Below are 70,441 nucleotides of genomic sequence, written 5' to 3'. Positions count from 1 at the left end.
ACTGGTGTGTGGGGCTGGCAGGAAGCAGGACGTGGAGGGGAGCTGAGCTCGGGCTGAGGGGCGGGGCTTCCTGTCCAGCCCCCTGGGGTGGCACAGCCTGGCAGCCTGTGATGGCTTCCGTGGGTGTCTGACGACTAGAGGAGGTGCTGACTGTTCCCTTCGGGGTCTGAGGGTGCGTGCAGCAGCTGGAGATGGCAGCACCTGTCACTGACCAAGCTTGTAAAACCCCCGCAGTTCACAACTGACCCACACCCGCTTCGCGAGAGACGCTGTCCGGCTGACCCTCAGTGAGGGCGCTGGCAGCCCGTCCTCGGATGGCGCTGCTGGGGACAGACCCGTCTCGTCGTGTTGTATCTGCGGGCATCCATCTTCCTGCCTGCTTCCGGGCCACTTCCCGAGCACTCCTGGAGGGGGACTCAGCCCAGCGCCCACGGGGAGTGGGGTTGATGCGGCCCAGCCCTGCACACGCGGCCCATCTGGGGGCCCAGCCTCAAAGCTGCGCGTTACCTCCTCACGGGAAGCCAGCCGCCACCGTTCCGGCCGAACCCCGAGTCTTGAGATGGCCCCTTGGCCAGCCCATCCTCCGGAGCCGGCTGCTTCCACCGGGACCTCGGGCAGAGCTGAGTGCCCACCCCCCACCTGCTGAGTCCGCTGGCTCTCCCCTGGGCTGCCGGGGGCACGTCTCCTTGTGCCATGGACTGACACGGTCTCTTGGTGGCGGAAGGACCCGTTTGCTGGAAGTGCCTCTTGTTTCGAGAAACTCCCCTGGCATCTCGGAACAACGCTGTTTAGTTCCATTGTGAACTGGCCCCAGGACAACATTTCTTACCAACTCACCAAGTGGGGGCGGTGTACTAGCTCTTGCTGGTTTTAGCAACGATGTAAGTGTGTGTTAAACACATAGTGTTTTATGAGGAAAAGGGATTGTAAAGAAGAGTAATACCGCATATTAGCTTTTTTTATTAGGTGGTGAGAAGTGGCCTGATGTCTGTGTGTCTGTACGCGGAGCCCTCGGTTGGTTGTGTTGTTTCCTTCCAGGTACGCTGAGCTTGTCGGCCTCGTTGTTCTGCACACGGCTGTTTGTGGAGCACTCCATCTCCACGCACAGGCCGGCCTGGCCTCCCCCCAGGGCCTCCCTGGGTCTGTTTTGCTGTAACCCTGCGGTTAAATCTTAATAAACCTTCCCTACCAGGTGACCACGTGGGTGTGTCTGAGTCACTTCCCCTCAGCCCCTCCCTGTGTCTGCAGCTGGGCTGGGGACCTAGGCCTGCCCTGCCCCGCTCCGGCCCGGGTGGGTCTCATGGGGGGAGGGCAGAGAGCCCCATGCCTGCCGCTGAGTGTGTATGGGCTCACCAAGTCTTCCGAGAACCTCACCCCACCCCCAGTTCCCAAGCCTGGGGGCCCGAGTTGGAACCCCCAGCACAGGCCACCTTCAGCCCGGGCCCCTCCAGGACAGCTCCCTCGGCCAGAGGCTCTACCTGCCTCCCGGGGCCCAGGGGCGTCCAGGTAGGAGCCTGCTGGCTATGCCCAGAGGGCCGGCCCGGGGCTGGGGCCCCAGGACAGGTGTGGCCACAGGTCTGGCCCTCCCCTCCTGTGAAGAGGGGGAGCTGCTCAGAAGCTGGGCCTGCACCTCTGGCCACACGGGTAAGCAGCTGAAGCCTGAGGTTCGGGGTGCCTGCGCCTCAGGCTGGGTGGGGCCCTGGGCGGCAGAAGCTGCTGCCACCCCCTGGGGTGGCCCCGGAGGAAGCCGGGGCGGCGGGGTGGGGGGAGGGGGAAGGGAGGGGAAGTTGGCCTTGCCCAAGGCCACACGGCCAGGGATATCTGAACCCAGGGCGGGGCGCTGGGAGGGAGGGAGGGAGGGAGGGGCCGTGTGGTCCCGGCGGGGTCCCTGGGGAGGGGGTGGTGGCTGAGGCTGGAGGCCCCTGGACCTCTGTGCAGCCTTCCTGCTGCCCCCACAACGCCCCCTGCCGCCCACCCGGCCTCCGTGAGCCTCACCTGGTGCAGGTGTCCGGTGGCGGGCGGGGGGGGGGGGGGGGGGGGGGGGGGGCAGCCCGCCAGACTCCGCACATGCTGACACAGAAACCACGTGTTGGTTTGGTTTGGTTTGGTTTTTAGAAAAAACGGAACCACACGTGCGTTTGCAATCGACATGTTCTGTTTCGCAAAATATTTCATCATCATATCCGTATGTATAGGTCTCCTACATCCTTTTAATAAGATGAACAGAGGGTTCTTGTTTTGGGGGTTTTCTGCTTTTTGTTAGTTAAGTTTGTATCTGTCTACTGTGTATATCTCCTCTATCTTTCTAAAAATGCAGCACTAATTTACTTTTTCTGGGTGATGCACTTTAGGATTTTCCTGGGAAGAATGGGACACCTCAAGGAGGACCTATGTAGACAAGAACAATTTATTTGTGAAACAGTTAAATTATTGAGAGAGCTCACATCTGCCTTCTAACTCCATCTGGAGAACACATTGGTTGTAATTATCAGTCTTTTCTTCGCTTCCACTAACATGGCTCTTTGACATCATTATGTTACTTGGTTCTTCCAACGAAATGGAAAGGAGGAGACTGTACTATAATTTTTAGATCTCTGAGTGGTTACTCAGAGACCAGAAGGCAGACACATGTGTTCTATTCCAGGCTCTTAGAAATGGTAGAAAACACACATACACTCCGACAAGGGTAGGAATCCTGGAAGGATGGAAAGCAATCAGACCAGAGAAGGAAACACAATCTGAAATGCTCCCAGGGTAGTTTTGTGAAGGGTTGGAAGGAGGTTCCGTGGAGAGGGGGATTTGGAGGCAGTGCACATACCCCATAGTGCTCTGGCGGGGGTGGCCGCTCTGGGGGTGAGGGCCTTACCGAAGCGGCCTCTTGACCAGGCTCAGGAGGCTTTGGACTTGGCTGGGCCTGCACGGTACAAAGTGAGCAGAGACTTGGCATCATTTTGTTCATTTGAACACTGCATCAGTAAAGTATGTAACCGATGATTCATCGTGACTTGTTTCTTTGATTTCTTTTTTTTTTTTTTTTTGCTTTAAAAATTAGGTATGGCATGATTTATATGCAATAAGATGGACCAATTTGAAGTGCACAATGCGATACGTTCTGACAAATGTATACAGTGTGTATCCACCACTGCAATCACGACCTCTGATGACAAACGCTTCTGCGGACAGCCCGGCAGTTCCACTCCTGGGGGTATGCCCGAGAGAAATGAAAACCTGTGTTCACACTCACACAGAAACTCCTACCACACGTGCTCACGGCAGGGTATTCTGTCACACGGAGAGGTTCCCTTGTGCCCCTCTGTAAGGCCTCTCCTCCCCCCACCGCTTATAAGTGTAACAACCATGGATCCGCTTTGTGTCACCGTAGAATCACACCGTGTGCTTCGTTTCTCCTGCTCAGTTTACATTTTGGGGGCCCATGTTATTTCAAGTATCACTAATTTGTTCCCTTTTTGTTGTTGATCAGGATCCCATTAAATGACTATACTCCACAGAACAGTTGATGGACATTGAGATTGTTGCTACTTTTTGGTTATTGTGCCCAAAACTGCCCCAAACATTGGATCACAAGACTTTGGGTAGATGTAGAATTTCTGTTCTCATTAATAACTACCTAAGGGGGATTGCCGAGTCACGTGCTAGGTGTATTTTTAACGTTATAAAAAGCTACCGAACGTTCCCGGGGGGCCCCACGACTCTGCTCCCACAGCCATGAGCGAGGGCTCTAGAGGCTGCTGCCTGTGCTTCCCAGCCCCCGGCCGGGCCAGCTCACCCAGGGTGGGCCAGTCCCCGACTGGGCGGCTCCCGCGAGCACTTGGACGCCAAGCATCTCTTCCTGGGCTTGCCGTTTGTACATCTTCAGTGAAATGTTGAACTGGATGTTCTGTCCTGGTTTTTAGTGCGTTTTCCTTATTATTAGGTTTTTAAGGCTGCAAGTGCTGATTACTATTTTCTCCTAGTCTCAGAGAGAAAGAAGTGTGCCTTGTTCCTGAGTTCCGAGGGAAAGACTGAGTCTCTGGCCATGAAGTACGACGGCGAGCTTTCGTCCTGAGCGGACGCTGAATTCCCTCATGGGCTCTTTCTGAATCTAGTGAAATGAGCATGTGTTCCTCGTTTTGAGTTTGTTAATACGGTGAATTACATCATGGTCTCGAATATCCTACCAGTTCTGGGATGAATTCTACTCAGTCATAGGTATTATCCTTTTCACTTATTGCTGGATTTTTTTTTTTTAATATTTTTATTTATTTATTTGAGAGAGAGAATGAGAGAGAGAGAGCATGAGAGGGGGGAGGGTCAGAGGGAGAAGCAGACTCCCCGCCGAGCAGGGAGCCCGATGCGGGACTCGATCCCGGGACTCCAGGATCATGACCTGAGCCGAAGGCAGTTGCTTAACCAACTGAGCCACCCAGGCGTCCCTGCTGGATTTTTTTTTTTAAGATTTTATTTACTTATTTGACAGACAACAAGAGAGGGAGCACAAGCAGGGGGAGTGGGAGAGGGAGAAGCAGGCCTCCCGCGGAGCAGGGAGCCCGATGCGGGGCTCGATTCCAGGACCCTGGGATCATGACCTGAGCCGAAGGCAGACACTTAACTGACTGAGCCACCCAGGTGCCGCTATTGCTGGATTTGAATTTCTAAAATGTTGTTAAAGATTTTAATGTTTATATTTATGAAGGGAAATGGTGTTTTTTTTTTTTTCTTTGTAATGTCTGGTTTTGGTATCAAGGTAATATTGGTATCATAAAATGAGATAGGGAGGTGTTCACTCCTTATTTTTATGAAAAAAATTAGCATAGAAATTACATGTTATCCTTGTATGTTTGGAAGAATTCATCAGTGAATTTTTTAAAAGATTGATTTATTTATTTTAGATAGAAAACACGTGAGGAGGGCGCAGAGCAGAGGGAGAGGGAGAATCCCAAGCAGGCTCCATGTTAGCACAGAGCCCAATGCAGGGCTCCATCCCACGACCCTGAGATCATGACCTGAGCCAAAACCAAGAGTGAGATGCTCAACCAACCCAGCCACTCAGGCGCCCCCACTGGTGAATTCTTTGTGAAATTGTCTTCATGTGAAGGTTTTAAACTATGGGTTAAATCTCTTGATTAGAAATGAGGCTCTTCAGGCTATTTCTTCTGGAATGAGCTTTGTTGGTTTGTGCCTTTGAAATAATGTTTACGTTCCAGCCATGTTGTCAAATTCACTGGCATCAAATTCAAAATATTCCCTTACTGTCTTTTTCAACAGCTGTAGGATCCATAGTGATTTTTTTGTTCTGGTTTTTGATTGAGGTGAACCGACATACGGCGACAGACACAGTGTGCGAGCCTGTGAGTTTTGACACATGCACACCTCTGAGTAACACGCGCGTTCTGCACAGAACATCTTTCTCACTGCAGAAAGTTCTCTCTTGACGCCTTCCAGTTCAATCCAGTCCTACGTTTACATTGATTAGATACCAGGCAACCACTGATAGGAACTTAGCATGGATTAATTTTGTCTGTTTTGGACTAAATGTGGATGGAAACAGAGTCTGTAGCCTTTCTGCCTGGCTGCTTTCAGGCGCCTGGGTGGCTCAGTCGGTTAAGCATCCAACTCTTGATTTCGGCTCAGGTCATGATCCCAGGATCGTGAGATCAAGCCCCGTGTTGGGATCCCTGTTCACGGGGAGTCTGCTTGTGGTTTTCTCTCTCTCTCTCTAAAATAAATAAATCTTAAGGAAAAAAACAACAAACAACCCCGAGGTGTGGAATCGTGGAGATGTATGGTAGGTATGTGTCATTAAGAAATTGGCAAACGGGGGGCGCCTGGGTGGCTCAGTTGTTAGGCGTCTGCCTTCGGCTCGGGTCATGGTTCCAGGGTCCTGGGATCCAGCCCCCCATCAGGCTCCCTGCTCAGCAGGAAGCCTGCTTCTCCCTCTCCCGCTCCCCCTGCTTGTGTTCCCTCTCTCGCTGTGTCTATCTCTGGCAAATAAATAAATAAAATAAAATAAAATAAAAGAAATTGGCAAACGGGCACCTGGGTGACTCAGATGGTTAAGCGTCTGCCTTTGGCCCTGGTCGTGATCTCGGGGTCCTGGGATGGAGCTCCGTGTCGGGCTCCCTGCTCAGTGGAGAGTCTGCTTCTCCTGCTCCCTCAGCCCCTCCTCGCGCTTGTGCTCCTGCTTGCTCTCTCTCAAATAAAATAAATCTTAAAAAAGTAAAAGAAACTGGCAAACAGTTCTGCCAAAGTGGCTGTGCTATTTTTATCCAGCAGTGGACGACTGCTGTATACACAGTAAACCCCATTTGCTGCGTATCCTCATCTGTGTTCATTATCGTGACTCTTTAATATGAGCTATTCTTTTTTTTTTTTAAGATTTTATTTATTTATTCATGAAACACAGGGGGAGAGAGAGAGACGCAGAGGCAGAGAGAAGCAGGCTCCCCGCCGAGCAGCAGGGAGCCCGATGCGGGACTTGATCCCAGGACCCCAGGATCACGACCCGAGCCGAAAGCAGACGCTTAACCATCTGAGCCACCCAGGCGCCCCAATGTGAGCTATTCTAATGACTATCAAGTAGTATTTCATTGTGGCTTAATGTCTTTCCTAAATGACTAATGATTTTAAGCATCTTTTCAAATTGGCATCTATATATCTTCATTAGTAAAGTATCCTTTGCCCATTTTTTAATTGGGCTGTTTGTCTTTGTATTGATTTGTAGAAGCTCTTTATATGTCATGGGTATAAGTCTTCATCAGATCCAGCATTGTAAATATTTCCTTCTAGGTTTGTTTTTTTTTAACTTCTTAATGATGTATTTTAATGATGTCCAATTTATCATTTTTTTTCCTATTTAGCTTTTATTGTGTTTTCTCTAAGATATCTTTTTTTTTTAAGATTTTATTTATTTATTTGAGAGAGAGAATGAGAGAGAGAGAGCACATGAGACGGGGGAGGGTCAGAAGCAGAAGCAGACTCCCTGCTGAGCAGGGAGCCCGATGCGGGACTCGATCCAGGGACTCCAGGATCATGACCTGAGCTGAAGGCAGTCGCTCAACCAACTGAGCCACCCAGGCGCCCTCTAAGATATCTTTATCTGTACCAAGGTTGCAAAGATATTCTGTGTTTGTTTCTAGAAGTTAAAGTTTTACATCTAGATGAACCACCTCGAATTAAATTTTTTGAAGTGAGATTAGGGTTGAGCTTCTTCCTATTTCCACACATTTATCCAGTTGTTACAGCACTATTTGTGGAAAAGATTTCCCTACTGAATTGTCTTGCAACTTTTGTTGAATATCAACTGTCAATTGACAGTTTTATCAACTGATAGTCAGTTATGCGTATGCTTCTAGATCCTACTTTCTGTTCCATTGATCTATTTATGCCCACACTCTTACCGTCTTAATCACTGTAGCTTTGGGGGAAGCTTTACATTACGTACTGTGAGTTCTCCAGCTCCAATCTTCTCCAAGGTTGACTATTCAACTTTGCATTTCCATGTGTGCGTGCACACCTGCGCATGTCGAATTGTCAACGTATGTATTTTTAAATTGTGTTGGGATTTGGATTGGAATTACATTGAATCTCCTGGGCTGACTTGGAGAGAACATCTTTAGAATATTTAATCTTCTCATCCATAAACATAGTATACTTTTTCATTTATTTAGGCCTTTTAAAATTTCTCTCAGCAGTGTTTTTGAGTTCAGTATACAGGTCTAGCACATCTTTTTCATTAAATTTATTTGTATCTGATGTGCTTTTAATGCTTTCGTAAGTCATATTTTTACATTTTCCAGTTGTTTGTTAATATAGAAATGCAGTGATTATTCTGTATTGACCTGTATCCCACGATCTTGCTAAATTTGCTTGGTCTAATACTTCCTTTAAAAAAAGATTCTTTAGGATTTATGTAATTGATAATGCTGGCTGTGTATAAATAGTTTGTCCTTCCTGTCCAATCTTTTAATCATCTATTTTTGCCTTCGTGCCAAGGCCAAGACCTGCGGTGTGGTGTTGAATGGGGGGATGAAAGTGCACGTCCTTGCCCTGTTCCCAGTCTTGGAGGGGCGCAGCCGGGTCTGCGGCCGTCAGGTGGGGACGTCCGTTGTGGGTTCCCGCAAGTGCCCTGTATCAGTCTGAGGATGTTTGCTTCTCAGTTTGCCAGGGTATGTATTGTGAACGATTATTTTATTCTGTCAGTTTTTTCCTGCATCTGTTGAGATAACCACTGTGGCTTTTCTCCTTTATTCTGTTAACGTGGAATTTCCAGATTGATTGTCGAATGTTAAATTAACTTTGCATTCCTGAAGCAAGCCCCACTTGGTCATGCTGTATTATCCTTTCAAAATGTTGCTGGATTCAACTGGCTAATACTTTGTTCAGGCATTTTGCATCTATGTTCATGAGGGGAACCAATGTGTACTTTTATTTTCCTGTAAGATCTTTTGTCCGGGTTTAGTACAGCATCATGCTGGTCTCCTAAATGGGTCAGGAAGTGCTCCCTATCCTTCTGAAAGACTTCTGTGGGATTCTAGTATTCCATCCTAAAGAGTTTTTGTTAGAATTCACTAATGAAACCCACAGGGCCCGCGATTTCCTGTGCGGGAAGGTTTTTGACCAAAGTCAATTTCCTTAATAGATGTAGGACTATTAAGATTTTCTATTTCTTCTTGCATTGGCTTCAGCTTCATACAGTTGTTTCTCAAGGACTTTGTACATTTCACCAAATTTATTGCCATAAAGTTGTTCACCTACTGTTTTTTTTTTAAAGATTTTATTTATTTATTTGAGAGAGAATGAGAGAGAGAGAGCACATGAGAAGGGGGAGGGTCAGAGGGTGAAGCAGACTCCCCGCTGAGCAGGGAGCGCGATGCGGGACTCGATCCCGGGACTCCAGGATCATGACCTGAGCCGAAGGCAGTTGCTTAACCAACTGAGCCACCCAGGCACCCTCACCTACTGTTTTGATGAGATTTCAGCCTGCCTTTCGTTCCTGACACTGGTGATTTGTGTCTGCTCCTTTTCTCGATTGGTTTTACAAGAGTTTACCAATTACTTTACAGAACCAACTTTTGGCTTTGTTGATTGCTTTCCATTTCATTGATTTTGGTCTTATCTTTGTTATTTCCCTCCTTTACATATTTTGGATTAAATATGCTTTTATCTTTTCTTATATTCTTATGATGGAAGTTTAATTTTAAATCTTTCTTCTAATAGAGGTGTTTAAAGTGATAACTTTTCTTCTAAACACTGCTTTAACTGCATCCCACGAATTTTGTACTTTTTTAATTTCTTGTGTAATATTTTTATTTGACCCATAGGTTATTTGGAAGTAATGTTTAATTTCCAACATAATTTTAATTTGGGGATTTTAAGGGCATTGTTGCTGTTGATTTCTTATTGAAGTTTGGTGTGGTCTGAGAACATATTCTGTAAGATTTAAATCTTTTCACACTTATTTTATGGTCCAGCATATGATCTAGCTTGATGAACATTCTATGTACACTTGAAAAGGGGTATCCTGCTGTTGTGGGGTGTAGTGTTCTGTAACGTCAGGTCACTCTGGTGGATGGTGTTGAACCTTCTATGTCGTCGCTGAGTTTTTGTTTACTGGTTCTCTCACTTACCGAGAGAAGGGTGTGAAAATCTCCTGACTCCTAGTGTGGATCTATTGTTTTCTCCTATAGTTCTACCACGTCTGCTTCATGTGTCTTGAAGCTCTATTAAGTGCATATATATATATATGGGATTATTATGTCTTATGGATTAATAACAGTATCACAAGGAACAGAATTGTCTTTTTGGCATTATGCACACCTGAGTTGGAGTCTGTTTCGTCTGACGCGAATAGCCATACCACAACTGTGCTGTCTGCCCGGTGTGCTTGTTCCAGCTTTCACGGCGCCCCCCCAACCCTCCGCCCCAGGTTGGTGTGTTTAAAGCGCATCTCTTGTAGATGATGTGTGTGTTGGTCTATGTCTTCTTCCAAGGACACCTGTCATTGCATTTAGGGCCTGCCCAAAGCCAGGATGACCTCATCTTGGGATCTCCAGGGGACAGGGGACAGGACACAGGACACAGCCACAGGGCACAGGACATGGACTGGCCTTTCTGGGCCACTGCAGCTGCAGTCACGTGTTTATAAGCTCTGAGTATTTTCACGAGCGCCCAGCAAAGCAGCCTGGCTGGAGTATTCTCTGGGCCGTTCCAGGGCCCAGCAGTGGAGTGCCCTTCTTAGTCACCCCACCAGCCCAGGACTTCATGGACTAGGCCTGGACTAGGGCCCCCGGTCCTCTGGCCTCACCTAGGGCCCTGTTCCACCTCCCTGTTCCAAGGCACAGAAACCCAGAGCTTTGGAGTCCTGTGCAGCTGAAGGTCATGCCACAGCTGAGCGGTAGCAGCACTAGTTCCTGAGTGTCTGAGCCTCTTACTCACCCGGAGATCCCATGGCCTCGCTGCAAGAAATACAGACATTTCCAGGCAGTGGGGCAACTCTGCCTGGCTTTCTATCCAAGCCTTCCCCAGCCATGCAGAGAAAGCACCCCTTCATCTTCCTAAGGAATCTTCTAGAAATGGGCAGAGTCATGTGCTTTTAATTCAGACATGACAATCACATCCGATTCCAAGGTTGTCATTTGAGAACAGCCAATGCGTTCACATATCCAGAGAGCAGATCGTAAAGACGGTACCAAGCGCCCATCTGGACAACTGCAGCAGTATGGAGTGGGGCAAGCTTGTGATGGGCGTCGTAGCGCTGGGCCGGCACCCGAAGCAAGCTTTCTCTTCTACTGTTTGAAATACAGCTGGAGAGCTGAAATCATATTAGGGTCAACTGGCTTCTCGTTCAAGATAAACACTTTTTTTTTTTTTTGGTACCAACTTAGTTCAGGTTTCTGAAGCCAAGTCAGGGAAGGCGTCGTCGGTCTAATGAATTCCAGCTCATCCGGGGCTTCCCGTGACAAGTCATTCATCACGGAACCTCTTCAAAGCACAGAGGAAACACTGAAGGCATAAAGTGCCCTTTCCATTTTAACAACCCCCACCGGCCACTCTATCACTGTCAAGTAAGATCTTGGAAATTATCACCAAGAATAAAGGGAATGAAAAGTCTGCATTAAAATAACAATGCATGCTTAGAAAGAATCAAGAGCAAACCCAAAATGGTCCTGAATTATTTTATAGCTCTCTCCCACCAGTGAATGTGGGGAAAGTAAGGAGACAGGATGTCAGCGTTTAATAAACAAAGGAATTTATTATTGACAAGGTGAAAATACCTGGTTATGTGTGGATTGACATGAAATAATTTATGAGTATTTCTGACAGGATTTGACTAATTTTTCATGTGTTTACAAAAGGAGAATTCAACCTTTGTTTCCTTCTAGAAGTCAGGAGCACACCCTCTTCGTAAGCAGTCGCGGGGGCCTAAGGCCACCTAGCTGTTCTCTGCACCACATTCCCAGAACACCCCAAAATCGGGTCCATCATCTGGACCCTGCAAAACGCTTAGGTCCTGCAGACAAACGCAAGGCCTGGTCAAAGCTTTCATCTGGAGGTTCTGGACGCTACTGAGCTCGGCCCTGTCCTGGGGGCCTGATGAACACCGTCTGTGACCTCTCAGGGTGAGTGAGGTCCTGGCACAAGCCCAGGGCAGAGGGTCTAGCAGCCCCATCTGTGGCTGAGCTCATGGTGGGTCCGTCGGGGGAGAGGCCGCAGGCCCTCAGACGGTGCCATCAGGGGGATGCTCCCTTCACATCCAGTAACTACGTCAAAACCTTCCTTGCTGGACACCGAGGGAGGGACATCTCAATATTACAGTAAAAACGGGTAAGAGGTTGTTTTTGCAAATACTTATTTATAGCTAATAAGATCATCTTCCGTTAAATAATACAGCACCATCTACGGAGACAGAGATGATACTCACAAGAAGCAGACGGTTGAAGGGTACGGGACTGTGAGTGGCAGCAACTTCACTAGAAAACTCGATTATATAGGGCTATTTTAGGTGGAACTCTTCCTCTGTGATCTTTGGCAGCAAAGTCTCTCTAGGTTTCTTCATTATAAAAACTTGGCATTAGTTAAAGGAAAGAAACACAGAGCTTGCTTCAGCTGGCCCAGCCCCTGTCCAGACACCCTGAGTACAGTGCTGTCCCCTCCCTGTCCCCTCCTCGGTCACCTGCTCTGAGCAGGCGCAGCAAGGGGCAGGCACAAATCTCTTCAACCACAAAGATGTCATTTAAAGAACACCTCCTCTCATAAACTGCTGGAAACGAGGTCAGCCTAAGGCTGTAGGTCTCCTGCAAACTGGTGCTTACTGTATATTTGAATGAGTGAAGTAGAGGAAATGCAAACCAGAGACTTGAGGTCTGCCGGTCATACGTGATTTGGCTACATCGCTTCCCTCCGGCTCTTATGCTGGCCCCTAGTCGTGGGTTCTGGAACTTTCTAGACAACACACAGGGTAACTTCACAGCAGAGCCAATTAGCAAGTTGATCCAGCTGCCTGCCTGAGAAGCACCCCAACCTGAAAGGCTGTTGGTACGGTTCAATCAGGAAAGTCCGACACACTGCCTGCCCCCGCTGGGGGCCCAGACTGGCTCCCCACCCCACCTTCTCTGGGGGGCACCAGAAGGGGGGCAGAACACAGACCTTTTCAGCATGTTCACCCACGTTTACTCAACTTTCCAGATGGCGATCTTCCCCTCCCCGCTGCCTGACCCGCTCAGCACGTATCTGTCCTCTGCCGAGCACAGGGTCTTCACTGTGTCCATGTGGGCCACCAGCTCCTTTTCCACCGTCCTCCTCTCGGCGTCGATGACGTAGATCTTCCCTTTGGACTTCCCCTGTGACAGACCTGTGCCGCCTACCCAGATCTGCCAGGGAGAAACGGAGGGGGCGTCGGCCACACGCAGCCTGGCCCGGGAAGGGGGGCCCCTGTAGGTGTGCTTTACCCGGTGTACTGGGTGGAATGGTGCACCCCCAAATCCAAGTCCTCCTGGAGCCTGGGGGGGTGCTCTGGGGAGGTGTGGCTCCTCGCCTTACCTGCTTCTTCACCGTGATCATGCAGCTGACCTCGGAGCAGTCCTGAAGGTGAACCGCCTGAGGGCGCCGGGTCAGGTCCTTCAGGCTCCAGACGTAGATGCTGTTGAATCCGGCACACGCCACCCAGAGCTGCTCCTGCTGAAACAGAAGTCAGGCTGTGGCTGGTGGCCCAGCGCTCCAGGGAGCCGGTCCCCACGGCGCTGCGGGGACAGATACCTCGGGGAGGAGTTGGAGACTGAGGAAGGACATGCCGATGTCCCCAACGTTCTCGCCAATCTTCAGTTCTTGACAAAGCAGTCCGCTTGACGTGACAACCACAATCCTGTTCCCGGTGCCTGCAGAGCGGAGGGACGAGTGTGAGGGCCGGGGGCGCATCTGGGGCACAGGGATGAAGCGGCTGGGAAGGTCTTCCTGGGCAGCCAGCTGCCACGCGCTGCCACCTCACGGCCCCGGTGGCCATCACCCCGCCGTTACTGACGAGGACACGGCAGCTTTGGGACCCTTCCTCCTCTCCCACCGCCTGAAGCCACAGCCAGTCCTCCCCGTCTGGCATGAGAAGTGAAGGCGACAGTGCCACGCATCTCCACGTGCTTCCGCGTCTGTGAATCACTCAAGGAACGTGGCTTTCTGCAAACCGAGAGAGCTGCAGGCGGCCGCACGCTCTTGCCTTGCGAGTTTGCTGCGCGTCCCCCTGCCCCTTGCACTGAGGCCACTGCGCCAGCATCACAGACATGGGGACAGGCGGGCACGGCCTCGGGTGGGGGGGCGCCAGCTGGATGCAGAGGGAGGCGGGAGCCCCCAGGTGCGCCGCTCTGGCTTCCTGTCGCCAGCCAGCGCACCGCAGGCCCCCCCGACACTCAGCCTCCACACACAGGAGCCCCCTGCCCCTGGCCGCCCCGAGGACTTGGAAGCTCAGCTGGGGTTTCAGTCATGGAAACCGAGAGCTGCCATCCCATCTCTCCTTCTTCTAAGCTGGGGACAGGGTGGTTTTCCCGAGACCTCATAAGCAAAACCTCGTCCTATGATGGCCCATTAGCCAGATATGCCATCATCCACTTGGGCTAACTGGTGAGGCCCTCGTGATGCTGCGGCTGGTTAGGAACACCGGGCCCGCCCTGTGCCCCTCAGGCCCCCTCTCAGTGCACTGGACACAGAGCCCAGGAAGGGGCCCCATAGGAAGGGGCACGGGACAAGACAAGGCTCAAGAGGGGCGTGAGCAGTGGAGCAACAGAGGAGGGCTACTGTCCCCAGCGCAGCACTCTGAGGATGATGGCGCTTTGGCCTCTTGCATCTTGTAGCCGTTAGCGAGCTCTGCAGGGGTAAGGGTAGTATTCGGTCTCATTTTCAAATGAAGACACAGACTCCAAAGTGACCAGCTGTCTGGCGGCAAAGCCCGAACTGAACGCACCCACCTGAAGGCCACAGCAGACCACGGGGTGTGGGAACGGGGTCTGCTTCCCTCCTAGAAAACGACCCAGCACTCAGGCGCAGGGTGCCTGAGCAAGGGCAGCTGGCCACGCTGCCCTGGGGGAAGACACACAGGTCTGAGGTCACATTACTGGACTAGAGAGGAAGATCGCAGCCCCTCAGGCTCACCTCACCAAGCACCTGGGGAGGAGCGAGACGCACCGCCTGGCCGGCCCTCACTGTTAGGCGCTGCCTCCGAGCACACCGACGGCCCGACGTGAGAAGACCCTGACCTGGTCCCAGTCTCTGCACTGGTGACATCTGATGAGGGACCGAGGTTTCCACTTGTTACTCTTGTTCAGAAAGAGACTTAGGACAACACTTCTCAGGCATGCGCTCTCTGTTACCTGAAGAAACCCCACTTTTCTCATTGTTGCTAAATAGGAAAACTACTTATTGTATTAACTTGGAAAATAAAAGGCATTCTGTCCTCTGTTCGCTCCCTCACTGTATGTAATAGGCACCTTTTAGCCCAGAGTTTGGTCAGCTCTGGTAGTCCAAAACGCATCTGGGCTGGACACACACACACACACACACACACACACACACACACACACACACACACTGGAGATCAAGGCTGAGGCATATGGTCCTTGAAAGAAAAGAAGTAAACCCCATAACCTGCACACACACCCAGGTTTCCCTGGGGGTACTTCCCAGTTCTCCGTGGGACACTGAGGAATAAATGTTCTAGCGCTGTCACAGTCCACCTTGCTTAAGGGTATGATTTAGGGCTGCCAATGTGGCTGGAAAGAAGGAATACCCCCCAAACGAGGGAGCCCAAAAATGTATGTATAGATTCTCAAATCCTTGGCTGACTCCTGAACTGTGCATAAGCACAGAAGGCAGAATTGGAACAGTTCAAAATAGTAGCTCATCAGGCTAGAAGGCTTCGTACATACCTCAGGCACTCCCTTGCGACCCTAAAAGAGCTGTGCTTACAAAAACCAAGACTGTGCACCGGAACAAAGTGTTATGTGCTCCAGACTAAGGTCAAAAGTGAAATATATTTACCCCAGAAAAGCCAAAAACCGAGCCTCTACACAAGAATAAAATGATTGGCCAGTAAGTAATTTAATGACCTTCTAGAACAAAACCTAATGGTCTCTAAAGAAGGCTATGACCAGACTCTCCTAGATGTGTCATCAACAACATCCAGGATACAGTAACTCCTGCACACGCGAAGCACGAGGATACGACTAGGGTCCAACAGAAGAAGTAGTGCACACAAGCAGACCCACAGATGACCCAGGATCCGGCAGAGAAGGAGCTCAACCGGCAATTACGAATAAATTTAAAAACTCACAGGAAGATATAAAGAGGATGGGTGGACATGGAGACTTTAGAAGAGAAATGGAAATTCTCGAACTGAAATGAAAATTTGCTGGACAGGTCCAGCAGCAGACAGGACACAGATGAAGAAAGGGTCTGGTCTTAACCAAGCTAAAGCAGAGAAAAGAAGGAAAAAATTATAGCCGTGCCTGAGACCTGTGGGACATTATCCAGTAGCCTGAGATATGTATTATTATATTATTATATATATTTATATTATATTCTAATATAATTCTAGAATACACACACACACACACAATTAAGATCCCAGAAGACACGGAGAAAGAGAATGCACAAAAATACTGGAAGGAATAATGGTTAAAAGTCTCCCCGACTCACGAAAGTAAACCGTAAGTGAGATAGACATGAAGACCTTCACACCTAAGCACGCTCTCATCCGACTCGTGAAAAGCAAAGACAACGCTTCCATGCAGCCACAGAAACCAGACACGATGTATCAGCCGAACAGTAAGAAACAGGGCTGACTTCTCATCAGGAACAAACAAAGCTACATAACGATGGAAAGATATTTCTAAAGTGTGGGGGAAAAAAACACAGTCTATCAGCCTGGAATTTGCTTATAGCAGACTCAGGTGGGAAATGCTTGAGCTAAGGGAAGCGATGCAGATAGAAACCAGGTACCACGCACCCCAGAAATGGTAAACATATGGGCAAAAATCAGTGAGTACTTACGCAAAAATTTAAAAAATATTTTCTGAGGTTTATCACAGTTGTAGAAATAAAATACTGCTTTTAACAATAGTAGCAAAAGGGGCAGAAAATGGAATTGCTGATACCGCTGTGAGCTTACATGACATGTTAAGGTCGGCCGTGAGAAGGGCAGGCTGATACTGCAGTCCTTCGAGCAACCACTAAAAAGTAAAGCAAAAAATGTAGAGCTAAAAAGACAGGAAAATAAACTAAATATAAAAAATTCTTTCCTGCATTCTTTTAGACGGAGTAACAAAAGCAAAGAAGGACAGGTGGGAAAGGGAAAGGGGCGGAGGGGACGGCGGGCTCCCACCCGAGCTGTCGGAACGGCGCTAGAAGTGAGCAGACTGGCGCGCGGCCGCTGCTGTAGACAACACGCACACACGCACAGGGCGCACGCACCCCGGCACGCGGCTGGGAAGGCAGGGCGGCCACCGTGGGACGCCACCGCACACAGCCATGGGGGCGCTGACAGTAAAAACCAGCACAGTGAAGGTGCGGAGGAATCGGAACCCACATGGTGCAGCAGCTTTGGAGAAGAGTGGGACGGTTTCTCAGTGGGGTAAATGCCGGGTTAACCCTTGGATGACCACATCACAGTATATTCGTATGACCAAATCGAACTCCGCAATCGCGGGAGTGAGCCGAAAACAAACATCACAGGTGGCCCCGCGCACAAGAGGCTCGTGAACAGCGCGGCTACAGAAGGGCCCCTGTTGCGGAGTCCGTGTGGGGAAGGCTCGGGAACAGGCAACACAGCCCCAGGCGGCAGAATCCACAACGGGTGGCCTCTGGGCAGGCGCTACCTGGAAAGGGGCACAGAGGAACTTTCCGCTGTGATGGAAATACCTAGGTACCTCACATTTGTGCATTTTACCATATGTAAAATATGCTTCAAGTTTAAAAAAATTACGTTCATGACCATCACCCTGGCATCTGGGACAGCCCAGGGAAGACTTGAAAGTGCAGACAATGTGCTCTGGGATGCTCAGAAATGCAGGACCTACGCCCCCAGGCCAAGCCTCTGCACCTCCTGTCACACCCCGGGCAGGATGCCCAGCCGAGCTCCACAGAGTCTTGGCCTGAGGTCTGTGCCGAGGTGTGCCCGGCAGGCCCTGCCCTGCTTGCCCTCGGCTGGGGGGCCGTGGGTCACACACAAAGTGACAGGGCCACAGAGGGCTCCTGGAAGGAGCAGTGATGATTCCAGGGGGCATGGGGGCTGCATTCACGCTCCAAGCAGGGCCCGGCGAGAGCAGAGGTGAGCAGGAGAGAGACAGGCAGCAGGTGGGAGGATGCCAGCGTCCTGGCCACTGTCGGGGAGGGAGGCCCGAGAAGCCACACAGACAGGAGACGAGCACGGAGCCAGCGAGCACAGAGGAGTCCAAGTTGGAAGGCTGGGAAGGTGCACAGCAAAGGAAATAGGCCTCGAGCTCGCGTTCAGTCTCCTCTTGCTGGAGCAGGGCTCCGGCGCCCCTGGGGACAGCGGGGGACCGAGAACTTACAGCACCACAGGCAGCCGTCATGCAGGCTGATGGACGAGAGCCTGCCGCCCGGCAGCTGGAACCTGCTGGTCACTCGCAGGGTGCTCACGTTCCACGCCAGGATGGTCCCATCCCTGCTGCACGAATACACCTTGCTGGTGGTGTGAACACACAAAGAGCAGGTTTGGCTCGAACAGGCTTTAACCCCGAGGAGTACAAAGTTACCATTACGTACAGTTACCACCTGAGCAAACCCCATCCCTGTGGATAGAACAATTAGTTACGACGTAACGGATGCAGCAGGCAAAAATGGTTTTCTGGGGATGCCTCTCCTTGCCCTGCAGCTGCCCGCTCTGCAGAACCCTAACACGACCACGGAGTCAAATCTAGCCCCGGACACAGGGCGAGACCAAGCACGCGCCCCGTCCCAGCCAAGTTCACAAATCAGCGCCGCGTCGGCCACCAGCGGCTACAGGAGAGGGGCGGGCACGAGCCAGAGCGATGCGCGGCCCCTTCAGCCCGAGAGTGATTAATTTTCAGGTCAGTGCCTTATGTTCTGAGCGGGCCCACCTGAGGACAGATGGCACCCCTAAAACTCAGGGGACAAGGCAGTGGGGGGCTGCATGGAGGAGAGTAGCAGAGCGGGGGGGAGCACCCACGCCCTGGGCAGGGCTGCCTCTTTGCAGTAGGTGACCTTGCTCCCGGAGCCTCTGCTTCCTTCAGAGGGAAATGGGACCCCTCCTCATTCTCCAGGCTCCCCTGGGCACCTACTGTGTGCCGGGCCCTGTTCTAAGCACAGGACACACAGCAAAGAGAACAGACGGGGTGCCTGCCTCTGGGCTGACATTCTTAATACGGCAAAGACAGTGAATGAAGCAGACGCATCTTCCAGACTGAACTGTATCCCCCCAAAAAGATACGCTGGAGTCCTAACCCCCAGGACGTCAGAGTGCAACAGTACTTGGAAACAGGGCCTTTACGGAGGTATTCAAGTTAAAGTTAACAGGGTGGACCCTCATCCAGTATGACTGGCGTCCGTATAAGAAGGGAGATTTGGACACGGGCAGCACCGTGTGAAGCCGGAGAACCGGAATGATGTATCTGCAAGCGGCAGGTTCTTGGCAGACGCCCAGACCCCAAGAGCGGGCAAGGAAGGCCACGTACCCGTGGCCACTGGCCGCCATGCCTACCCTGCAGCTGGCCTGCAGGGGAACCGCTCCTCCTTGCTCAGGACCAGAAACAAGAACATCACCTGACTCGGCTTGTGACAGACCCGCTTCGCTCTCCACGGCCGGCCTGGCCCCACGGGCAGTCGCCTACAGCGGCTGGGAGCCCTTCCTGCTCGGGGCTCCCCACCCACCCAGGAGCGCAAGGGTCCCTTGTCCCAGCAGAGCCCAGCGGTACCTGGGCGTCCCGTTCTGCACAACCAGGTCCGTGACACTGGAGCGGTGGTCGGTGAGCTGCTTGTTGCAGGACATGCTGTGGATGTTGATGATGTAGATGACCGAGTCCTCGGAGCCGACCCACACCTGGTTCTGCTCCGCCATCACCATGCAGTTCTGACGCAGGCCGGGGGGAAACCGCCAACAGTCACGGCTCATCAGCCACCGCAGTCCTACCCTACAGCTCACGGCCCACACCACGCCTCTGCTCCGGGGGACACGCGGGCCGTTCGGTGAGCCCCGGGCACATCTGCCCGAAGGCAGACGCTTAACCGATGGAGCCACCCAGGCTCCCCAGTTTTATTTAATTTGTGAGAGAGAGTGAGAGCACGAGCGGGGGGGGGGCAGACTGAGTCACCCAGACACCCCTAAAAACTGATAGTTTTAATTTTACCAATAAATATTCCCGTAGGTTAGAAAAGGATGCTGGCTTACTAATTTCAAAATTAATCATTTGAAAAAGTCCTTTCTTGGGGCGCCTGGGTGGCTCAGTCGTTAAGCATCTGCCTTCGGCTCAGGTCATGATCCCAGAGTCCTGGGATCGAGCCCCCATCGGGCTCCCTGCTCAGCGGGAAGCCTGCTTCTCCCTCTCACTGCTCCCCCCACCCTTGTGCTCACTCTCTCTCTCACAAATAAATAAAATCTTAAAAAGTTTACTTGTTTGGTACAAAAATAAAATAAGTATTAAAAGGCTGGGTGGCTCATTCATTAAGCCTCTGCCTTCAGCTCAGGTCATGGTCCCAGGGTCCTGTGATCGAGCCTCACATTGGGCCCCCTGCTCCGCAGGAAGCCTGCTTCTCCCTCTCCCACTCCCCCTGCTTGTGTTCCCTCTCTCGCTGTCTCTGTCAAATAAAATCTTAAAAAAAAAAAAAAAAAAAAAGCCCTTTCTTTTGAGGCATCTACCTGAGACCTGGCATAATTTTAGTAAAATGGGGCGCCTGGGTGGCTCAGTTGGTTAGGCGACTGCCTTTGGCTCAGGTCATGATCCTGGAGTCCCTGGATCGAGTCCTGCATCAGGCTCCCTGCTCGGCGGGGAGTCTGCTTCTCCCTCTGACCCTCCCCCTCTCATGTGCTCTCTCTCATTCTCTCTCTCTCAAATAAATAAAATCTTTAAAAAATAATAATAATAATAATTCTAGTAAAATGTCTTTCTTTAGTGGCCCAAAGATATCTTAAACTACTTTGAACTTCAAATTTCAGAGGAGGCAGCATTTTCTTGAGATAATTATCCGAGTTTCTTTCTTGTTAAACAGTACAGAGTATCTCAGTGAGATGAGTACAAAGGTGTTTTCACATAAGTGGGAGAATTTATTGCTTTACCTAAATGTTACCTGGCCTGACTGGGACCAGCAGAGATGGCCACATAATGCAGCCTTTTGATTTTATTTTAACTAGGATTTTAAGTTATTCTGTTATTAAAAAGTTTTTTTTTTTTTAAGTTTTTATTTATTTATTTGACAGAAAGACACAGCGAGAGAAGGAACACAAACGGGAGTGGGAGAGGGAGAAGCAGGCTTCCCGCGGAGCAGGGAGCCCGATGTGGGGCTCGATCCCAGGACCCTGGGATCATGACCTGAGCCGAAGGTGGATGCTTAACTGACTGAGCCACCCAGGCATCCCTAAAAAATCTTTGAAATACATATTACTAAGATTCAACAGGAAAAAATTAAATTTAGAATAAAAATGATTTCCTCAATTTCTCCTTCTTGTTTGTTTGGTCTCAAGCATTATTAGACCTTAGTAAATATTTTATCTTGGGTCCTGTTACTTTATCGTCTGAGGCTCACTGTGTGGTTAGGGGGGGAAATAATTTAGTAACCTCTTGCTATCCTGGTACCTAACATGAGGTCTGCTGCTCACTCAGTGAAGAACGAGCCCAGCCCCCAGCAACACGCATCTGAATTCACGGCATTTCTGTTGTTCACAGCAGTTTTGAAAGCTTAGACTGTGCCCCAGATTGCCACATTATGTTTACATGATGGAACGTGGCCACCAAAGTTGGTGATGCTGAACACTGAGGTACCTAACTCTGCTAGACTGTTCTCACCTTAAACCTGAAAAAACAGTTTCACCTTAAAGGAGGAGGGAGGTGAGGGCTTTCCTAGCAACACCTCTTCGGACAGCAGCTTCTTTTATACGCTGAGGGCATCCTGAGCAGATGACTCCCACCAGATGATCGGTGGGAACGTACCCTGAGATGGGGGACGGTGTGGAAGAGAGGCGCTGGGCTCACTGAGCTGGACCTCAGGCCGCAGTCCCGGACGAGCAGCGCCTCCTCACCAGCAAACACCAGGATGCACCTGAAACGTGCCGGGTGGGGCCCATCGCCAGGGCCCTGGTGCCTGTGGGCACCTCACCGTGCAGCGCGGGACGTAAGACACGGTTTTCAGAGGCCTTACGAAGTCTCGGAAAAGCAGAGCTGAGTCCGCGTCCCACTGCCCGCCCCAGCACCTTGGATTGAGGGGGGTGGGGATGGCTGTTCTCGTACAAACTATCGTGATCAACTTCACTTAATTAAAGTCATCAGTCTAAAAGCTCAAACCTTAACATCATGTCGACATGCTTTAAACTGTTCTTGGTTCTCAACCCCAAATATGTTAAAATAATGCACGTTTCTGCTTGGGATCGGGAATATGGATACGAGACAGGACTCTGCGTCCGCATCACTGAAATCCATGTTCAGGTTCCAGGCTGGGGGGCAGCTAAAGCCACCGTCCGCTCACTGACAGGATAGGACGGGGTTGCATCTAGTGAAAAACCTCACAATGCAACCTCCTGTTTGTTTACCGAACGGGGCGATGCTGTGGGATAACGTGCATCCCACTGCCGTGTACGGGTGGATGTGTCCATCTTTCCGGAGCCCACAGCCCGGTCTGGGAAGCTGCCGTGTCGCAGGGCACCGTGTTTACTCACCAACTTGGAAGTGCCCACTTTAAAGCAATGCTGGTAAATCGTCCAAGAGGAAGCATCAAACACGGTCACTTTGCCTTCATTCAGAGCACACCATAACTTGGGGCGGGCATCCTCCACTTTTTCTGCTGGGTCCAGATGCCCTGAAGAGGAAAGCAACCCAAACATGTTTTTATTTTTATTTATTTTAATTTTTTTAAATTAACATATATTATTTGTTTCAGGGGTACAGGTCTGTGATTTATCAGTCTTACACAATTCACAGCACGTACCCTCCCCAATGTCCATCACCCAGCCTCCCCATCCTTCCCATGCCCTTCCACTCCCGCAACCCTCAGTTTGTTTCCTGAGATTAAGAGTCTCTTATGGTTTGTCTCCCTCTCTGGTGTTTTGTTTCACTTTTTTCCTCTCTTCCCCTATAATCCTCTGTCTTGTTTCTCAAATTCCTCATATCAGTGAGATCATATGATACTTGTCTTTCTCTGATTGACTTATTTCGCTCAGCATAATACCCTCTAGTTCCATCCACGTCGTTGCAAATGGCAAGATTTCATTTTTCTGATGGCTGAGTAATATTCCATGTATATATATATACCACATCTTCCTTATCCATTCATCTGTCGATGGACATCTTGGCTCTTTCCACAGTTTGGCTATTGTGGAGATTGCTGCTATAAATATTGGGGTGCACGTACCCTTTTGGATCCCTACTTTTGTATCTTTGGGGTAAACACCCAGTAGTGCAATTGCTGGGTTGTATGGTAGCTCTATTTTCAACTTTTTGAGGAACCTCCATACAGTTTTCCAGAGTGGCTGCACCAGCTTGCATTCCCACCAACAGTGTAGGAGGGTTCCCCTTTCTCCGCATCCCCGCCAACATCTGTCGTTTCCTGACTTGCTAATTTTAGCCATTCTGACTGGTGTGAGGTGGTATCTCATTGTGGTTTTGATTTGGATTTCCCTGATGCCGAGCGATATTGAGCACTTTTTCATGTGTCTGTTGGCCATTTGGATGTCTTCTTTGGAAAAATGTCTGTTCATGTCTTCTGCCCATTTCTTGATTGGATTCTTTGTTCTTTGGGTGTTGAGTTTGATGAGTTCTTTATAGATTTTGGATACTAGCCCTTTATCTGATATGTCATTTGCAAATATCTTCTCCCATTCTGTCGGTTGTCTTTTGGTTTTGTTGACTGTTTCCTTTGCTGTGCAGAAGCTTTTTATCTTGACGAAGTCCCAATGGTTCATTTTTGCTTCGTGTGACACACCTCAGGCTCCACATTCTCACTGACACTTGGCGGGGTCGGTCTTGCATCTTGGCCTTTCTAACAGTGTGAGGATTTGGGGTTTTGGATTGTGATTGGTTTGCATTTCCCTGATTGCACAAGTGGCTGATGGCTTTAACTGCCATGTGGAGGGAATCTTCTGTGGGGAGGTGTTCTGTCTCTTGCTCATTTCTGAACTGGGTGGTGTTATTCTCCTTGACTTGAGCCACTTGTTGGCTCTGCTGTGTTACCAGCATCCTGTCCAAGTCTGGACTACCCTGTTCACTCTCTTGAAAGTGTCCTTTTCTTTTTTTCCTTAAGATTTTATTATTTGAGAGAGCAAGCGAAAGAGCATGAGTTGAGGGGGAGGGGCAGAGGGAGAAGCAGGCTCCCTGCTGAGCAAGGAGCCTGACGCAGGGCTTGATCCCAGGACCCGGAGATCATGACCTGAGCTGAAGGCAGACACTTAACCTACTGAGCCACCCAGGCACCCGGAAAGTGTCTTTTTAAAGTCCATAATCTTAGTAGTCAAATCCTCCAATCTTTTCATGGCTAGTGCGTCCATACGGTTTCCTTCTCTACCCTGAGGTCATGAACATGCTCCTCTATGTCAGCTGCTAGGAGCTTGCCTGCTTCATTCATTTATGCTTGTTAGTGCCTTCCCATGTACCTTTCCATCCACTTGGCACTGTGCGTGACCTGAGGTGTGGCCAAGCTTCGTGTTTTCCATACGGATGCACGATGTCCCAATGTCATTTGTGGTGACGACTGTCTTTCCCTCAAACCCCTGCTCGGTCGTATCACCTCTGTCATAAATCAAGGAAACACAAATGTGTCGACCTTTCTGGGGTATTCATTCCACTGGCCTCTGGGCCCCCTTGGGGAGATACCGCCCCACACACTCCTCAAGCCCACCAGGGACTGGGATGCTTTGAGGCTGGGCTTCAGTGCCGGAGGGCTGGCTCCTTAACACTCGGGTAACCCTTGCAGTCTGGAGCCACACTAACGGGTTTACCAGGACTCCCCTTCTCAGCAGGTCCTGGCTGGTTTTGTCCCTCTTGCCCTCGGTGCTGGCCAAAGCTCTGCTCCGTTCCTCGCTTCTCAGAGACCACTTCCAGAGTTGGCAGACAATCCACAGGAGAAAGGGGCTCCACCGTTCTTCATGGTGGTTTGGCCCTTCTAGATGTTCTCAGAGTTACCTAGCCCATCATGACAGGAGGCCCAGAGTCCAGTCAATGTTAATGTACAGGAAACCAAATTAGGTCTAAAAATACTCATTTATCCAGACACCACGATGAAAACTGTCTCAGTCTGTGGTGTTAGAGTCAACAAGGAGCCTTGACTGGAGCAATCTGGTCCGTCTCCAGTGGGGCAAGGTCCAACCGGGCTCTGTCCTCCTTCACGCTCAGTCTGTCACTTTGCAGCGTCTTCGGGACGATCAGTGAAGAGATAACACTGTCTTCTCCACTGGGAAACAGCTTTGCCACCCAGCTGCCATATGGCCACCTGGAACCGGTGAGCTGGGGGACAGCCGTGGAGTGAGAACCATGAAGGGGACAGGGGAGCACATCCATGGTGCTCACTGTCGCTCACCTCACACTCTGATGAGCCGAAGCAAAGTGCCCGGACCGTAAGGTTCTTTAGTGCCCAGAATGACATCCTTTGTTTTCCAACTCGGTGAGCCCCGCAAGCAACCCTCCCGCCGCAATTCTTTACAAGTCAGACTTAAAGAAAAGCATCCTCGTTCCTGCTTAGACCTGCGGCAGCACCCATTCCTGTCCGACCTTCGTTCTGCCGCAGCCTGTGGGGAGCCAGGAGGTCCGCGTCCGGGAAGACGGCCGCACAGCCGTGCCGGATGAAGAGGACCCGTGTGGTCACGCGTTCAGACGTGCAAATGCACTGACAATTCCTAAGACGAGATCCTGGGTGCAATCGCTTAGGACAGCAGCGTGGATTCAGTGCCCCCAGAGGAAAGGGTGTGAGTGCAAGCACTTTCTAAACTGTAGAGTGCTGTGCAACGTGAGGAACAGCTGGGTTGGAGCGGAGTCTCCATGGAGTGTCCACCCCATATCTGTCCCCACGGGCTCCCCCAGCTCAGGCCTCCACGATGTGGGGTCTCTGTGGCCTCCAGGCTCTGGTCTTCACGAAGCGGGGTCTCCGCAGGCTCCCCAGCTCTGGCCTCCATGATGCGGGGGCCTCCGCGGCCTCCAGGTTCTGATCTTCCTGATGTGGGATCTCCGCGGGCTCCCCCAGCTCTGGTCTTCACAATGTGGGGGTCTCTGCGGCCACCCCTCCACCCCCCAGCTCTGGCCTCCAAGATGCGGGGTCTCTGCAGCCTCCAGGCTCTGGTCTTCACAATGCGGGGGTCTTCGCAGGCTCCCCAGCTCCAGCCTCCACGATGCGGGGTCTCCACGGGCTCCCGGGCTCTGGTCTTCACAAGGTGGAGTCCATGAGCGGCTACCCAGCTTCATCTCCTCACTGAGGGCTTCACCTCAACAAGTAGAAATCTGCCTGGTCCCCACTCGTCCTACCACAGGTCCTGTCCCCCTTCACTTCGGGGCTGACCTCAAACACAAACCCCGTGTCCCCAGAGTGTTGAAAAGAGCAGCAATAAGCAAGCCGCTTGCCTCACCTGGCGTGTACAACAACACGTCCACGGCGTGTGGGAAAGTCTCTCCCGCTGAAGGGTTTATCTTGTGCTTCAGGGTTTCCGAGGTTGTCTTTGGAACCGTCGAGGGCACTGAAATGCAAGCACTCTGTTAGTCTCCCCCAGCCTGGGCACTGCGCGCTCTGCAGGAGCTTCGTGCACTTGACACCAGACGTTAGAGTAAGGCTTCCCCCTCCAGGCGGCCTCCCTCCCTTGCTCTGTGTGCGGACCGCCAGCGAGACCGGGACGCCGCTCACGTCCCAGCTGGGAACTGTGTGATCTGACCTCTGTCTGCACTCAGCCATCACCGATTACCCACCAAAGACAAGACCTAAAACGTTTCTCAGTGACTAAATAGTCTCAAGACAAAACCAAGACAACTAGCCCGAGAGCAGTCTCAGCCTGGGCGCCATGGACATCTCAGGCCATAGGTGTGGCTGCTCTGGGGACCGACCTGTGCACCGCGGGACAGTCCGCAGCATCCCGGCCTCACCAGGAGATGCCGGTAGCGCCCCCCACAATCACAGGGGTCTCCAGCATCCCCAAATGCCTTCCTGCCGGGATAGGGTGCGGAACTTCATAGAGACTAATTTTTAGACCTCCCATCATGAGTGGACTCCAGGCTACTAACCAAAGCCTGGGCTTACTGCCTTTACCTCATTAAGCTGTGCTCACCAGCGAGCAGTTCTTGTGGGTGACAAGGCGTCAGGGACACCGAGCCTAGACAACCTGCCTTCACCATATGGAACAGGGTGGACGACAATTAAGAGTGAGCTGGCAGGTGTTGGCGACCACCAAGGTGACGGTGTGCCTTGTTCATAAAGGAGTCGGAAGGCTTTTGCAGAAACTCTTGACGAAGGGGAGGCCTGAGCTTGGACTGAGATAAACAGCTGAACTGTAGTGCTGGATTTTGTTCCTAATGAAAAAATAACAAGCAACCCACGTCTATTTCCAGGACTGTTGACAAGAGCTCCTCCCAGTCGGCTGGTGCTGTGGTGACCAGAGCATCCTGCCCGCTCCCAGGAAAGGGGGCTCTGGGGCAGGGGGTCCAGGACACATGGGGGGTCTGGGAAAGGGGGCTCCAGGGAGGGGGTGTCCGGGACACATGGGGGTCTGGGAAAGGGGGCTCTGGGGCGGGGGGGTCCGGGACACATGGGGGGTCTGGGACCAGGGGGCATCTGGGGCCTCATAGTCAGTGACAGACGTGGGAAAGAGCAACATGTGCCAAAGCGAATGAACACTTAACCAAGATTCGTTTTTTCTAGATCTGGAAAAACATTTTAAAAACCAGAATCTCCAGCTATGCACCCAGGAGCTATGACAACATCCCCAAACAAAACCTGTCCACGAAGTGTTCACAGCAGCATTATTTGCAACAACCAAATGGTGCAAACAACCCAAACGGTCAGCTGACGACGGATGAACACAGTGGTCCATCCGCACGGTGGAATATTATTCAGCCACAGGACGGAGTGACACGGGACACCTGCTTCAGGGACGGACTCTGAAAGCACTGTGCTAAATGAAGGAAGGACACATGCTGTAGGATCCGTGTATATGAAATGCCCAGAACAGGCAAATCCAGAGAGAGAGAGTGGATCAGTGGTTGCCTGGAGGCTGGGGGTGGCTCCTAAGTGTACAGGGTCTCTTTCTGGGGCGATGAAGATGCTCTAAAGTTCACTCTGCTGGGGCACCTGGGTAGCTCAGTCAGTTAAGCGTCTGCCTTCGGCTCAGGTCATGATCACAGGGTTCCTGGATCAAGCCCCGTGTCGGGCTCCTCGCTCAACGAGGAGTCTGCTTCTCCCCCTCTCTCTGCCGCTCCCCTGGCTCCTGTTCTCTCCCTCTCTCTCTGTCAAATAAATAAAAATAAAATCTTTAAAAAAAATAAAGTTCACTCTGCTGATGCTGCACAAGTCCGTGAATACGCTAAAACCATGGAATTGTAGACCCTCCCTGAGTATGGTGTGTAAATTCCATCTCAGTAAAGCTGTGATTTAAAAAACAGTGCATACAAACAGGACCACAGATGGTCTTTAAAACACCCCTACGTGGTTCGCCTGTTTCATGAACTTGATGTTGTTGGTGGACCTAGCACCGGGCGGCCGTGGCACGGAGTGATGGTAGCAATAAGCAGTCCTCTGTATTCTCTCCTTTATAAAGCAAATCATAAAGCCGTTGGCTTTAGATCATTTAAAAGTTGAAATAAAACAGAGGTATCTAAAATGATGTATAAAGTTATTCTTACCCATTTGCTGTTTCCTAGACTTGAAAAATCCACCCCCTGCCAAATAAAAATAGCCCACCGCCAACCTCTCTCTGAATGGCTTCCAGAATGTGAGAGCCAGATTCAGATCTACATGCAGGTGATCAGAGAATTCCTATCTGGGGAAACCGACCACATCAAGGGGAAGAAAAGATCCGTGCACCCGGGGGCCTCCGCTCAGGCTCCACTTGACACACCGACCATGCACACAGCTCTCTGGTGGGCGCATTCCCCACGGCTGAGCGCTGGTGACCTTGCCAGGGGCTCCACGAGCCACTCAACAGCCGTCCACAAATCCCTATTCCACGTAACCAGCTGCTGGAGATCTGCTGCTGGCAACTGGGAATCCTGACAAACGACACCCAGCGTTTGTGGGACGTCACTCAGACCTCAAGCAGGAAGTCCCTCCGTGGGCGTCGGTACGCACAGAGCGCCCGGGAACGGGCGAGCAGAAGGACGTGTGCTACTCAAACATAAACGTGTAAAAGTGTAAAAGGAACAAAGTGAGAAATTCGGGATTCGGAAAAAAGTGATGTCAACCGGATAAAAGTACGGAAGCCACGTTCGGGACCACGGCTGTCGAATGCGTGCTGCGCTTACTTTCGCTCTTCATCTTATCGAAGTAAGACAGCTTGGAAGCGGCGTAGACGGCACCGGACGACTGCAGCGTGCCGACCACGGCGTCCATCAGCAAGACGTGCGTCAGCGCCTGCTGGACGTACTGAGGGTCCTGCGGGAGAAAGGCGCTCATTTCAACAAGTCCGTAAAGCGCCTGCGAGACTTCGGGACGTTACAGCAAACCACACCTTTGAAGAGACGTGTTTTTTCAAGGCAACTCGGTTTACGTTTGGAGCTGATGTCATGTGACTACTTTTGTCCATCTTAGTGAAGACAAACACCGCTCATTTATACACACGCTGGCAAACGTGTTCTGCAAAGGGCCAGGCAGCTAATAATACTCGGGGCTCCGTGGGCCGTGGGATCTCTGTGGCAACCACTCGGCTCTGTGGCCGGGCTCGAAAACAGCCAGAGGCGGTCCGTGGCCCGCGGGCTCCAGTTTGTACTGTTGTGCAAAATATAGCAGCAGGCATGAATCAGATGGCTGGTCTGAAAGTCACGGAGTACTGGGGCCCTGGAAAGGACCTGGTCCCCCTCCCTTCTCCAGATAGAAAGACTCCCTCCGTAGCCATGATCTAGGCCCCCCAGGGCCTGGCGACTCCCTCATGAAGGCCAGTGCTCCCACCACGCACAGTCTGTTCTTTCTAGTGTTCGCCCCTGTGGCGGCGGCTGCCTCCCCCACCTTCCCTCTGATGACTGTGGGCTGTGCACCCCTCTGCGGCTCCTGACCTGCCCCGTGTGTGAGTCCCCATCCGTGCTCTGCGCATTGGGTTGTGGCTTTCCGGCCTTATCTGCCATTTAGACAGTACAGACCTCTCGCCCCACCGGTGCCCCGTCCGGGCCTCTGTCCATGGTGCCCTTCACGCCCATGCAATCCTCACTCCGTGTACTCAAAGCTACTGTGGCCCAAAGCAAGTGAAAGCACACAAATCCCTAGGCTGTAAAGTCTATCGGAGGACGTGCCCCCTGCCAGAATCCTAGTCCTGGGAGGTAGAAGAGGAGACGCCTGGAGCAGGGTGTGCCCGGGAGACCCAACTCAGACCTCAGAGGCCAGCCCCAGTCCTTCCACAGTGTCCCCAGATGCCACTGGCCATGCACTGGGCCATGTAAACCACGGCATCTCCAGGGCCTCTGGAGGGACCTCGTCTAACCCAACTCGTGCTCACGGGACCACACCCGAGCCCCCAAGATGAGCCGTGAGTTGGAATGAGCAGCCACCCGCGTCCCCCAGACCTTGTGGTCGTCAGCCAGCTTCTTCCCGGCCCACATCTCCTTCACCATCAGGTGCCACAGGTCACACTCCGTCTTCAGATTAGCTTCAAACACTTCTTTCTTGGATGCCATTTTAATTTTTAAAGTGGGTATTCTCAGAAGCAGAAATGCTACAGTGGTACTTCTCACTTCCTGCGGAGGCAGAAAAAGAAGAAGCAGGTCAGAGAGATGCCCCATGGAAGGAACTCGGGGGTCAGCGAGGGAAGGTGGCTCAGCAGCCGGTGCCTGAGTGTGAAGGCAGGCCCCGGACCGAGGGTGCAGAGTGGGGGCTGGCCGGGGTGCAGTGCAGGGAGCCCCAGGCAGAGCCCGGCCATGGGCGGGAGGAGAGGGACGGCCCGAGAGAGGGGCCTCTGTGCGACCCTGCCGTCAGACACTGGTCCCAGGGGGTCGGGGACCCAGGCCCGTGTCCGAGGACTCACGGGCCTTCCTGGCCGACCACGGGCATGACCTGTTAGCACATCCGCACAAAGGCGCTCGTCCGCAGGGTTCAAACAGGGTTCATTCCTCTGCCTCCGGAAATGCTTCTCTTTCTTTGGAATTCCGGGAGGCAGTCTGTGGAAGCAGGTATGGGGGGGACTAGAGGACGGGGGGGGACCCACGGGCCAGCGTTCACCGCGGCTGCAGTACCTTCCTGCCTCTCCCGTCTCCAGGAGTATTCAGAGCTGGATTAACACATCCAACACGCCTCTCGAAATAAATATAACGCTTGAGATGAAGCCACAGCTGAGTGTCCTCAGTGGGGAAGACAAGCCCTTTACACTCGAAGGGGCACCTCAAGTTAGCAAACAGCACGATCCAGCGGCTGCGCTCTTACCTCTATGTTCCTGAAGGTGGAAATCTCCACGTAGCCTGGTCTCCCTTCCGTCAGGAGGAACAGGCGCTTCTGGGTCATGGCGATCTTGCCCACGCCGCGATTCGTTTTGACGGAGCTCGACAGCTTATAAACACACTCGTTCTTATCCAGATGCTCCATCACCGACAAAGGCAGACTGACCTCCTGGGCCTCTGCTTCTGCCTCCTTCCAGCAGTTGTAGAAATCTTTGAATGTTTCTGGGTCAATCTGTTTCTGGTGTCCTTGGTTTTGTAGAGAAAAGAGATTTCTTAGAGCCACATACACAGCCCTTGCGCGGGAGAAGACGCGGTGCGCTGTCCACACAGGCCAGCAGGTGGCGCCAGCACCCACGTCTCCCACCCCAGCGGTCTGCCCAGGATGGGCACCCAAACCACGGGATCGGGGCTGCCCTGTGACCCGAGCCAGCAGCCACGGTAACTCTCGGGACACTCTTTTTACGGTGGCAAAGCCCTGGGTCGCCACTAGACCTGGCGGCAGGCATCGTGGGGCCATGAGGGGAGCTAGCCCTCAGATGAAGCTAATGCTAAAGAGACCAGACCCTTGGTGACCCTCCTCCATCACTGGATCAAGCTTTTTTTTTTTTTTTTTTTTTAAAGATTTTATTTATTTGAGAGAGAGAATGAGAGACAGAGAGCACGAGAGGGAAGAGGGTCAGAGGGAGAAGCAGACCCCCCGCTGAGCAGGGAGCCCGATGCGGGACTCGATCCCGGGACTCCGGGATCATGACCTGAGCCGAAGGCAGTCGCTTAACCAACTGAGCCACCCAGGCGCCCTGGATCAAGCTTTGCCTGAAGCTAGCCCTATCTCAGTATTCTTTGGTTACGTGAGCAAATAAGTCTTATTTGTAACCAAGATGAACTTGATACAGCAACATTTCTAAATGCCCGACAGTCACGGGCTCTGAGTTAGAGAGAGACCCAAGTCTGAAGCCCCGCTTTCCTGGTTAACGGTGGGACTTCAAGCAAGCTGTATAACGGACCCGCTTGCTCATCCGAACAGCGGAAATGGGACCACCCCGCTCCCACTCCACCCGACTGCCAAGAAGTCCTGCCCATCCTGACGCCCACGTTTCCCTGTGTCTGTGGCTGCGGTGGCTGGGTTCCGCCTCTGCTCCGCATTCCTCGGTCACGCGGCGGCCCCTCCCATCCTGCACAAACGCCCACACGGCCTCCCAGCTGCTGCAGCCGGCGCCCGGAATGCCCTGAGAAACAAGTAGGCGCCCCCTCCCGTTCAAACACTTCAGGGCTCCTCCTCTACACCAGGCCCCAAATCCTCCAGGACTGGGCCCCTGGGCCCTTTCACACTCCCGCGTTCCAGTCACACCGAGTATATCCCAAAACAGGCCCATGTCAGGTGCCTCTGCACACACTGGCCGAGGGTGCTCGGACCAGAAAACTCCTACGCATCCTACGCAAGACCCAGATAAAACAGCTCACGTGCTCCCTTCCCTGAAGCTGCACACGCATTTCACTCACGTACCACTCCCCACGACACGGGGTCCCACTCAATCCTCCCACCCCCTCAGGAGGCAGGCACCGTTAGGCTGTTCACAAATCGGGAAACCGAGGCACGGGGAGGAAAGCCGTTGCTGGCACGCTAAGTGTGGAGCCGGGCCCGGCTGTGTGTGTGTGGTTCTGCCTTCCTGCTGAGGCGGCTGGGAGAGCAGGAGCCATGTCCTCCCCAGCCAACCCCACTGGAGGCCAGATTGGAGAAGGACAAAAGACGCGGGAAAGCTCCAGGGCAGCCGCGTCCCTGCTCGGGCTCCATGACACGGTGTCAGGGGGACAGTCCCCTGGGGACTTGGATATCATGGCCACCAGAGTCTGGCCCAATTGGGCCGTCCCTGCAGGCCTTGGCCACCACACCCTCCGGGGCCACCATGGGACTGGATGGTGCAAGCCTGTGGCCACCGCGCACATCCATGAGCTCCCTGCAGGCCCGCTGCCCACACCGGGGCCTGCCACGCTCCACCACGGCTCCCGCACGCGCCCACGCAGACAGGTCACGTACGCTTCACCTGTCCCCAGTTCCACCCAGAAACGCCGGCCGTTCCCTCCTGTACCCCATCACCCGCGGTGCAGGCGGCGGCTCTGGAATCCCAGGCTCGCGCACGCATCCACCTCCCTGCCTTGCGGCCCCTCGGAATTACTGGTCCTGCAGTGTCAACATCGGACTTTGAAACGTCTATAAAAACGTGCAATGACAAAACAGTGACAGGAATCTCCTAAATAAAATCTCAGGTGTGTTCTTAGACCACAGCCGTTCATTCCAAGGTGGTAACATTCATCTTTGACTTAACAGAGCTTTTCTAACACACGGCCATTAGGCCGAAACATCCATCTGGTGCCGCCCTACAGCGGCTCACACATCCCAGAGTCGGGACCATTAACGGATGTATTTTGCAATGTGAATGGACCCAAAGTGACAACCGGGCCGTCGATGGCCCACGCTGATGGCCCAGGCATCCTCCGTGTCCCTGCTAGCATAAGTCTGGGAATGCTGGACACTGTCCACGCGTCCAGCCATGAAACCATGCTTCCCAGGCAGCTACGTGCTGTGGGACACGCTTCTGGCCACAGGAGTGGGGATAGACCCTCCTCTTCCTGCTGGGAGAACAGCACCGCCCGGGGCCATCGGCGTCTCGGGCCGTGAAACAACACGGCCACGCTCGGGGAGCCTGGTGACGTCCAGGGCCAGCCAGGCACAGCCTGGACATCTTGTTCCCCGAGAACAATACCACCAGTGGCTGAATCCACCGTATCTCAGGCCTCGCCGCTGGACTGGCTGGCCCCGGTGTAAAGGGAAGGGGCAGGGTCCCGCGAGTCATGGGGGCCCGTGCTCCCCCTTCCCGGCAGCCCCAGCACTGCTCCCCAGGGCTCTCTGCAAGCACCTGTCTCCTCTCGAACCCAGCTCATCCTCCCAAGCTGTCTGCCCCACGAGTGCCTCCTGGGCGCCCGACGAGATGCGCTCCACTGCGCCCTGCCCGGGCCAACACGGTGTCGCTTCTCCGTGGCATCTCCAGAGCACCGCACGGGGAGGTGACCAGCGAGGGCCGGGCTGGCCTGCACCTTGGTCAGGCCAAGTGCCTGGGGCCAGCGAACAGGCGATCGGCTCCTCCTCCTGGCGGGGGCAGCCGGACGCATCTACGTAAAGAGTGTTGCGTGGCCCAGCCCGCCCACGGAGCCGCGGACGAGACCAGGGAGAGAGGCCTGCGTTCGGCAAAGGACAGCCTGTGCAGAGGACACGAGGCGCTCCCACACGCCCTAAGGAAAAGGCGAACATGCTGGTGTAGAAACGGACAGATGACACCAGAGCAGCTCCGAGCGGACGCTCGTCACACTGGCCCAGCACCCGGGACGGACAATGCCCAGCGCTGCCCGGCGGCGGTGGCGGGACGTGGGTGTGTCCCGGGCCGTGCAGCCACTGAGGGCAAGGAGGCAGCTCGCCGTCAGGATGGCAGTACCCGCGTCCAGACTGGGCCTCTTGGCTCGAGTCCCAGGGAGACCCGTGCACAACCACGTAGGGCAGCAGGTGCGTGAAACCCGCCACGTCAGTATTTGGGAAAGTAAGACGCCCGGACGCCACCCGATGGCCACGCCCAGGTGCGCCATGCTGGCCCCCGCTACCCCAGCGTCGCAAGATCCGCTGGAGAAACCAGGCGCACGCGCTTCAGCACGGAAAGCTGCAGGACAGCGACGAGCCTGACGCGGCAGGACGCACGGCCATTTAAAACCACACACACCTACGTACCGCGTCCAGTAAACACGTAAACGCACGGTCGAGGGGCAGGCTCCGGTTGGGGACGGTGGCCCTTGGCGGGGGCACAAAGCTCCCAAACGAGCCAGGCAGTGGCAGTAAATGCGGGACAAGGCGGCACTCTGTCTGCGCCGTCAGGTCGTGTGAAGCGTTCCCGCCACCGGGGGGATGGCGCAGCGAGCGGGGGCCCCGGGACAGGAGCCAGCCTGCCGCGGCTTCGGGCTCTCGGGTCACACTCCCCTAGACCCTGGGCGGCCCCTCAGCCCCCCGTCCTGTAACTGCCCGCGTCGGACAGGGCCTCCCCCCACGGGGGCTCGCGGCACGGTTCGCGGACTCGTCCCCACGTGGTTACGCCCGCCGTCCGGGCCACGGCCGGCCTCTCACCTACGGTTAGCGCCGCAAACAGGCGGTGTATGATGCTGGTGTCCTTCACGATGCCCGACTCCTGAACCCTCTTCACGAAATCGTCCAGCTGCATGTGCTTCTTGGGCAGCTCGAAGTTCTTCACGCGGTCGTCCGGCTTGGGGGCCTCTCCGGGCTTGTCCACCACCTCGCTGATGAGCCGCCGCAGCTCGGGCACCCGCTCGGCCTGGGCACGCTGGGGGCCCGACAGCGACTCCACCGTCCTCCGAACGAGATCAGCGGGGAAGATCCTGATGTCTGTTTTGTACAGACTCTGGAAGTCCAGGAGGGCGTCCAGCAGCTGCCCGTGCATCAAGTGCACGGCCCCGCGGAGGTAGAAGTACCGCGCCAGGAGCACGGAGCTGTCGGGCGCCAGAAGGCTCATGGCCTTGCTCAGCAGGGCGACGCAGTCTGAGTAGTAGGCCTGCACGCACTGGCCCACCAGGGGGAAGTGGATCTCCGGGATCTTGAACGTGTACGTCGGCTTCGGGGTCACACTCAGAACTAGAGCCGAGAGAAGACATGCACACAGTCAGCAGACCCGAAAAACAGACCGGGGTCCCCGTCATCTCGTCCGGGTTAACGTTTCTGGGCCCTGGGTGCAACGTCAAGCGAGAGCCTTTATGCCTCTTCCAGAAAGCTCCACGTGCCCCTGAGCTAAATGGGGGCCCCCCCACTCTGCTTCCATGGCACCCTGAGAATACGGAATAATTTTATTTGCTAAGACTCTAGCGCTAAATGGAAACACCTGGTAGTGAGTCTTCCCGGGAGGGTTAACCTGATGACCTAAGCCCAGATGCGCCCTCTCTGTGAGACGCCCACGGCCATCAACCCCGTCGTACAGACATGCAAACTGAGGCTTCGTGCGTCCCAGGTGCCCAGCTACTAGATGCCAGAGCCAACCTAATCCAGGTGTCTCACACTGATTCCTTCCACAAATGTCACCGAAGTGCCTCTCAGGTGGCCCCAGGGGACCAGGACCAGGCCAGTCCTGTAGGTAGGCCATGCACCCCACGGAGGTGGCGTCTTTGCCATGAAGCCTGGGGGAGAGGGAGGAGGCTGGGAGGGGAAGGGGGGCTCCAGCTGAAGGTTCAGGCGGCAGAGAGGGCTGAGCGCCTTCCCACAGCGGAGTGAGCACAGCCAGGGGTGAAAAGCATCACTGGGTTTTACAGAAGAACTACAGGCCCAGAGAGGTGAATCACCTGCCCAGGGTCACACAGCCAGGGGGCCACCGTGAGGGGCCTCAGACCCAGCAGGCGCCTCCAGAACGTGTGCTCTGTCATTGAGGACTTTTCTCTTGGACGCACGGCCCCTCCTGAGGCCAGCTGGGTGCGCCCCTCACTCAGACTGCCGCTCTGCTCTGCACGGTCGTCAGGAGGCACCGAGGCAGTGGCCACAGGGCCCCCGGCTCACGGCGCCTGGCCTCACCCGTTCCTCCTGGCCGCTGTGGATGGAACCACATGGAGGGGGCCCTGAGGGTAAATACCCGAGGCACACGTGGCTCGTTTGCTGCAGCTCACGCAGAAAGGAGACAAGGGCTTGCACACATGCACACGTGTTCTAGAGCACTTTACACGCCAAGGAAACGCCCGGCTGACATTCGGAGCTGTGCACACAGGCCTGCCTCCCCGACGGAGCTGCTGCCGTTACAGCACCCACGGGCCCTTGCTGTCCCTCCGCCTGCCACCTGCCACTGGGGTGGCCTGGCCTCGCCATTCCCTCCGTGTCTGCTGAAACGTGGCTGCCACACCCGAGCCCCCGTCACCACCCCTGACGCCGCTTCCTTTGTGCGGGGACACCGCACACCCCATCGCTTCGTATTTATCTGCTTCTGGTCTGGCCTCCTCCCAGGAGCGCAGCTCCACGAGGGCTGGGACACCGGGCCCTTCGTACCCCAGGATCTAGAGCGAGCGTGGCGCCTGCTGGGGCCTGACAGTGTCGTGCCCGTCAGACGCGGAGAGGCGCCAACGTGTGTTTTATATGTACACGCAGACACACCCAGGCCAAACCCCCACCCCCTTGCCCTGAGCAGACCCCGGCTGTGGCAGCGGCCTGCCGCGTCGGAGCCCAGCGGCGGGGGCAGCGCCCGGACAGGGGCCGGTCTATTACCTACGCCGCTGCTGCTGCATTCCGAGGCGTCCACTTTGCGAAGCGACGAGTTCCGGGCCGGCAGCTCGGGAATGGTGATGTCCTGCAGGTTGGGCATGCTGACCACCATCCTCCGGTGCGCGACGTGCAGGGGTGAGGATTTCCGTGAGGCCATCTTCTCAATGGTCGGTCTTCTTGGACTTGGCAGCATCCCGTTAAATCTGGGGTCAGGAAAAAGCAACGCCTTTTAGCAGCAAGAACGACTGCAGAATACGTCTCAACGCCTGAGCCTCTTCTCCCACGTGACACCCGGTGCCCACCATTCCCGCGTGCCAGTGGAAAACAGCGGGAGCACCGTGTCGGAGTCTCCGCAGTGTAGCCAGAGGCTGGAGAACAGACCGTACCCCCGAAGGGACACACATAAACAAAGTCTGTCGGGAACAGTGTGGGAAGAGCTGGAACGGCACGGGAGGCGGTGGCGATGCGGCGGGAGAGGGAAGGCGGACGGCAGTGGATGGCAGGGCGTACACGCTACGCTCGATGTCCTGCCCCCAAGAGAAACGCGCGGGGACGAGCCCAACGTGTTGCACGTTTCTGAATGTGAGATTTTCTGGTCGGATGCGTCATTCATCCACCCAAATAAACCCATGCTACTCGAGAGTCTGGTCCCCATTGCAGACAGCACCTGTCCTCTTCAGATTGCAGGTGGAGGTCCATCTGGGCAAAGGCGTCCATCCTTCCGCTGAGCCGGGCTTTAAGGAAAGAGCGAAACATGTAGGTATCCGACACCTGAAACAGACCACGGAAGGCCAGTTACCGCCACGCTCCTGGCCTTCGCTGTGCCGCCGGGCGCCTGCAGCGGCTACCCGGCCCCTTCCCCGCCGGCCGCGGCCTCTCCCCGACCCCCAGCTGCTTGGACACAAGTTCCCAAGCGGCAGCTGTCTTCACTGACCCCACCCTGCCACGCTAGCCTCCAGATCCTCCCCAGGCCACCACGAAGGACCGGCCAGTCTGTGTCTGAAAAACCACCAAACGTTCAAAAGCTCAACCACCTTCCCCTCAAGACGGCAAGAGCCACGGTGCCCTGTGGCCTGTGATTCCAGATCTCCAGGGACCACAGCCCCCTCCTCACAGCAGGTGCACGGTCTGGCACGCACCCGTGGCTCCCACGACCCAGCTGCTGGTCTCTCACTGGACAAGGTGACCCTCCAGCAGCCGGTGCTTGTCCCCACCCTGCTCCCTGCTGTGGTCCAGCAGCCTGCAGGGGACAAGGCCCAGGGGACACCGCCCCGCCTGGCGACAGGAGGGCTGCAGGGGCGCAGGGCCCACGAGGAAGGTGCTGGAAACCCCATGTACAAAACACCCGCAGAAGAATGAAGGCAGGAGTGGACACGCAGCGGGATGGGAGGTGGCAGCCTGGCTCCTGGGGACCGCTGGAGTACTCTCCACGAGCCAGCAGAGCACGGAGGCCGATGGCAGGGAGCTCGGCCCAGGCGCCTGTCACAGCTGTGACCCGGCTGCGAATGGGGCTCCCGGCTTTGCTCTGGCCCCTCGTGCGTCCCTGTGGCTTCTCCCTGTGCTCCTCCGTGGTGCCTTTCGTGGCAGGGTCTCCTGTGGGCAGCATCAGGCCCGCAGGCCAGGCTCTGTGCCCCGGGGAGTGCGTACAGAGGGGGCAGACGGCCAGGGCGCCCATGAACGGGGGGAGCATGGAGTCTGTCCAGCAAATGTCAGGGAGCAGACATGAGGGCACGGGTGGTGCCCGGAGAGAGGTAGAGGCTGCTGGCCGGCCGACGTGAACGACTGCTGTGTGGACCTCAGCCATGAGGGGAGCCGCGGCTCACACACCCCTCTGGCCATCAGCTGGACAGGACGCCACCGAGAGAGGCCACCCGAAAAGCATGAGAACAGCCCTAAAGGACCCAGAAGATCGGCGCCGGCTGCACCACCTGCCAGCACGAAGCCCCAGACATGACTCCTCATAACAGACAAGAACGGAAGCGTCCCACAGGCTTGTGAGCAGGTGGACAGAGCCACCGCCACCTCCCGCACCGGACGGAAAGGCCCCGCGGCCGCGCCTGGCACGGGAGCCATCCGGGCTGATGGAGAGGCCCTGACCCGGACCGAGGAGGTGGCTCCCAGGCACGCACGTCTGTCAGAATTTATCGCCCGCTACACTGAAAATGGGTGCATTTCATAACAGGTAAATTATACTCTGAAAAGCGGATCAAAAAACAGGGGGCCAAAGGGACCAAAGGAACCATGTGGAAACAAACTTTCTGGAAACGTTAATACTTCCTAAAATATTAACAGATGCTGAAAAAATGTACTTTGAACAACGCTGCAAATACAGAAACGTATGCAGGACAGAATACGCACACGCGCACACCAGCCCCACTCGCTCCTCACCTGTCTATAAAACTGCTGGTCCCCCGGAGCCCTGGTTTTGAGAAACTCCTCACTATTAAACACTCTGTGTTCGTAATTTAGGTGATTCTTCACCTCCCTGATGAAGAGAAAGACGATCTAAGTGTGGAGCTATTTTTAAATAGGTGAGAGAGTCATGACAATTTAGCGACACAGGAAAGACGAGAAGGCCAGCCTTTGCAAAAGCCCCGGCCCACGGGAAGGGGACTCCGACCCCGGGAGGGCTGGGTTTGGGCGTGGTCTGCTCCATCTCCTCGGTGACGCAAGCACGGCCTTTCCCTCCCGGGGGGACCGTCACGGCCCTCTTCCCTTTCCAGCCCCTACTTCCTCCTGCAGATGACACACAAAGCGGACTTGAGGGGGTGACCCCGTAGGGCGGGCAGACTCTGAGCGTGAACCCGTATGATCTGCCACAGCGGAAGTACAGTCTACACGTGGGATCAACGAGCCCACAGGCCACATTCCACGTGTCAGACATTCAACGCTTTCCTTCCGTTGTTGGGAAAAGTTATCTAAGGGACATAAAGTTTGATCCTTTGTATTCAGTCTCTGCTTTTTTACGAATTCATCAAGCTTATAAGGTGTTAAAAAAAAAAACAACCCAACCTTGCTTGTGAAAGATTTCATTTCAAAAGAGCAAAATGAAAAGAACCTATTTGTGTCCACACCAATTATACTGCTTTAAGCAGAGATAACACGACCCGTCTACAGTACACAGTCCCATTTTTTTTTCCTGATAAATTATTTATTCTATGGAAATATATACATTTGAAGAACACAGCCACTGGATAATCACAAAGGCTCTGGTCTAAACCCTGCAGGACGGTGGCACCCACGGGAATGAGGACAAAGAGGAAGGCTCTCTAACGGGGACAGATCCTGAGTGCTGCTGCCTGGGGGGTGGGCTTCATTCTCACAGTGACCCGAGTGTCCCCACCCTGGGCTGGCCCCGAGCTCTCAACTGGCGCGATACCCCACAGGCAGTCAGGGGCTGGAGGGGCAAGGATTTCAGCCGCGTCACTCGGGGTCGAGCCACCGCGGCCAAGGAAATGGTCTCCAGTACCTGAAGATGCTGAAGAGCAGGTGCAGGGCCACCTGCTGCACCTGGCAGTTGAGTTTCTGCTGCCAGGCCCGCCTGCGGGCGCGCCCCTCGTTCAGGTCCATGCTGGCGCCCAGGTGTGCGAGGTCCAGCTCGTAGTGCAGCTGGAGGCTCTGGACCCTGGAAAAGAGAGACAGACGCTGACCACAGCTCACGCCGTGTGCCGGGACTGCTGTTCACGGGCGGGGAGAAAGCTCTCCCAGGTGCGTGAACACTCTGGACGCTTGGAAGACCCATCAGGAACTTCTGGCCCGGGTCACTAAAAATACATCCCTGGAGAGTCCACTCACCGCTCCATGCTAACAGCTCATCGGTGCTGAACCTGCAAAAGCCTCCACTGTGGACCGTGCACGTTTTCACCCAAACCGAATCCGTCCCTCCCCCGGGCTCTGCCTGGAGAGATCATGCACTCCCCACCCCAGGAAGGACAAGGGGTTTCCAGCACAGGCTGCCTCGTGGCCGGCAGCGTCCCACCACCACGCCCTGCCTGGGAGAATCGGATGCACCCAACGCCCTGTGCGTCAGGGCTCTCGGCTGCCTGGCGGAACCCTGTGTCCATATACCATGCACTGGCATTTGGCCACCCCGGCCTCCCCAGCACGATCAAGGCCGCAGCTTTGGAAACCAACCAGCAAGCGTGCGGTTTACGTGCAGAACACACACACCCAACACACACCCATCCCAGCCGTGTTTCCTGAGCACCCGCTGCACGCCTGGTGCCATCTGGGTGTGGGCTGCATGGTGACCAAAGGCAAAGCTCCCGGGTGGGGCCTATGTTCAAGTGGGAAGAAACAGAAAAACAGAAGAATGCACCCCAAATAGGAGGTCGTGGGGGTGGGGGAGGGGAGGAGGGGATTAGAGAGCAGGACAGCTGGAAAAGAGCCTGGCTGGTGGCTGGAGGGGCCTCTTGAGGACCTCGGACCTGAAAGGTGAAAAGCCAGACACACACAAACGGCCCTGGGCAGGTAGGGAGCACCCAGCTGCCAGAGGTCCCGCAGGAGCCGTGGCGGGTGGGGGAGGCGGGCTGAGACCAGGTCTGAGTGGTCGGCGGAGCCGGGGTGGGCCGGGGAGCACTCTGGATTTGCCCCGCATGTGACAAGAAGCCACTGCTGGAGACAGGTGTCCCAGCCTGGCCGACCCCAGCTGACCTGTTGGGTACCTGCCACCTGGAAGGATCGTGAGCTGGCCACGCACCCACAGCACAGGGGCGCCGCGGGGAAGGAATCTGTACGGAGCCGTGGTGGCGGCCTCCCCCCCCGAGCTCTGTGCAGGGACGACCCCTCTGCTGGAGGAGAAGGCTGCCCCTCCTACCTGAGCGCTCTGTGACAGTCTGCCCGGGAGGGCTGGGGTCCCTGTCCTGCCCCTGGGAGGTGGGGTCGGCAGGGGGGACACCGTGAACACACAGTCAGATGCAGGTGAGGATGACGGGGGACGGAGAGGGTGAGTGGGATCGGGGCGTCTCGGGGAAGAGCGCTGCCTCCTGTCCTGCCTGCCCCACCAAAGGGCCCGTGTGGACACCCCAGCACTCCAGGACCCCCGGGGACGCTGCCCACCACTGCCCGGTGCAGCCTCAGAGCCCCCACAGATGTGCCACGACCACACGCGGGTCAGCTCACGTGGTCGAGATGGGAGGAGGCACCACACCCCATCCATGTGGGGTCCAGCCAAGCAGAGACGCAAGCCGCTGTGCATGTTCTAGAATCCTGACAATGCCACACAGGCAAGCACGAGACCCCCCTCCCCCTGGGGATGCGCCACCAAGCGCATGCTTGAGAAGCACCGAACGCTAGCGCCCGCCGGCGCTAAAACGTCAGACTCTGAGAGTCGGCGGAAAGCGGCTTTTGCTCACCAAAAAGTGAACAATTACAAATGTAGGTTCGCACAGGGAGACACTCCACCAGCACACCCTGCTCAGGTCCCCTGCACACACCCAGCAGCCGGCCACGACCGGGGATGCCACGGTGCTGCCCTGTCCTGGATGGCCAGACGCCCCGACCACGGGACGCACCATCGTCCTGGCAGATGGCAACGAGAGCTCCTTCACCCTCCCCAGAAGCAGCTCCGGAAGTCCTCGACCCCCACGACAGGCCGCAAGGCCTAACCTGGCCCTTCTGGGAAGCAGCTGCTGCTTGCAGGCCAAGGACGTGGGCAGCAGAGCTGGAAAAACCATACGAGCGATGAGCAAGGCAGGAGGCCGTAAGAGCCCTCCTGGGGGCTGGGGTGAAGACAGGAAGAGCTCTCGCTCGGGGGTGGGGTGCCCACCTCTGCACTGCAGGGCAGGGCAACACACAAATCCTGCCCTGCGGGGGGAGCAGCGTCCCACGGGTCTGAATACGTGTCTCATGTGGGGGTGGAGGGGGAGGAAGGGAAGAGGAGGAGGAGAGAAGGGAGGAAGGAGGGAGGGAAGGAGGCAGGCAGGAGGGGAAGGAACCTCAAAGGTCCCAGGCAGACCACAGGGTCACAGAGAGAGGGTGGGAGGTTCCCTGAGGGATGAGACCATCACCTGACTCGGTGGGGCCGTAATTACTATGTAGACAAGATCAGAGTAAGGACTAATGACTTTCACCCTAAAACATTCACGAATAATTTCCAAACTATAAAGACAGAAAGGGTGGCTCTGGAACGTACATGGAAGAGCCACTCAAGACACTCAGAGCCGGCAAGTACAGAGTGTTAGAGGGACGTCCCCAAGCACACACGACTCCCACCTCTACCTCTGAATGAAGGTCTGTGCCGCGAGCAGGGGGACGTCCGGGACATCGAAGTCCTCGTCATTAGAGCAGGTGACGCTCCCGTTATCGATATTGATCAGAATTAGACCATCAGCTTCCTGTAAGTTTGAAGAGATTGATGTAAGAACCTGAATTGGTAGACATCTTTGAAAACGCAAAAACACACTTTGCGTTCCCTGAGGCAGCGTCGCTATTGATTAAATCACCATACTTAACACGTACACAGCGCCTTATACTGTCCCTACCAAAAAATGGAGGATATGCTGTGAGTCATGTCGACAAGCCAGATTTGGTCAAACCCGTCCCGGGCTGAGTCAGGGTTCCACAGTGTCATCTGGCTTCCCCTGCCCTGGTATAAACACTCTGTGGGCCACTTCAGGGAACCTGGAGGGAACATGCCAGAACTGGAGTGTGGGCTGGGCCCCGGCTCAGTGAGCACACACACTTAGGATGTCTGAACTATGTGCCCGGGTTCCTTATAAAGCCTGATGTGTAACGAGATACACAGACACTGAGTCACGCTCTGGAGTCCCGCATCCAGCAGCCCCAGGAATGTGGCGGCCCCGGGCTCTCAGAAGGCCGCAACCCCCCCCGCCGCTCCCCCTTTGGGCCCGGCTCTGAATGCCTGTTCCAGGTGGCACATGAAGCGAGCACACGCCGTCTCCCAGCGCACTGACTGGGCACTGACTGGGCAAGGTGAGCATTCTCGCACACGCATGCTACACGACTGTGTCCAAGGCCCCAGCCCTACAGAGGAAAACGTCCAAACCCAACCCACGCTCTTCAGCCTGCTGCCTGTCCTGAAATCTCCCAGAACACGTAAATCCCTGAGCGGGCCTCCTTCGTGACTGTGGACGGGAGCTGTCAGGTGGATGTGCCCACAAACGTTCCCCGGGGAAGGGCCTGAAACAAGATGGTTTTTTCCCTAATGACTAAGAAAAGACACACATTTTCAACTTCAGAGCATGGCCCTATTTCTTCCTCATTTGCAATGCAGACTGGGACACATTTTCCGTTCCTTCCATGAAGGTCTGAACGGCCTTTCCCCAAAGTGTGTTTGTCGCTTGGTGAGTCACTGGCTTTGGCAAGAACTCGGCAAGAACCTGGCTCCTCCCCGGGAGCGGCCGGGCCGAACAGGGCACCTGGCACCTTCCCGGGATTTGCTCCGAAACGCTCCAGGGCCCCGTGCAAAGGTGCTCCAGTGTCAGTCGCTGGGGAAACGCGCATCAGATCCGCCGTGAGACGCCGCGTCCCCCTTGCCTCGACGGCCAGAAGGACACACGGGGCCGGCGCTGGCAAGGCGGCAGAGGATCGCGGCCCCACGCTGCTGGCGGGAATGCGCTCACAGCCCGGCCTCCCCTCCAGCAGCTAGACGGCTAGCGTCTGCGGCGGGTGTGTACCCGCGCGGGGGAGAGCACACGCCGCACGGAAGCTCGCGCACACACGAGGGCTCGCAGCTGCGCGGGCACAACAGTCAAAAGTTGAAACAACTCTAACGTCCATCGACCGATGAACGGACAAACGAACTGTGGCACGTTTGCACAACAGGACCCTATTCAGCAGCAAGAACCACGACTACGTGGATGGACGGCATGGACGACCCTAGAACACGCTGTGCTGAGCGAAGGAAGCCACTAACGGCCAGCTACGGGCCTCAAACCATGCGTGTGGAACGGGCGAATCCACGGACACAGAAGCAGGTGGGGGTGGCCAGGGCGGGCGGAGGACAGCGTGGGGCGACGCTGAGGCACACGGGGCTTCTCTGTGGGTGCCGAAAACGTCGGAAATTAGTTGGCACAACTCTGTCAAGTTACTAAGAGCCACTGAACTGCACATTTTAATCAGGCAAACTTCGTGGTATTTTATGTGAATAAAGGTGTTTTAGAAAGCCAAACCTGCTCTGCCTGCCAACAATATCACAGTACTACCAATCCACGTTAGCTCACCATCTAAACGTACGTTATTAAGCACTTACTGTATGCCAAATGCTGTACTATTAGCCCTTTTGGTCCCCCCCACGATAATGGGGCCAGCACACTTACTGCTGTTACAGGATCTTTGTTCCCTTCCGTGCCCGCGGCTCTTGGTCGCACCGCTTCGAGGAACAAAGAGGTGACCAGATGGAGCGGTGGGCAGCAGGGCGAAGTTTATTGAGCGATAGTACGAAGTTGCCCGAGAGGGTTGCCATTTCGGCATTCAAATCCCGGGGTTTTTTATAAGCTCTTCTGAGAAACTATCTTTTTTTTTAAAGTTACTGCTCCATTAAGATTTTTTTTTTTTTAAGATTTTATTTATTTATTCATGAGAGACAGAGAGAGAGAGAGAGAGAGGCAGAGGGAGAAGCAGGCTCCCAAGGAGCAGAGAGCCTGATGCGGGACTCGATCCCAGGACCCCGGGATCATGACCTGAGCCGAAGGCAGACGCTTAACCATCTGAGCCACCCAGGCGCCCCCTGAGAAACTATCTTGAGCACCCTGAGTGTGGGCCCCTGTGGACTGGGCGCTAAGGTGTGCCAATCAGGGCTTTGACCATGCCCCCATCTACCTATCAGGTTATCGTTCCCGTGTTGATGGTCTTTCGGGCTGACATCTGGAGACTAACTGCCTCAACTTGTGACAGTGGTTAATTGTTTTGTTTCCGGATGTTTTGCAGAAGTCACTCCTGCAGAGGCCATTAGCATGCTGTCGTGGTCTCGTCTAAGGTGTAAAGCAGGATGCTAGTGTGGTTTTGTCTTAGTTGTCCCGGCGTTTTTGCCTTCTTGTCGGGGACCCTGACCCTGATGACCTAAGTGTCCAATTAACCTCTGTCTTTTCCGACTAGGACACAAGAGGGCCGAACGCTCTGCCGAAGGTCAAGCACAGTGTGTAAATGGTCACTGCGTGCACCAAGGCCCACGCACCCACTGACGCTGTGACACGCAGCGTGGCCAGACATCTTCTCACAGGAGGGCCCACAGCATTACTGAGCAACAGAAGCTGAACCACAAAGAGAAACACAGATCTGGAGCAGGGACACCAGCCGCTGCGGGCTGCCGAGCCCCTGCCACGTGCCGGCAGGTGCGGGGTGGTCCCCACTCAGAGCCTGGCCCAGGAGGACATGCCCGCTTCAGAGGCAAGGAGGCTGAGGCTCAGCAAGGGCTGGGACTGCACTCGAGGCCGCAAAGCTAGAAAGGGGCCACAGCCAGGCCAGAGAGCGGGCTCCATCAGCGTTGACGCCCGCACTCTCCTCGCTGGAACTGCGGGAAGCCGCGGACCCCCGGGAATTTAAGCGGACTGGTAGGTGACACAGGGTCCCGGCGCCCAGAACCCCATGGCCTTGAACACGCCCAGAGGACCGCAGGGGGATGGTGCAGACGCGCGAGAGCACCCTGCGTGCGTGGCACCCAGGGCACGAGCCGCGGGGACGGGAGTGACCGCATTCTCCCTGGCCAGGGCACACGGCCCTCCCTGCGGGGCCCTTTGAAAGCCATTCCCTGCCGGTCCCCACAGGGGTCACAAGGATCCGACATTCTCTAGCAAACGGTCGAGGCCTAACCTTGCTGACTTCTTCAAAGTGGTCGAGGTGACAGCCCATGAGGAAGGACGTCGGCGCCATAACGAAGTCCAGCATCTGGTGCGACAGGACGGGCACGAAGGTGTGCTGCCACTGCAAGGGGTGCAGGTAGGCCAGGAAGCACGCGGCAACCAGGGGCAGCAGGGCCCAGTTGGAGGAGAAGAACACGATCCGCTGCTCCGTCAGGAGGCACGTTAGGATCTGGGGGGAATCAGCAACACCGCGTGCACTGAATACACGTGCGATCGCGCCACTAAAACCACATGGGCTGACATCTGCCAAGACGAAAGCCCCTTTCGCCCCCCAAAAGCACTACTTGAACAGCATACACAGTCCTGAATGTCTGCTTGAAGCCAAAAAGCAACCATTCCCAGTGCGTTCTGGAACACACGTGCCTTGGCATTGCCCTCCAGACGACGACAGCTTAGATGCCCCACTAAGCCAACCAGCAGGGACGCCCTGGGTCCAGAGGGACGCATACCTGCAGCACCTTCTCGGGCCTGAAGCACAGCAAGGGCAGGTGAAGGTCCAAGTCGATGAGCGGGCTCTCAGGGTCCGCACGGGAGGGAAACACGATCTGTAGCGGCTTCATGTTAAATATCTGTGACGACCAAGTTCCGTCATTAGTTCAGAGAGCCGCTCCCAGCAGAGGCTGAAATGCACTGAGACTCTCAGTGTAGTCTCCAGGGGTGTCTGAGTTAGGATACGTGTTTGAAGACTCACACTGTCACTGCGTATGTCACAGAACAAAACAGTCTAGAGACACACGGAACCGCTGAGAAAGGCTCATACATGAATCAAGTACTGAATGTCTTTTTCAGCCAATCTTCCCTAAACTCTTTAATTCATTAGCAAACCGCTCATCGGCAAAGATTAACCGACGCCCGGACACGTGTCCAAATCAGCACAGGTTCCAAGTCAAGCACGATCAGGTGAATCTTAGCTAGAACACTTACTGCATATTACGAATTCTCTTAGTATTTTCAACATAATTGTCAAAGCTCCTTAAAGACATGGACTTCAAGAAATCGCTGAGAAAGACTTTATTTCTCCAAATGACAGTATTTCAAAATAACACTTCAATTTGAATTCAGTATCTGCAGAATGCCCTTTCTGGATGGAGGGGGACGGTAGGGGCCTTCCAGCTCGATGGCAAGTTCACTCCTGACCGTGGGGTCAGCCTCATGGGGGGGCACCCAGGAGTGCCCCCAGAGCCCCAGGGGTCATCGGAATGGAGTGACCCAAGTGTGAGCAGTGCCGGGCCGAAAGCACAGAGAGAAGATTCTCGAATCAGAGACAGAGAAGCTCCCGCCAGGAAGAGTGTGGAAGGAGGACACACGGAGAGATGCAGAGCACTGGCTGGGGAAGAAGGTTCCAGAACAAATGTTCGTCATCCACACCTCCTCACACCCACGTCACCACAGCTCTGTGTGAACGCTCATGCAGAGAACCTGAGGACAAGGGAAGACTTCTTTCTGCAAGTGTCCCCTGACGGCCCCGTCTTGTCACCCACAGGTCTGCAGAAGCAAGACACGTCAGAAGGCAGACGTGCTGTGTGGACGATAACATCCTTTTTATTTAAAACAAAACAAGGTAGAGCAGAGTTACATGCTCCCAGTGGTGATGAACTACAAAAAATTGTAAAGTTTATATTTCAAAAAATAAACGTGTCAACCGGCTTCCCAACTACAGATAAAAACTAAATACAAATGCCAGTCATTCTATGATGCTGTTGGGCCCCTGGGTCATGTCCACTGCAGCGCGTGAGACCCACACCCTCTGAGCTGGGCTCCGCTGTCCCCCCACCACCTTATTGTGAAGAAACTGAGGAGGGAGAGAGATTTTGGGGAAACACTTTCCAAATTTCAGCTTGACTGTAGCCCCAGGCAAACAACAGGTTCCCCACACAAAGCAACACAGGAAGTGAGTCAGGTAGAGAGAGAAGGAAAATGCCCATTTCGCGTGCACACCCAATAACTTGGCCCGTGCTGTGAAAGCACATAAAATCAGACCCGCTTGTGGGCAGAGAAGCCGCAGAGCGGGCCCAGGGGCGCAGGGTGTCTTTGCTGCCCTCGGGCCGGTGGTCCAGGCGCTGTCCACCAAAAGGGCACGGAGCCAGGCTGGGCCGAGGCTGGGTGCCGCCTCCCCTGTCACAGACCGGAGGTGACCCACCCAGCACCCACGCACTTGACTCTCAGGAATCACGGTTCCCGAGCACTAGCTACAAGCCTCTCCATCGACATTCATTTGCAGTGGGTTCTGGAAATCCCTGCTGAATTGGCTCCTGGGTTAGAGGAGAACCTTGGCTCGCATTTCTCCAAAACAAGAAACAGCCACGTGGCTCAACACTACCAAAGATGGGTCAGGGCCACGTATCAATGGGGGCCCCAGAGCTGGTGAGGCTGCCAGGGAGGATCACAGCGGCAAGCCTGAGCCAGGCTCAGCTCGTTCGGACAAACACGCAAGAACCAAGATGCAGACCCCACTCTGAGAACACGACAGGCTGAGCCTGAAACACGACGCATCCGTTCATTCATTCGCTCAACAGCGGGCGCGGTAACAGCGCTGAGTATGCAGCTCTGCACGGGCCCTCTTCCTCATGCCGCTCGGAGGCCGATGGAGAAAACAAAACACACACGTGCGCGAGCCCCAACAGCAGACTGCGCTGGGCTCCACAGGAAGGGAGCGGGGCACAGAGCGGCGGGGTGGGAGGTCACACGGAGGCTGTCCCGAAGAACCTGACCTCCAGGAACAGCACGTGCGAGGGATGGAGGGAGACCCAGTGTGGCTGGACAACAGTGAGCGAGGGGGTGAGGCTGCACACAGAGCAGACGACACAGGGGCCAGGGATGTAGGACTGGCTGCAGGTACACAACGAGAAGCCATTGTGGGGTTTTAAGCACAAAAGGAGAGTCCAATGGATAGATGGTAAGTCCCTGCAGCCACTATGCAAAGGATGAACTGAATGGTCAAGAATGGACATGGACAGACCAGTGGCTCCCCAAGTCACACAGTGGGAGAAGCCGGTGGCCCCACATGAGGGGCTGGCCGTGGCCAACTGGAGGCAAACGCTGGGAGCTGGCTGGTCAGGGGTGAGTGATGGATGGAATGCAGGGGTGAAGAGAAGAGGTGTCAGGAACGACCCCCAGGAAACTCTCTCACAGGGGTGGGTAAAAGTCGGAGAACCAAATATGAATTAATCCAAGATTCCAAGGTACAGAAAACTGGTACAGATGTGGTTCGTGCATTACTCATGCTCGAAGGCAGAACATAATACGTAGGGTTAACCCTCAAACTGTCCTGAACTCGGTTTTGTTCACGGCTTAGCCGGTCCTCAGGGAATACTTGTTGAGTGAATAGAGCAAGAACAGAAACTTTGATGACTTCAGTGTACCATAAAAAACCACCAATTATCCACGTAATAAAGATGACGGCCTTGCACAAAACAAGTACCCAATAAATGTCCCTACAAAGGTTTCTGGGAGCGGAACCAAGGTACTCAGGCAACCTTGTCTGCCTCTGGGCCTGGAATGCATCTGGCAGGATTCCCCCCACCCCCACCCCACACACTGTAGGGTGGTATTAAAAATATACATTTTTAAGTTCATAATCACATGTCTCCAGTGAAATAAAATTAATTTTTCAATTGTGAATAATAATCAATATATAGAGAACTGAGATCTCTATGTCTAATCTTCCAGAAAGGACTGAGTGAAATAGAGTCGACATTTATGACCGGCTTCGAGACGCTAATTTGGCGGGTGCCTGTTTGAGAATGAGGAAGCGCCCGGTGGTTGCGTCAATCTGGAAAATGCTGAGCCAGACAGGTGTCGTCACGGCTCGGCCGTCTTGGCCCGTTACTCAGCAAAGAGGGAACGCGGGAGGCCTTTCTGCAACTGTCCTTAGCCTGAAACCCTCGCGTGGTGAAAGAGCCAACAACATCTCAGGACAAGCGTGCCAGGGAATCCAGATCCCCGGAAACGCTTGGCCACTCATTCAACAGCACTGGGAAAAACCAAAAAATAGGAAGCCAGGTACTTTTCATTAATCACCCTGGACAGGAGAAAACATGAACAGATGTAATACAGTACCCAATATTCCAGACAAATAAACCAAAGGAACATTTGTAATTTGAGTAAATTCTGTATGTTTTTTGCACAGCAAGTAACGAACCGATGTATTAAGCACTAAGGGGACCCATCACAGGCTCCACACCGCATATCACGGGCCACCAGGCAAACTCATCTTTAGAAATGGCGTAATAAGATGATTCTGTAAGGAACTTGAGAAGCATAATTTAAACACACTGGAACATAAGAAACAGTTTAAAACATTAAAACCATCGTCGTCATAGGACTTTTACTATTCGCAAAGAAAAGACAAAATTTCAGATTTAATTACCAAGTGAAGCGGTCCAGGCGGCGGGCTAGGTATTAAAGACAGTTTTGCAGCAAAATCTTTTATGTGATTGTCAACTTCAAAATCTTTACAGAGCTTCAGGTGAGTCAACAAACTAAAATAAAAAAAAAAAAATCACATCACAAAATAAGTATCAGCCTCCAATTGTCATTTTAGCATTTCTAATCAGCGCTGACATGTCTGCCTGCGCCGGCAGCCCCAGGCCCTTCCAGCAACAGGGGGACGATCCCCCGGACATGAGACAGCAGGGCATGGCCTGCCCAGGGTCGGAGCCTGCCTGCAGGGGGTGCCGGGGAAGTGGGGTGTTGGCGGGCTGGTCATGTTCTTTTCTTGCTGTGGCTGCTGATTACACGGCTGGAATTCATGCAATTTCTGTCTGGGTCATACTTCAGCAGCGAGTAAACATCTCAAAGGAAAGTGCTTGACCACATTTGTTTCCCAAATACATTCTGACTTTTGAAGTATGGTTGGCCCTTGACCAATGTGAGGGGTTAAAGGCGCCCACCCCCGACGCAGTTGAAAACCTGCGTAGAACTTCTCACCCTCCCAAAATCTTAACTGCTAATAGCCCGCTGCTGACTAGAAGCCTTACCGATGACACGAACAATTAACAGGTATTTTGTAGGTTATATGAATTATATGCCGTATTCTTACAATAAAGTGAGCTAGAGAAAAGAAAATGTTTTAAAGAAAATCCTAAGGAAGAGAAAATACATTTACATTATGCATTTACATTACTGTATTTGTCGAAAAAAATCGGGTGTATGTGGACAGGCACAGTTCAAACCATGCTGTTCAAGGCACAGCCGAAACCGATTGAAACGCATAATGGACCAGCAGGTGCCTGGGGGCAGAGGGGCTGGGCAGCACCACAGGGTGTGAGGGAACTTCGGGGGTGGTGAAAATGTTCTCTGTCTTAATATCAGTGGTGGTCAAATGGGGTCTACATTTGGCAAAATGCAGCCAACTGCCCCGGACACCCTGCCTGGGTGTCCTGGGGCAGACCCCGGCCTTGCCCAGCACAGCAGGCCCCACGCGGTCCCGGCAAGCCGCGCGCTTACGCTCTTACTTTAGTAACAAATCATAGCTCTTCCTGAGTCAGTGTCAGGACTTGGAGATAATTCAATATTCCTCCACATTTTATTTATTGTAAAAGAATAGTATCAAGTTTAAAAAATAAAAAAGAACAAAGACTTTCCATAATCTAATTTCGCAAACACAGCTAAGCATTCTCTCCCAATTTCTGTCCACACAGAGGCATAGTTTACGTGCTACCATTACAGCAGAAAAACAGATTTTAAAAATGTATAAATCTATGTTTATAAAGTGCGTTTGGATTTCTGTTATTTGTTTTTCTATTTCCTAGTTCGGGTCGTTCAGCGATGAGCGTCGAGAGAGAGAACACTCAAGAAGCGTGGAAACTGAACACGTTTTTCGAGTTAAACATTCGTTTCCATCAGTGTCTAGCAGGATGGTATTTGTGGGGAGTCACACATGAATGATCACGTGTACAAGGTCTGAGAAAGTGGCACAGGGGCTGCCCTCCTCGGAAGGAGGGCGACAAGCGGCCGGAAACTGTTCCGTTCAAGAAAGGGTGTAACCCCCCCCCCCCACTTCACAGACGAGGAAACTGAAGAGGGGTGGACAAGCCATCTACCTTCAGGTGCTGAAGATTTTCAGTTAATTAAGAAAAGGGGACCCTGTCCTGATTTATCATCCCTTCACCGGCCACGTCCGGGCAGACATGCATTAATGAACGCGCACGCGCTCAAGTCCTGGAGGGAGACCAAGCGAGCGCTCTGTTCTCTGTCGGGGGCAATAAAACCCAGGCTAGACCCAAACCATGTGCAAAGACCAGCCACATTCTGAAAACTAAAACACTAAGGTGCTGGAACTTGAGTTCCCAAAGTTGTGAGTTTGGTCAGGAAGGATTCCTGCTCGTCCCTCTGACCACAGTGTGAGAACCAAAATGACAGTCTTTTCCAGGAGTCTGACTTGCCAGGGGCGGCGGGTGGGTTTTGCGACATTAAGGCAAACCTCCGTTGACCGCCTCTGTGTTTAACAAAACCACCATGAATTCCAAGACTAGAACTTGGTGAGAATGAAAACCAGGAGGCCTGGGTACGTGTGGCCGGGGGCTGGACCGTGTCCACACGCCACAATCATCCCCCGACAACAGGCGGTGAGCGCGATGCTCACTGGAGTTTTCAAAACTTCTCTGTCCTCAGGCTTTCTACTCAATATCAGCATTAAGGCACTCAAAGATTCCACCCCCCAAAAGGAAAATTTGTTAACTGTCATGAACTCAACAGGACTGACAGTGGTAGTCTCCTGATTCTCTCAGCCAGGAGAAGAGCCGTTTCTGATGGACATCTTTTTTAAAAAAGCAAACAAACCTAAAATCCTCCATACTAATCTTACTTCCCACAGTTTGGTTTCATCCTCCCTTGTCTGGCAGACCTTCCCCACACGCTACCACCTCCGGAAGCCTCTGGGCCTTCATGGAGCGCCCGTGGCCAAACCAGAGCCTGCCCACGGCCCACCAGCGCCGGGGTGGCCTCGCAGACACATGGGCAGCGCGCGGGCTCACCAGGACAGGCAGTCCTTGAGGGCGTTGTAATAGGGGAGCTTGGAGACCACGCACACCGCGAAGGGTACGAAGCAGCCAGCCATGCCTGCGGTCGGCCAGGACGGCTCCCAGTGCGCCTTGCCGTTGTAGAAACACGACTCGTCCTGGAAAGAAAGCAACAGACCCGTGTCACCTCCTGACCCAGCTGGTCCCGGCTTCTATCCTCAGCAGCGTGGGCCTCTGCAGACAGAAGTGAGAGCACAGGGGCCCAGACAGCATCCTGCTCCCCCACCGCCCGGCCCGCGCTCCCTCCGGTGTCACTGTGAGTCCCAGTCAGTGCGGACGGGCCCCCCCGGTGTCACTGTGAGTCCCAGTCAGCGTGGACGGGCCCCCCCGGTGTCACCGTGAGTCCCAGTCAGCGTGGACGGGCCCCCCCGGTGTCACCGTGAGTCCCAGTCAGCGCGGACGGGCCCCCCCGGTGTCACCGTGAGTCCGTGAGTCCCAGTCAGCGCGGACGGGCCCCCCCGGTGTCACCGTGAGTCCCAGTCAGCGCGGACGGGACCCCCGGTGCCTGCTGTCTGTGACATACTGAGGTGGTGGAGATGGTGAGACACGTTCCCGCCTGGGTGGGAAGGGATGCATAGTGAGAACACAGTAAGACACAGAAGGGGCCACGGGCTCTGCTTACAAAGGAAAGAAGCTGCAGCATTAGAGCATTTGTGTGTGTTGGGGGGGGGGGGTCTCAGCTGGAGAAAGCACCCGGCACCGGGATTCCAGAAGGCACAGACCACTGCAGAGCTGACGAGTGGCGCATCACTGGGGGCCACAATCTGGCCCCCGCGGAGGGTTGTTCGGGGTTTTTCAGCAGGGATGGCAGGTGTGATAACAGCTTCACCTGGGGATGGTGTGAACGTGAGGGTCTTGCAAGACAGGGAGGGGGAAAGCCCAGCGGGCACGCCATCCGTCTACCCACCGACACTGAACCAAGGCCTACTGCCGTCAAGTCAGTGTGCCGGGGGCCCTCAGGCAGGTTACCTCACCTCCCTGTGCCACTGCTTGCTTCATCTGTAAAACGGGGATGACGCTGGGTTCGCAGCCTCGTTCACTGTGGTGTGGACTAAATGAATGACTGCGCAGGAGTGGCGTGCCGCGAGTGGGCGGCTCGCATATGAGGACCACGGTGCCCTCTGCACTCCGGGAGGGGCTGCACGTGCAGTCCACGGAAAGACAGGAGCGCAGGAAGGGGCGTGGGTGGTCATGGACACGCGGGGAGGGAGGGGAGGCCGGCACGTAGGGCCCAGGGTCACCCCGAAACCACGCAGGCACTGAGGGGACAGGCGAGGGGCCATGCACACCCCAGCAACCAGGTGTAGGGGGGAGTCACATGCAAAGCGCAGGGCTGTGACCTCTTTTAAATGTATTTAATGATAATAAAAATAACATGCACTTCTCATAGCAATCACTCCACAGACGAGCTCCCAAGCACCGTCCTGAATGATGCAGCCTCCCGTGCTGTCTCTGCCGGAAGCGCTACCAGGGAGGGGCAGGAACTCGGCCCCCCTCCCGGCTCGTCGCCCGCCCCTACCTATCCCAGGCGGGTGGGCAGGCCGTCAGTGCCGCGGGCGCAACAGCCCACACGCCCGGCCGCGAGCAGTGGCCTCCCCGCGCCACCCGCCGCCCGCCCTGGGGATGCCTAGTCCAGACACTGAGGTTGCGCACTCAGACCTCAGCAGAATGCTGGGCTCCCACGTGTTTCTGACGCACATCAGGCATGTCCATGCCACTCCACAGGCGTGAAGGGACACAGCCCGTCAAGCTGCACCTTATGTCCCCCGACACTGGGGGATAATTCTCCCACTGCAGCTGGCCCAGCCTCTGATGGCAGAGTGGGGAGGAAAACCCGGGCAGCCACCTCCCCCTCGGTGTCGGACTCCTGGGCTTCCCCGGATGAAGTACCGGGGCCCCTGCTGCTTCTGGAAACCCTCTGGACACAGGCAGCAGGTCACCCCGCCTCTTCAGGTGTGTGGCGGCCCCTGTGAGCTCCCGAGAGGCTCGTACAGGTGGCCCTGCCAGGCGGGGGAGGGCCGAGTCATGCTCGGGAGGCCCAAAGCCGTCACCCTGCACAAAAGAACCTGAGTGCCCCTTCGTGGACGCGTGGGCAACAAGCTCCGGCTCACACCCACGGGGCAGTGGGACTCGGCCACAAGAACAGAGGCGTTGCTGCCCCAACGTGGAAGAACTCTGAACCCGGCCACTGAGTGGAAGAAGCCAGACACAGAGGCCATATGCAGCCTGAGTCCACTGACACCAGGAGTCCGGAGCAGGCAAATCCGTGGAGGCAGAATGGGGGCCGGGGGAGGGACTTTCGGGGTGACGGACATCTTTTGCAACCAGACGCAGCGGGGGCTGCCCGCCACCGGGAGTGTACTTAGGCCACTGACCCGTACACGCTAAGGTGATTAGAGTGGTGGTGGTTTGTGATGTGTGTTTCGGCAGAAGTGAAAACCACGGCAGCCCCATTTCAGAGCGAATTCACGGCAGTCACGTACGTGTAGGGGTCGGTAATACTGGGCAATCACGCCGTACGTTCTGTTCCCACAGACGTCGGTCAGCACCAGGAAGTGGACACTGTCCTCCCTCGGTTCCGAGGCCACGTACATGCCCCCTGCGGACGGAGAAAGAAGAGGAAATCTCGTCACGGCCCTGCGGCATCCGCCTCCGAGCCTGGGCTGTCCACGAGCCCACTTCACGGCCTACGGAACCCGTCCTCGCCCGGCCAGCTGTGGCATCTGGGGGGTCAGGCCGCTAGCCAGCCGTGGCCCCTTCATCCCCCTGCGGTGCCCATTTCCCGGCCGCCCTCTGTGCTCTGCAGAATTTAGCAAAGGAACACGAGGACGACTGCAGACAAACCCTTCGGGATGCGCCTGGAGGAGGCGCCCGTTTCTGAGCACAGCAGGCCTGAGGGTGTCCCAGCTGTCCCTGAGTTATAATCCCTGAGCCCAGGAGACAGCACCCATTCCCGATGGAACCTTCCATTCCAGGAATGAGAGAAGGCAAGTCCCTGGTCTGAGTTTTCTACAACAGCCACTCGGTGTTTCTCAAAGACCAGTGCAAAACATGAGGGCCGCCCGCTGCCGGGAACGGGCCAGGTGGGGAAAGCATGTGAGCCCGGGCTGTGGGCTCCGGAGGCATAGAAAACAGGGGCTGGGGAGCCTGGATGGAGGCACACTTGGGGGCGGGTGGGGGGGCCAGATGCCGCAGGCTAAATGGATTCTTCTTGACCCACCTACCAGACCTCTGGAAGAACGGCCTGTCAATTGAAGGTGAAAATCCTTAGAAAGCACCTACCAACCGTGCTGGCAATCCGCACAGCCCCTCGTCTGGGACTCATTCTCCAAAACGGGAGCTGCACTACATCGTGGGCCACGCATCCTTCAGCTCCCAAACCCCCAAGCTTAAGAGAACTGAGTCCCACGGTTTGACCTTGAGGCTGCCAGGGGTCACCAGCCCCCCATCTGTCACCCTTTCTCGACGTGGTTTCTAGAAAGCACCATGGGTGCGGCAGGAAAGCAGGGCAGGGGATACCTGGGAAGCAGAGCTGAGGCAGGGCAAGCAGGTCCACACCGTTGGGGACACTAACGTCTTCAGGAGGGAGGCCCTTCCAGGGCTCTGTTTTGGGCTTGTCCTTCTTCTTTCTGAAGGAGCGCCTTCTGGTCTTGCTCAGAGTCACACAGGGGGCACCAGCCATCTGACTGTCCTCCTTAGTGATGAAAGGAGGCACAAAAATGGACAGGACCTCCGGATCGAGAGAAGAGGGGCTGCGGACCCCGTTCTTCAGGGACATCTGAAGCAGGGAGAAATACGAGTAAGCCAGCGGCGCCGACCCTTGCTCTGCTGTGCGCCTTCCATCCAAGACCCACTGTCACTTTGTTCCCCCTGACCCACCACCGAGCACGGGTTCCACACCCGTGTGTGTAGCCTCACCCACAGTGGCCCGGGACAGGAAGGACCGCACAGAAGCTCCTTTTAGGGACCCGTCGGGCCATGCGTTCAGGCGAGTCACCCGCAACGCGGGGTCTGGCTCTTTGGCTGCCCCTGGGCACACAGCCTGACAGTCCGAGCCCGGCCAACAGGCAGACGTGAGTTCCAATCCGGCTTTGCAAGGACTGCAGCAGCGAATGCCGCATCCCTGAGCTTCCCTCTCCGGGGGGCGAGGTCGCAGGTCAAGGGCTCAACCCTGACCCCCCACACGAGAGGCCCCAGTGCCCTCACAGGCTGGGGAGGAGGTGCCCCGCACACTGTCCGGCCTGGTACAGATGGGGTGCTGACGCCCTGCCCCATGCCGGTGGTCCTGTCACCACTGACCTGGGGACACAGACTGAGGGGTGAGAAGGACTCCCGGCCCAAGAGAGGAGAGACGCACCCTTCCTCCGGCAACCACATGGTCGCCCCGGATCTATGCAACAGGGGCATTCGGCCTGAACACTTTTAAGCTTTAACTTGGTACCCGATGTTTACAAAACCTTTTGTCTTTTCACTCTTCCCCCCAGATAAGATAAGGAGCACGGGGGCGCCTGGGTGGCTCAGTCGGTTAGGCGTCTGCCTTCGGCTCGGGTCATGATCCCAGGGTCCTGGGATCGAGCCCCGCATCGGGCTCCCTGCTCAGCGGGGAGCCTGCTTCTCCCTCTCCCTCTGCCTGCCTCTCTGCGTACTTGTTCTCTCTCTCTATCTCTCTGTCAAATAAATAAATAAAATCTTTAAAAAAAAAAAAAAAAAGATAAGGAGCACGGCTCTGCCTCCGGTCTCCGTTCTGTGCAGCTACGATGGCCGAGAGCCCGAGCCGCACCGGCAGCTGCCAGGCTGCTCCCTGAGCTCCCGGGGGAGGTCAGCAGGCCATGACAGCGAGCAGGCAGTCAGCTCCAAGCTGGCGGAGAAACAGAGAAGTCAAAGGCAGGATTCGCTGGGTGGCAAGCACGTGGAAGGGGGAGGACGCCCGGGTGGGGTGGGCAGTGGGCAATCGAAGATCTCTGAGGGACTCAGGGCAGCAGGAAGGACGTCACTGTCACCAGAAGAAATGGAATAGTCACCGGCAGGAAAGGGATGGCCAGCACCCCGGTTTCAGTAAGAATCATGGGACCAAAGGGGAACTCTTACCCTTGAGGGGATTCATACAAGGAGATACCATCAGTAAATACACTCTCCAAACTCAAAATGCTTATTTTAATGCTGTATGATTTAAATTCAGGCAACAATTTCTTTATATTTGGAAGAAGGGTTTTTTTTTTGTTGTTTTTTTTTTTTAATTTGAGAGAGAGAGAATGAGAGAGAGCACATGAGACGGGGGAGGGTCAGAGGGAGAAGGAGACTCCCTGCCAAGCAGGGAGCCCGATGCGGGACTCGATCCAGGGACTCCAGGATCATGACCTGAGCCGAAAGCAGTCGCTTAACCAACTGAGCCACCCAGGCACCCTGGAAGAAAGTTTAATACCAGCAGGAACAAAGACCAGACATGGGAAATCTGTATTATTGGATAATTTTTAAGTCTCTGTGTATCAGGCATGAAAGGAAACCACATCTTGAGTTATATAAAACCTTTTTTAAAACTTTCCTGTCAAAATCCAGCAGTTCAGACCTATTTAACTATGAAAGTACGTGTGTCCGCTCCTTGCTCACATCAAACATCACATCCATGAGGACTGGGCACAGGTGGCCACACTGGAGCCCACCCCTTTCCTGCAACTTCCCCTCTGCTCTTTCCCTCCGCCCTGACGCTCCTGGGTAGGGCCCCAGCAGGCAGCTCCTTCCAGGCTGTGACACCCCCCGCCCCCAACCCAGGCCAGGGCTGACTCATTGCCCCACCTCAAGCGCCTGGCCTGGCTGGCAATCTCCACACTCACGTGGTGTCCTCACTTGGGGACGGCGCCCAGAATCCCACCGCCAGCTCAGACCTCTTTCCAGTCCCAGACTGCACCCAACTGCCTCCCAACGTACTTGGCGGGTCCCTGAAATTATAGTTTCAAAAATTAAGCTCTGGCTGATTCCCCTAAAACCCAAGCTTCTACCCATACGCTCACCTGGGATAAAGACAGTGACCCTCGGGTCTCAGAGCCGGCCCTCCGGCCCCTGCTCCTCACTCCCATCTGCAAACCCGCACTTCAGGGCCCCTGGCCTCAGGAAGGTCTCTAAGAGCAGCCCCAGTGCCACCCCATCTGCACATTTCCAAACAGTCCCCTGTGGCTTAGCGGAGGTACAGATTTGCCACAAACTAATCCTCCAAGGTTTCTGCCATGAGAATGACATCACCTCCTCCCACCTGGCCCAGGGCGCCCCGCCTGCACCTCTGTCCACTCTCACAAAGGGGCGCCAGGGTGGCTCAGTCGGTTAAGCATCTGCCTTCGGCTCAGGTCATGATCCCAGAGTCCTGGGATCGAGTCCCACATCGGGCTCCCGGCTCAGCGGGGAGCCTGCTTCTCCCTCTGACCCTCTCCTCTCTCATGCTGTTTCTCTCTCACTCGCTCTCTAATAAATAAATAAAATCTTTAAAAAAACAAAACAAAACAAAACAAAACAAAAAAGAACCCATGTGACCTCATCATCCGCCCTGACGGGCAGTGGCGCCTGCCAGCTGGTGTCAGCTTCTTACCCCTGCAGACCCTTCGATGGGCTCAAACCAGCCTCACAGACCACCTCTGTCCCTCGACCAGAATGGAAACCAAGTCTGTCTCCATGTCATCGTTACTAGTACGTATTCCGTGCACATGTCACACGTGTGCTTGTGTCCCAGGGAGGATGACGACCTGGACTGCAGGCCTGAGTAGCAGGCCAGCCTGCTTCCAAAGCCAGGGCGTCCCCAAAGCCGTGCACCACCGAACCTCAGTCTCCAGACACACGCGCCCATGTTCCAACGCTCTTCCCAGCTCTCCACTCAGGCCCCGCTCCAGGGGCCTGACACGTGCCCAGCCCCCTCCCCACTCCACCTCTTCACCAGGGACCCCCCTCCCCTTCACCCCCACTGGAGGGAGAATTTCCTCACCTGCAGCCAGGGCAAAGTGCCTCTTCCAGGCCATTAAGGCCCTGGCTCCGCCCCTCCTCGAGCACCTCCTTCTACCTCCACATTCCCTCCCTCCTCACCTCTTCACCTCCTAGAGCACCTCTTTCCACCTCCACCTGCCCTGGCCCAGCACCTCTAGAGCATCGATGCCCTCCGCAGTGGTACTGTATCACCTTCAGAGTTGTTGGTGGGGTGATGCGGGGATTGTATGGTTTCGCTCTGTGTCCCCACATTCAGCACAGAAGATGGTTCTCAGTGGATGCCGCTCATCCACTCATATCCTGGCACTCCGTGATCACTTAGGGCACATTCGGTCTGTATGGAACACGGTCATCATGCTAACACCAATAAACTACCTCTTGCTCCCTCTACTTACCTAGTCACTTAAAGTGAAATGGCCCAAATTCAGCCAACTTGGCATTTGGCAGTTCATCACACATCTGTTTTTCCTCTGAACATATATCCTTGCTGTCTTTCCTGGTTGGATAAGTAACACACTCTCATGTTTTAAAGCTAACAACAATATAGGAAGAATAAAAAATAAGAATGGAAAGGAAAGGCCCTCCCCCTAATTCCATGAAATGGTGGGTAATACCCTGTCACAGTGTAGGATACAGTCTTCCTATTTCTTAGGTGTATATCAATACGATTTTTCTCTCTACATACAATCATCTCCTTTTAACGGTTCCACTCAGCTTTTTTCCCCACTTAAGCACACAGTGTGGCTGATTTCCCTGTCACAGCTGTACGGGGCCACAAGGGGACGACTCAGGAACGTATCTGCCCCATCCCCTACCGAGGGACAGCTGGTGTGCTCTCAGTTCGTCGTCACACACACAACCTGAGCAAAGGCAGCAGTGAACAGTGACTTATTCAGAATAAGTTCCTGGAAGCACCGTCCTGGATCCCAGAGCATCGCAACTGTCCCTCCTCCCCTACGGGCAAGACAAGGTCCGCTGGTGACAGTCTGGTGCCAGTCATTCCTGCTCTTCTCTCGCAGACACCGATTTACTAACCCCTACCGGGTAATAACCATTTCAGTCCCCGAAACCAGAGCTAATACGTAAGACACACAACACCCTAACTCATAGCGTCACAGATTTATTTCTGTTAGATTACAGAGGGGCACTGATCTTCATATAGGTTGGGCCAACAGTTGTGAAATAAAACAGAAAACAACAGATTTTTTTTAATGCTCTAGAACTGTGCTGTCCAACACCATTAAGAGCCATGTGGCTATTTAAATTGAAATTAATTAAAATTAAATGAAATTTAAAATCCAGTTCCTCGGTGGCACTAGCCACGCTTGAAGCACCTGGTAGCCACATGTGGCTAGTGGCTGCCTACTGGATGGCACAGATGAAGAACACTGGTGTCATCATTCAGAAAGTTCTGGTGGGCCGAGCTGCTCTAGAAACCGAAAGCCAGGATGCTCTCCATTAAGAACCGTTACAGTGTTGCTTTCACAGGCAAGAATTATGCTAGTGACCTACTCTATGGACACTGCTCTCGGTCCACTGGGAGAGTTAGCGGTGCATCCTTCCATCCCCCACGCCTAGTCTCCACGGCAACCACGGAGTGGAGGGAAATGTAACCAAGCACAGAAACTCACATGGGGACGGACCTGTATCCTCCAAGTCTTTGTCACTATCCTCACAAAACAAACACCACCCCATCTAAGAAATGAAATGGAAAGGTAGGGCTCCTTACTACCCTAACATTAAATTGGATGTTTCTCATACTTCCAGGCTTGTTTTCATCTGTCACCAAGCAGGAATGCCTCAACGACAGAGAAATGGTGATTTTCAAAGTTCTAAAAAAGCCTCAGACGTTGGAAATAGAACTGCTATACAGTAAAAGTAGCCAAATGAAGTCATATGTTTGGTTAACTGTAACGTCAACATCGACCTTAAAGGAGGCTCACTCCAGGAAGTTGGACCCATCCCATAAGGTTGCCTTTTTCCTACTCCAAATATTTGCTCTCTACCTTCTGCTGAACCCCTAACAGAATCAGGGTGTAGGATAAAAAGGATAATAGTTAAAATGCAGAGTAGCAAACTGCTGCTCGCCCGGGAAAGCCGCGGCCTGTTTGGGTCAGGAAAGCACCCCTGTGCACATTGCAGCTGATTCACGCTACTCTCAAGACACGTCTCACCCTGGGGCAACCAACACATGTGTTGAAATCACCCAGGAAGCAACTGAAACCAAGTCATTTCCTATGAGAAGAAAAAGGAGGAAATGCCATTTGGCAAATTAGAGGCAGAGAGATCACTCAATCGATGAGGGTCAGGGGAGACAGAGGTCAAAAGGGGATGCAGACATCACTGGGGTTTGGGGAGTAAGAAAGGAGGAGGGAAATGCAGAAACCATCCAAGTCGGCTCTGTATTAAAGTCAAGGAGACGGGGCGTCTGGGTGGCTCAGTCGGTTAAGCATCTGCATTCTGCCCAGGTCATGATCCCAGGGTCCAGGTCATGATCCTGGGGTCCTGGGATTGAGCCCCTTGTGGGGCTCCCTGCTCAGCGGGGAGTCTGCTTCTGCTTCTCCCTCTGCCCCTCCCCCCTTCTACTCGCACTCTCTCCCTCTCTCTCTTTTTCTCGCTATCTCTCTCCCTCTCTCAAATAAATAAAATCTTGAAGAAAAAAAAAGTTAAGGAGACTACCAAGACATTAAGAGACATTTGTCCAGTTAATTTTAGCAGTATCTAGCAGTATCTGATGACCTCAACCCTTCAGCTCTGCAGTCCTAAATACTCAGGTGCCTTCCTGTGCCTCTCCCTGCTGTCCTCCAGAATGGGATGAGGATTTGCCCAGATAACTGGGCGGAAGAGCCGGGAATCTCTGAGTACTCTGGGCATCACCACTAACCAGAGAAAAATGCCACAAACAGACTCGTATGGACATCCTGGACCCAGAGAAAAAGAGGGCCACAAACCGATTCAAAAGAAAGCCTGGGTTGCACAACTAAGAAAAAGTGAGGGCACAGGAAAGAAACACAAAGAATGAGAATGTCCCAAACTGCTGCTTTCCGGGAAAAGGTTTGTCGCTCTGACCGCTAGGACACAGAGAAGGAGAAAAGGGGCGGGGGGGGGGGGGGGCAGCCTTTTCTGCAAGTGAGAAAAATGGCAAGGTTTCATCGCAAAACGACTAAATGCAGAACATTCAGAAGTGGCCCTTACATCGAAAACCCCAAACCTCACGATGCTGTGCCTGGAACAGCACCCACCACCGAGGAGACAGTAAGTCCGGGATAACGAACGGAATCCTTTCTTCGCGGACGCCCCCCCGCGCCCCGGCCGCACCTCCCCGCCCCCCGCCGCCGCCTTCACCCTGCCCAGGTGTGCGTCCCGAAGGCCGAGGGGCGCGAGGCGGAGCACCTGGAGGGGCGTCCTCAGAGCCCGCAGCCCCCGCGACTCCTCCGCAGCCGGGAGGACAGCCACGGTCCCCGCACCGGACGAGCTGGGGGGGGCGGGGGGGCGGGGGCGGCCTGGCCGGGGCCCCGCGCACCGCCCCCACCCCGCGGACGCCCGGGGCGCCGGGGCCTGACCCGCGCTCCGACCCCAGCCGCCGCCCGGCCGCGTCCCGCCTCAGTTTCCCCGTCGGCCCTTACCTGCTCCCTTACCCGCTCGGGGCCGCGGAGGCTGGCCCGGGAGGGCCCCAGCAGCGCGCACAGCTCCAGCAGCCCTGAGGGCAGCGCCAGGTGCGGCGGCGCGGCCTCCGCCATCGTTGCTCGGCGGCCGCGGCCCGCTGGGCGCACCCCGCCCGGGCGCCACGGGCCGCCGACCCCGACCCCGGCCCCGCGCCCCGCGCAGCGCCGCCCGGCACAGCACCCGGGCGCCCCACAGCCAGCCCCTGGTCCGCGCAGAGCGCCGTCCGCGGGGCGGGGCCTCCCTGGGGGCGGGGCCTCGCGGGGGCGGGGCCTTCCTGGGGGCGGGGCCTCGCTGGGGGCGGGGCCGGCTGCGCCTGAACTAGTCTTAACGGGGCGGGGCGGGGCCCATCGGGGGCGCGGTCTGGCCGGGGCGCCCGCGAGGCCCCGCGCCAGGTCGTCATTTCCGAACCGGCCCGCGGATCCTGGCGCGTGCGCGGTGTTTGCGCGCTCAGCCCCTTCCATTGGCCACGCCCCGTCGGCAGTCCCCTTCCCAGGGAACCGAGGAAGACTCAGGGCGGGAGCGACCCCGCCTCTCGCTGCCCCCTGGAAGCCCTCCTGCGCCCTGGACAGCGGAGTTGGCCGGGCGTGGTCAGCAGAAAAGGCTGGCGGGGAAGGGGTAGCAAGATCCATTCCTGGTTAATAACTCTGCCCGGTTAACCTTGCTGGCCCTGTCCAATGAGAGGTTGAGCAATACTCAGCAGGAAACCTGGCGGGGTGGGTACCGCTGGAATGGATGGAGCCTGGGAGCGCAGAGATGAGGAGACAGGGTCCGGACCTGGCCAGCTCCACGCGGGCCTGATCCCGGGGGATCGTGGGCCTCCCCCAGCCACAGGCTGGGCCCAGGAGGCTGGCTTTCGTGCCCGGTCCCAGTCCCAGCTCTGCCTGCCCACCGCCGACCTTGAGCACATCCCTACCCCTCTCTGGACCCCAGCATATGCATCTATAAAACCAAGCAAGTGGGGCGCCTGGGTGGCTCAGTCGGTGACGCGTCTGCCTTGGGCTCAGGTCATGATCTCAGGGTCCTGGGATGGAGCCCCACATTGGGAGCCCTGCTCAGTGGTGAGCTTGCTTCTCCCTCTGCTGCTCCCCCTGCTTGTGCTCTCTCACTCTTGTCCTGGCTCAAATAAATAAATAATAAAATCTAGAAAAAAAAAAAAGGCGGGAAATGATTCCAAAGGAATTTTTTTAGTTCTAATAATTTATGATTCATTTTTTTAAAAACCTCAAATGCTTAATAATAATGTCAAACATCTGTCACCAGCCTGAGAAGAAAAGGAACAAAGTAATGTTGGCATCACAAGGGGGATGGAGTGGGCCTGGATCTGGGGGGGCAGGTATTCCTCCATCCTTCCCAGCCTGGGTGAGGCCCCCACTGCCCGCAGCCTGACTCATGGGATCCGAGTTTCACTTACTAAGTGACCTATTGGCTGTGGGTCACTGCTGGTTCTCACTTAGGTCTGGAGGCCGCCTGGCGCCCACGGATCTCATTGGTACTTACCAATGAGACAAACAGTTACAGTCACTGACTTCAAAAAAAAGGACAGCTTTTGCTCATGCTTGTCTGGTGTTTTCGTTGTTGGTGCACAGGCAGGGTGGAGTTACCCGTGAATCCCCAGTGCCCAGGAGAGGCTCACTGCTGCGGCTTGGGGGCATGAGCCACTCCAGGAAGGCAGCAAAGCCCTGGGCTCCGGGGATCTGAGCTGGAGCCTGTCTCTGTGTGAGCTGTGGGACAGCAAAGCTCCTCACGGGCCCTCAGCCTTGGTGGCTTCCTGTTTGCTCAAATACCGCTGGGTGTGGTCAGGATTTGGGATGGTAACCACTTGGCAGCTGTCACGAAGGCCCCATGAGGCTCAGGGGAGAGCAGTGTCCCTTTTCCTCCAAGAGGTGCAAGGGTGGGTTTGAGGAAGGGAACTCCAGGTAGGAATGGGTCCGGGCCTGGCTCCGGCCGTGCACGGGGCCGTGAGGTTCTGCTTCTCTGAGCCTCCCACCCAAGAAGGCCAGAGGTCCTCCACAGGGCTCCTTCCTCACTCTGTGCTTTTCAGTGAGTCCCCAGCGCTCATGCCAGACACCTGCACAAGGCCTGCAGAGTGCCCCGTCCTTGAGAAAGCCCTGATGGGGCAGGACACAGAAGTGCAGATAAGCAGCCATCAAAGGCTAGGTGGAAAAGCCTCATTAGGGTCACCTAGAGGCAGACAATGCAGGGAGAAGGGGGGGCATGTGGAGCCTGGCTAACAAGACCACCGCACAGGGCGTAGCACCGCCCCCTCCTGGAGTCGGGGAAGGGACAGGTGGGACTGGCTGGAGAGCTCGCTGTCACTGTGCCCGCTGCACAGGGGCTCTCGCTGCAGGCACCCCCAGCCTGAGGAGCAGCCTTGCTGTGCTGTCTCACTCTCAGGATTACTGTAAAGAGCAAAGGAGAAAATAGATATGAAAATTGTTTGTAAACCGTAAAGGACAGAGGCAAGAATGGGGTTGGGCACACCGTTGTGAGTGTGCTGAACAACACCAAACTGTTGACTTTGAAAGGGTTAATTTTATGCTATGGAATTTCACCTCAATAAATTATTTTTAATGGAGTTTATTTTTTTTAAGATTTATTTATTACTTAGAGAGCGTGTGCGCCCCGTGCAGGGTGGGGGAGGGGCAGAGGGAGAAGGAGAGAATCTCCAGCAGATTCCCCGCAGGGCTGGATCCCACAACCCCAAGACCACCACCTGAGCCAAAACCAAGAGTCCGACGCTCCAGCATCACCCAGGCGCCCCTCTAATGAAGTTTAGGAGGGTACGGTCTCAAACAGTGGTACATAGCAATGTACCTTGCGCATTTTAGCAGTGGTTTAGGTGTTAAAATTCTGTTAAATATGGGGAATAGAGGGAAAGCTTCATGACATTGGATTTGGCAATGATTTCTTGCATATGACACAGAAAACACAGGCAATGAAAGAGAAAATAGATAAACTGACTTCATCAAAATTAAAAACTTTTTGTGCATCAAAGGACACTATCAAAATCGTAAAAAGGGAACCCACAGAACAGGAGAAATATTTGCCTGTTTCCTTATCTGTAAAACAGGGATGACGCCCACCTCACTGGCTGTGGGAAAAATTGAACATACCAGTGGCTGTGGAAGAGCTTCGTGCTGAGAACAGGGACATTTAAATCTTTTTTTTTTTTTAAGATTTTATTTATTTATTTGACAGAGAGAGAGACAGCGAGAGAGGGAACACAAGCAGGGGGAGTGGGAGAGGGAGAAGCAGGCTTCCCGCCGAGCAGGGAGCCCGATGCGGGGCTCGATCCCGGGACCCTGGGATCACGACCTGAGCCGAGGGCAGACGCTTAACGACTGAGCCACCCAGGCGCCCCGGGACATTTGAATCTTTACAAGTCTGACCTCAGAGGCATACGGGCCCTTCGAAGTCTGGCCGCAATGTCTCCAGCCCCACCACTCCCTGTGCCTCTCCTACACTACACAGACTTGCTCAGGATCCCCCCGACCCCATCAAATGCATGGTGCTTTCTGCCTCCCTGCAGGCTGCCCGGAACGCACCTCCCCTGCGGACTGCAACTGCATTCTCTCACCTCCTCCCCCAGTGGGAGGGGCTGTCTCCCTCTGAACACTACAACGCCCAACTCAGGGTTCCAGCCTCCTTATTCTCAATTGCCTGCTGCAAATCCTGATTCCAGTATTTGCTAAGTCTTTGACCTTGGGCAAGTGACTTTATCTCTCTGGGCCTCGGTTTCTCGTCCGTCCAATGGAATAGTGCTACCTCCTGCGCAGGGTTGTTCTGAGGGTCCAGCATCATCACAAAGACCACGGTCGATGGTCAGGTGCAATCAGCATGACCTTCTGCTCTCATGTTTATAGGAATTATCTACAGGGCCCATCCTCTGACCTCATGGTAAGTAGACACGCATAACCCCAGAGCCCACGGCACGCAAACATCCACGTGCGGCTGACCTGCCATGCCCGCTGCTGAATGAGCTCTGCGGCGTTGGGCTGCTCGTCACCATGTTCCAGCTGGTGTTCGTCTTTCCTGTAATCATTGCCCGTTTTATTCCTCTGGCTGAGACCTCCAGAGGTAATCCGAGGTTCTTCCATCAAGAGTTGAGGTGCCCCCATTGCCCTTATAAGCTAGTTGCAAATTATTTGACTCTTATAAAACTTTCTTTGTGTGTGTCTGGCACGTGTTCATGAAAAAATACATCTAAGCAAAAAGAAAAAAGCTCACACCACCCAGGACAAGCAGTGAAGTTTTCGGTGTACGTCTGTATACGCACGTGCTCCCGCACACAAATTTGGGATTTAATCCTACATTTGTGAGCTGATACTAAGCAGACTGCCCTGTAACCTGTCGCGTTCTCCTTTACAATATAGAACGAATGTATTTTCATGCAGATGTGTGAAACTTTCCAGGTGAAAAACAGACCTGGAGAGCGGGTCAAAATACAAAATCCAGTGCGATGCTGGTAACAAGGAAAGGACCTAACACAAAATTCCACCAGATGATTAAAAGTAAAACAAAGGTCAAGGGTAAGTCAGAAAACGCCACCAGAAAGAAAGCAGGGGCCGAATTTTCGCATCAGACGAAGAAGGAATTCATGGCCTGGAACACACAGGGTGAGGGCGGCTGACGGCTTGTCTTGGCCTCCATGCATCCTCGCAAACTTGTTTCTTACTCTTCCTTTCTCTTCCCTAAGCCTTTCCGGCTCAGCTACTCCTCTTGTCCTGTCTCCAGGGTCCAAATGCCCCAGGGGAGGGTCCTCTTTCTACCCCTGGCCAGGTTGGGTCAGCCCTCCCCTGAGGTTTTCTGTGCGTCCTGCTCACACCTCCTCTGCCTCCCATGGCCTGGCTTCCGAAGGATGGTCTGCCTTGGCCTTTGGCACCTTCACCAGACGTTTGCCTATTGAACATTTTTCTGTTATTTCTTATGAATAAATTAACCCTGCAGGGATCCAGAGCATTTTCCTGCCTCTTCCCTCACTCGATGTATGTCGGGCCCAGGAGACCAAGCGTTCCGGAAGGATCCGGGCACTTCTCTCCTTCCCCAGCAACACAGAGCTGCATTACAGCTGGTTTTTGAACATTTAAAGTATTTATTCCTCACAAAAATCCTGAGCTGAGGGCTAGCTGGTTTTCCATGTGAAAATATAAACCAGGCTTTGACATTTCTTGGTAAAGTTTACATATCTGTAAACAAAGAAAAACATGAGTCTGAATAAACAGTTTTCTCCAGGAAACAAGGGGACCAGCGTGTCAGGAGAAAATGTTCACTCTGAAGAAGTCAGACAGGGACACTTCCAGATCCAAGCTGTCTGAAGTCACTAGCTCGGAAACCACCCCACCTCCAGAGCCTCAGGGTCCTCATTTCTGTTGGGATGTTTATTGAGCACCTACTATATGTCTGGTC

At 54.5% G+C, this 70,441-nt stretch overlaps 1 protein-coding gene across 7 annotated transcripts; it reads right to left on the bottom strand.

The window, feature by feature from the left end:
* Positions 1–11,225: 11,225 nt before the first annotated feature.
* Positions 11,226–65,183, bottom strand: DENND3 (DENN domain containing 3). 7 transcript variants are annotated; one of them, XM_035012015.1, is made up of 24 exons: positions 61,477–63,857; positions 60,235–60,339; positions 57,923–58,181; positions 56,887–57,002; positions 54,359–54,501; positions 51,751–51,862; positions 47,831–47,950; positions 47,332–47,550; positions 43,780–43,895; positions 41,030–41,185; positions 39,949–40,045; positions 38,228–38,331; positions 37,564–37,763; positions 35,437–35,958; positions 31,258–31,517; positions 30,405–30,575; positions 29,154–29,283; positions 26,276–26,383; positions 22,385–22,524; positions 19,434–19,588; positions 18,051–18,184; positions 13,255–13,373; positions 13,039–13,176; positions 11,226–12,869 (listed from the first exon to the last, which is right to left on the bottom strand). In XM_035012015.1, exons 3-24 carry the CDS (start codon positions 58,179–58,181, stop codon positions 12,669–12,671), a joined length of 3,720 nt encoding a protein of 1,239 aa, XP_034867906.1. In that variant the 5' UTR covers positions 60,235–60,339; positions 61,477–63,857; the 3' UTR covers positions 11,226–12,668. The 7 variants fall into 7 exon arrangements, with proteins under 7 accessions (XP_034867906.1, XP_034867903.1, XP_034867904.1 ...); XM_035012012.1 differs by lacking the exons at positions 60,235–60,339; positions 61,477–63,857 and adding an exon at positions 64,996–65,183; XM_035012013.1 differs by lacking the exons at positions 60,235–60,339; positions 61,477–63,857 and adding an exon at positions 64,996–65,183 and having other exon boundaries at positions 13,039–13,173.
* Between the last annotated feature and the right edge of the window lie 5,258 nt (positions 65,184–70,441).

The sequence above is a fragment of the Mirounga leonina genome, unplaced genomic scaffold, assembly GCF_011800145.1.
Source record: "Mirounga leonina isolate KUSES-001 unplaced genomic scaffold, KU_Mleo_1.0 Mir_165, whole genome shotgun sequence".
NCBI classification, from domain to species: Eukaryota; Metazoa; Chordata; class Mammalia; order Carnivora; family Phocidae; genus Mirounga; species Mirounga leonina.
Note: the sequence above shows the minus strand (reverse complement) of the source record. Positions and strands in the feature narration are given on the sequence as shown.

Bases quoted from the DNA above. Each gene is read 5' to 3' on its own strand.
- DENND3 (XM_035012012.1), bottom strand. From the start codon at position 65,109: ATGGCGGAGGCCGCGCCGCCGCACCTGGCGCTGCCCTCAGGGCTGCTG. The intron at 47,951-51,750 runs GTAATTAAATCT...TGGTCGTCACAG, and splicing joins CGCCTGGACCGCTTCACTTG to ATATTTAACATGAAGCCGCT. The intron at 26,384-29,153 runs GTAAGCGCAGCA...CTTGCATTTCAG, and splicing joins CGATAAGATGAAGAGCGAAA to TGCCCTCGACGGTTCCAAAG.